This window comes from Phaethon aethereus (genome assembly GCF_964289735.1).
Source record: "Phaethon aethereus genome assembly, chromosome: W".
NCBI classification, from domain to species: domain Eukaryota; kingdom Metazoa; phylum Chordata; class Aves; order Phaethontiformes; family Phaethontidae; genus Phaethon; species Phaethon aethereus.
In genome coordinates, this window is record NC_138581.1 from 3,140,849 (window position 1) to 3,212,937 (window position 72,089).

The following is a 72,089-nucleotide window of genomic DNA, read 5'->3' on the forward strand; positions in this document are numbered from 1 at the left end:
GTATAGCATCCCAGCAGGGTTCATTTTTTCTGTAGTTACAAATCATTATCGCTGCACCTATGGAGAGCTGCTGATGTGCACCTGGCTGACAGCCTGACCTCAGCGAGGTGCTTTCAATTCATTAACGTTCCCACCATCCAGGCTAATCTTTTAAGGAAAAAAAACCTACAGTCTTTTTTTTTTTTATTCCTACCTATGACTGTCATACTTTTGAGACCTCTAACCCAAGCCACACACAGGTTGAGTTTGCATCACAATAAGTCTGCCAGCTCTCAAGTCCAACTGCCCATATTTTTTTGTTCAGGTTTACATTTAGCCAGTATTGTCCAAGCCCAGGAGCCAGCCTGTTGGTGCTACAAAGTTATGCAGTTTTCTTCCAAGTGCCCACATACAGGACATTTGTTTATGTGTAGTGGATAAATAAGACTGCAGCTATTATGAATAAATAACCTCCACCTCCATCACTGAAGCCCAGCTGGCCTGACTCGCTGTCCCTGCCCTCCTGCCTTTGGAGGAGAAGCACGCCTTCATTTCTATTATTAGTGAGCCTTTTCCATATTAACTAGATGATTTGAACTATCAATGCATATCATTGTAACTGGACTAATAATCCCCATTAGTTGTATTTTGATAAGATTATGACTTTTATTAGACTAACATATTCAAAACACTGCATTTAGGGTGTGTTCCTTTTTGCCTTTTAGCAACCTTTTGAACACAACACAAAGATCCTTTTTTTATTTCCGAAGCTTATGCCAAGCCTACCCCAACACCATTTAACTGGTAACTTAGACTTAATTCTGATTAACTCTCACATTAAAAGCAGCAGTATCAGACCCCATACTTTCCTAGAATCTAGGCAAGCAACAAGAAAACAGCAACACAGTTAAAATGTCCCAGTGATGAGCACCATAACAAGACCCTAAGCAAAACAGTATAAACAGTTTAACTTGACAATTAATCCTTGTGTTTGCTGCTTGTTTCCATTTTCCCATCCCCACCTCAGTCAGAGAAAACAAATACTGCAACCGCTGTTAATTAAAGATTTCTTTAACAACAAACGTGCCAAATAAGCCACTTCGCACATAGCAGGGCATGAACTCTATTCTTCACATGCAGCAAATTGTGCCACCCAATAAGTAGCATTAAAATGGTAATGTTAGCTAGCTGAGCCCTTAATTGGCTGACTCAGAGAGCCAGGAGCATGCTTGTGCAATCAAGAGACCCCTGTCTGGACTAAATGCTGAGTTTTAAACAGATGTCTTAGAAAGAAAAGGGGAGGGAGAAACCGAGGGAAGGGAATATAAAAGGATTTTGCAAATAGGCTAATCTCAGCCTCTGTATGCATAGATGCAAAAAGAAGATATTCTCTCCCAATGCCACTTTGAAGTCTTTTGACCTGGACAGCATGGATCACAGGTGGCAGCTTATGCAGGCACCCTTATGCTAGGGGAAAAATAAATTCATAGACAAATCTTTAGTGTAAACATTTTTCTGGCTATAGGATGGATAACACTTGTGAAGTCTTGTGCCAGGACTATCTAATGCTGCTCTCATAAGTGAAAGGAAATTTTTGCCATACAACTTTCATGAGAAAAAGAAGAAACCGCCTTTATCTACATGTATTGTAAGTTACGAGGACCTGGCAATTTTGCTGGCAAAGAATTTGCGTTTCTTCTCCCTATTGCCAAAACAAATACTTTTTCTTTTTACACATTTCCAGACTTTGTGGAAGAAAATCAGATTGCAATGTTGGATGTGGGAGATAGATTTCTGCTCATCTTTATGGCTTCTGCCTACTGCCTTCCTCAGTTAGCATAAAAGCTCTCACTGAATACAAGCTTCAAAGAAAAATTGCCCAGTTTGATACTATCCATAAGTGCAGAACAAGCTCCATTCTTCCTGCCCTCTGTTAGGGGAACTGGGTTTGTTTAGCCTGGAGAAGAGGAGGCTGAGGGGAGACCTTATCATTCTCTACAACTACCTGAAAAGAGGTTCTAGTGAAGTGGGTGTTGGTCTGGTCTCTTCTCCTAAGTAACTTGCAATAGGACAAGAGCAAATGGCCTCAAGTTCCACCAGGGGAGGTTTAGATTGGATATGAGGAAAAATTTCTTTACTGAGAGAGTGGTCAAACATTGAAACAGGCTGCCCAGGGAGGTGGTGGAGTCACTATCACTGGAGGTGTTCAAAAAAACATGTAGACATGGCACTTCAGGACATGGTTTAGTAGGCATGGTGTTGTTGGGTTGATGGCTGGACTTGATGATCTTAGAGGTCTTTTCCAACCTTAATGATTCTATGACCCAGCAGTTCCCACCCCGGAAAATGCCTTGCTGCTTTTCTTCCCCTTGAGGGTGGAACAGAAAAACCACCGGCATGCCAGGGGACCTGACCCAGGGACCCCCAGCTCCCAGAATGAGTGCAGGGAGAGCAAGCCCAACTCACCAGGACCCTCCCTCTCCTACCTTAGGGGGTAGGAAAGGCCTGGCCCTTTTTCCATGAGTTTTACTTCCTTCCTTTTACATGAGGACCATACTTTTTAATTAGGGATAGAAAGACTAGTGAGGAAGACACAGCTTCCAAGGACCAGATCCAGGAAGAAGCTAGAAAGAAGCCCCTGCAGCAGGCAGGTATGAGCCCCAGCCCACCCTTGCAGGGGGCACAAAGGGTCTTTGGGGGACACCAAGAGATCTGCAGAGGACTCCTGGACTCTCTCACACCAGAAGCAAAGCAGGAATCAGGGCAGGAATATCCCAGCTAGATTTCCCAAAAACCAGGAAATGGAAGAAGAGTGAAGATGCACAAGAGGAAAGGCTGAGTCCCTTCTGAGCAAAGAAGGGAGGTACTGTTCATACAGCGTGCAAACAGTGAACCCATGGAAAACTCATTTGCACAAGGTTACACCACAAGACAAAATATTAAACAAAGCACACAACATGCAGAAACCCCACGCCTCAGTTGTCCATGTGCAGTACGAGGGCAGGTGAGCTGTGCAGGAGTAGAGTCCTAACCAGGTTTGTACCAAGCACACTGCGTGGCAAGATCTCCACAGATGCAGAGACAGAGTCACTCTTTACAGCTATTTAAGGATGTGTCTGGCAGGCAAGACAAGTGACACTCCTAAATGATATTGCTGGTTCAAGTTCCTAGCAAGACAGCAGAAATTATTCCAAGTTATGAAGCAGTTATGAAGCAGTGTCCTAACAGAGAAAGCACAGCCCATACAACTGTTGGTGGAGTCTTCAGTTAGTAAAAAACTTCAAGTACATGTAATGGTATTAAAAGAGCCTTCAAAGACATAAAAGTTACAGATTTGCATTTCTTAGCCCAATATTGCAGCCATGATGGAGGTATGGAAAGGAGGAGAGTCATATGTTGGAAGGAATTGACCACAAAATTGAAAACCAGCTGTTTCTTGAGTGCAAGTGGTCACAACTTGATTACATTTATTATGTAAAAGGAAAAGGAGAGTCCGAACTGTAATCACACACATGCAGCTTTGAAAGGGCCAATTTCACAAAGCCCAAAACGGCAAGTCACATCAGTGAGGGTAAAAAAACCCAACTATATATAAACAGAAGTTATTATCTGCTATCATATGCTTTAAAAAAAAAAAAAAAAACCACACAAAAACAAACAACTAGATGCCCAACAAACCAGTTTCACAAAAGGGAAAAACAACACTATTATAAAGCAAAAATAGAGATGCCAGTCTTCCTTAAAGGGAAAGCAACTAAACCAAATATTTTTAATTATCATTTAAAAACTCAAGAGGAAGCTAATGGTAATCAATATGTGACAGAATCTGGGAACTGTAGAGTATAGATAAGGGAAGTAAAAGGACAATAAAAAGAAGCCTGTGACCAACATAATTGAAACAATCTGGGATGTTATTCTTTTCAAAGACACCACCTACATTTTACTAGCAAATGAATCAATTTAGTGGATTTATCCATATTAGTATAGCCCATTACTAAACACAAGTGGTAGAATTGATAATAGAAAAAGGCAGTAGTGTTCAACAAATACTCACATCCCACAACTGGGAAAGAGCCAGCTGACATATGGCTATCAGAGGATGAAATACACAACATCACAATTACTTTTGGAATGTAAAAATATCAACCATGAAAGATTACACCATATTACGCTAATGTCATCTTTTATTAATGCTTATCAACAGCAGCTTAGAGAAACCAGTGTTTAGTTTGCAGAATACCTTGCCAGCATTAAGGTCTGTTTACTGGCAAAGACATCCTTCTTAAGCATTTCACTTTGTAATGCATGATGTCTGGTTAAGTAAGGAGGACAACACAAAAGAAAATGAGCTTAGGCCATGCTAAATGGATTAAAAACACACCTGAGAAAGGGAATCCTCTCTGACAGCGGAGTAGGCACATTCCCATTGCAGTTCCACAACAGCTATTCCTGGGAACATACTGTGCAGCAGTTTTGGCATCTAAGGAAAGGAAAACAAACAAACAAACAAACAGTCAGGAACTCTAGTTTCCAAGTACCACCAGAAATGAGAGCACAACAAACATGAGAGGTCAGCTAAAAAAAAAACACCATCTAGATAATTTGGCAAGCTGTGCAGCATGCATTTCGCAGTGCAGCACAGCCAAAGCAGCACAAGGGCTGCAGGAGGAACATGGTTTGTCCTGCAGCGCAGGAAACATCAGCTCAAGTAAAGAGCTGACACCGCAACCTGGTGCCCCACCAAGCTAAAGCCGTTATTTGGTGTGAGTGGAAAAAAATCCTGAAGAGGAGCTGGCTGGAGCACTACTCCAATGTTGTAGGTAGAACCAGTAGCCATAACTCAGAAGAATCATAGAATCATTAAGGTTGGAAAAGACCTCTAAGATCATCAAATCCAATCGTCAACCCAACACCACCATGCCCACTAAACCGTGTCCCGAAGTGCCACATCTACATCTTTTTGAAGGCCTCCAGTGATGGTGACTCCACCACCTCCCTGGGCATCCTGTTCCAATGCCTGACCACTCTCTCAGTAATGACATTTTTCCTCATATCCAATCTAAACCTCCCCTGGCGCAACTCAAGAAAGATTGGAAGAAGAATAGAGATGAACAAAAATAATTAAGAAATTTGTAACCACATTTGATAAGAAAACACAAAAGGAGTTTCTCTCCATACGTTTCACAGAGGAAGGTTCAAGGAGATGAAGGTTCAAGGACTTCAAACTGAAGTCACCCAATGAATTCAACAGTCAGGGACAACTCAGTCTCATGGAGTATATGGTCCAGTGGTGAACCTGGCTAACACAGATACAGAAAAAACGCAACCACTGACATCGCTGAAGCAATTGCCACAGAACAGCCATAACAGCTAACAGATTGGTGGATTGAGCATTCACACAGCATAACAAAGATCCGGATTAACATCCTTTCACCATTTCATTCACAGACATTCATCTGGACCTCCCACGCTAAGATGAGCGTCCAGCTTGAGTGCTGTACAAGAAGCAGCAGCATTTCTTGTTCTGACCAAGAGCTCCATCCTGGGGATGGAAAGTCTTCCTTGTCAAAGCTGTCATGAGCATTCCTCTGGAAGGAATGGAGGTTTCAGCTAACATATTCCATTTGTTCCAATTTCAAACGAAAGCCCTGATTGCCTTTGCCATAACACCACCACACAGTGCCATCCTTCCTCTCTATAACAAGATTGCAAACAGCACGTGGCTTTGCAGAATTGAAGCACTGCCTTCACGATTAGATGACCAGCACCACCCTTAATCATTCCAAAGGGGAATGGTAGAACGCATCTGGACACAGAAACGGTGATTTCATCACAAGAACAAGTCAAAGAACAAGCTTCCGTGTGAGCAAAAACCGCAACTGAACTGCAACCAAGGGCACGGAGCCAAGGCAACCAGCAGCGACCGCAGCCCACCACCTGCAGGCCAGTTACCGATGGCTGCCTCCTCCAATGCAGACAGAGCTTCCGATACCCCTTAACCCAGTATGTCATTATCAGCCGCACACTCAAGCGAAGAAGAACGAGGTGCCAGGGATGGCAAACAAATGGGCTGTGACAGAGTTACAGACATGACACAGAATGCAGAGTAGAAAATCAGATCTCCCCCGACCGCTGCAGAGCGACACAGAGATTCTCTCCCTTGTGATTTATACCTTAATTTTGCCCGATAATGTCTGCATTTGTCTCTGTACTAGTTATTAGCTTCCCCAAGGAAAGCAAAAATCAGAAAGCTTTTGAAAGCTCCGAGAGAAACGCCGCTCTTCCTCACCTAGCAGGCATATTTATGGCATAATCCAAAGGAATAATTACTCCGAATGGTAGACCATCTCTCCACACGATCAGCATGACTGTGTAAAGTTACAATCAATGCTGAAAATACATGTCCCAGTATTTACCACAGGACAGTCCATCTAACTTTGAGAAACCTTCCCCCCACCTCATCTCCAGTTGGAGCTGGTTTTGCATTGGAAATCAGAAGCCATAGCCACCTACCAGGGCCCTCTCCCACAACAGAAATACCTTTTTAAATTATTACCAGCTGAAGCACTACAGTAAAAATCAAACACAGCCCATAAGAAACACAAAGAAAGGTAAGAAAATGTTTACAGTAACAGAAAAATCTTTGGAAATCAGTAATTGGTCTATTTGTTTTTCTACACATACTCAGAAGACATGGTGCATAGGAAGCTTGGTACAAGTTCCTCCCTTTATTTGCAAATCATTAGCATTCCTCAGCATTGGGGGTTCCCAGGGAAATAGGTTTGTCCGCCCCAATTACAGGAATCCCCAAAGAATTCTCACTTTCAAGACAGTTGCATAAAATATTAATTACTCGTATTTGGAGTAAATGAACATAAGCTAATAAATTTACAAATTCAATTACCACAAGCTATCAGATGACTTTTTATTTAATTGCTATGGATTGCCCTTTAGACATCATAATGAAATTAGCAGAACATGCTGGTAATCGATAGTTACTGATTAATCGATTCGGAGCAGCTCTTACGAAGACTCTTTAACCCCCAGACATCATTATTTATTACCTTATAATGCAAGTGCAGGCATACACAGGGCAAATAGATATGGGACATACTTAGGAGTGCAGCAAAAGGTATCTGGCTGTTCTACAAAGTTCAAGGTGTGACAATATGGGATTTTGCATATAGATAGGGTATCTCACCCTTGAAGGTTAAGTATTATACTCCTCATTAATATATGATCAAGGTCTTCTCATGAGTGGAATAAACAGCCATCCTTCATGGGTGATCTACTTCTATTTATTCAGTGAGGAATATTTAAAACATTAAACCTCATCACAGTGTATCTGTTCGGTGCCTCTCAGCGCTTATGGAAAGCGTGTGCTATTTAAGTATTTTCACATGTGCACAGACTTTCTAGGAATCTGCACACTGAAGTACAAAATTTGGAAACCAGTGGGAGTAACACCCTCAATACCAGCATAAAAATCCTACACGCTGTTAACAGTAGCTTCCCGGTCTAAAATATTTGTGCCCATCATTAGAGCACAAACTTGTCTCTACTCTGTTGTAAAGGAATGCTGTAGAAATGAAACATCTGCCAATGAAAGAGTTAACACCTTGAGCTTAGGTCGTTATGCTCACAGATTGCAAAAGAGGAAAACCTTTAAGAAGAAAAGCAAGCAATGCCTTACAGACCTGACTCCAGCCCGCAAAGACCTTTGATTTTGTCAAGATCACTGGGCAACACAGTTTTGATACCGCGCCGTATCTAGCGGGCTGCACTGCCCTTTGCAGAGGGCACAGCACAGGAGTACGCAGCATCGCCTCTCCCATCATGGTGGGAGGCCACGAGGTTCGCGGGACCTTCGGTAATTCCAGACCAGGCTTGCTCTTTCTTCTCGCGCCGAGAGAAGTGGCAATGCAGCTGGCCTCATGCAGGTCCTCCTCCTTTTAACACATGCAACAGTTCAGCAGATACTTTCCAAGAGACAAGTTAGAAAAGGCCAGTCTCGGTCCAAAAGCTCAGACCTTTCCTTACAGACAACTTTGGCAGTAAAGACCTCTTACGTCATCCGTGGCTTCCGCCCAATTTCCTATCCAGCCATACTCCCAGCATCCCAAAAGCTACTTCACTTGGCAGGCAGACAGCCCAGTTTTTCAGCACCTGCATCACAGGGCAGGCCTCCAGGCAGACAGCTCTCATACCCGGGACTGCAGGGCTGCTCCCCAAGTAAGTCCTTTTCATGAATTCGTATGAAACTAAATCCCAAAGTAATTTATTATTTTTTAATGTATCAGTGCCCTCCATGAACAGGAATGATCTCTATCCCTGTCGCCCACACCTCTAGCAAGACACTGCTCGCATCAGGGTGGTGGGAGAAGCAGCAAGAGCTGCACCCAGAGGCAGCCACCTCCATGCCAACAAATCCCCGGCTGAGTGAAGGCCATCTGCCAAAATTACGGATGGGAGGGCACTCCTGCACAGGGGAGGGGGCAGGGGGCATGAAATTAAGGGTATTGGGTCAGTCTACAGTTTCCTGGTCTCCCACGCCGAGCCTGTGCATTCCATCCCTCACCTTCCAGAGATCTCAGCCATGGTGCTCTCCAGCAGAGCCATTTCATTATTCTGCCCATACGATAAGGAGCCATAGAGCACTAAAGCTTGCCCCCATCCAGCAGGCTGGGTAGCTGGGTCCTGTGAATGGCTGCAGTGCACAGTTACTGATTTTTTAGGCTTTCCCAGATAACCTGAAAGCATTTAATTATCACAGGATCTTTTCACCATCCCAGGCCACTGGTCCTGGCTGTGCCTGTGCAGAGAAGCAGTGCACCAGAAACCTGCACATCTCACAGAAAACTTCCCCAGATCTCCCCAGGCAGGACAGCACGTTGGCCAGGGTCAGCCAGGCTGGCGGGAAGGTCACACTAACCTACAGACAGTGGTTGCAAAATTACTGCAGAAGCAAAGCACAAGGCTGGGTCTGGGAAATGATGTAAATTGAGTTTGTCTGTGCTGACAATAGCTCTTGATTAGAGGCTTCCAGAGCTCCTGAAAAGCTTGCAAATTCTTTTATCCACCCCCAAGTGACAGGCAGTCTCAGGATCAGAAGTCCACACGCACAGAGAGCGGAAAGGGGAGCAGGGTGCCACGCTCACTAGCGCACCTCTCCGAGCCTGCCGGGTCCAGCTGTGAGCCCAAACGCCGCTTTCAGAGGGACTGCCCAAGGACAGGAGAGAGAAACAAACCTTTCAGCATCACCCAAGCTGCAGGACAAGGTCATAAGATGAATCCAAAGAGCTTATCAAGGTTCAGTGTTTTCTCCTCATAAACAGGTCAAGACAAGAGAGAAATAAAAAATAAAGGCATTTCAGTATTTTAAAATGTTGTCAAATTTGCAGCAAATGCTTTGAAATAAAAAGGCTTTTTTTATGGAATACATTTTCTGGTGTTTAAACAAAGCAAGTACCTGGCAACAAAACCCTGAGCCAAATTATTGTTAACAGTGAAACAATAATTGCACCAATAAATAGGGTATGTTGAAAATTATAGCAGCCTGAAAACATTTACCCCATCTGACAATATATGGGACAATTTAGCTCCTGGTAAGCAACATAATTTCTGTTTTTACTATTATATAGAGATTCCTGCAAAGTAAAGTTGTCATACACATCCATAAAAATATAGAGAGAGTGAAGTTACTTCAGGGAGATGCACTTTTATCTTCACTAAATAAACTTTTTTTGCTGGATGCTGTTGTCCTCATTACCTGGTCATGCATTATAACAACTTCCCAAGCCCTCCTTGTTTCTGGAGCAGGCTTCACTCCAGGTGAAGCTAACATGTTATCAATTAAGTACATCAACTAAAATTATAGACTGTTCACAGTTGCTTATATTTCCACTATTAGAACAGGGTATTACAGCATAGTGCCATGTGGCACTCTGCAATATGTCGCATTTCTTCAAACGACGGTCACAATCCTGCTAAACGCTATTTATAGTACTGCGTACGCACAAAAATCTTACAGCATAGAGCTAAGAAAGATAACTTCCCATGGGTGCAAAGCTACGGTCGGGCCCTTGACCTCCTGAACGTTGCCCCAGACCAGAGGCTTTTCCAAGACTCGTTCTACACTTGGAAACCCTCAGCTCTTTGGTGCCTTTGAAAAATAGCCTTCCTGTTTCATAGCAAAACGTAGCAGTGCATTTATGCATGCTGCCAGTGGGCATATCGACTGCCTGTTTCTCGCCCTCCATGCAGATCTTCCTGGGTACCCTCTGCACAACACAGCGGAAAGTCCAACTGTAAAGAGAAAACATGTTTCATTGGAGTTTTCTGTTAGGAAAAAAAATTCTGCCCTCTCAAAATGCATGCCTTTTCTTGCCGTGGGCTGTAACCACTGTTCTGGGTGCACGGTGATCAACCGTGAATGCATCATGGGAGCAGAGGAGCCCGGAGCTTCATGCTAGCACACAGCGACTGCTAAATATCACCATCCAGATTTACATGACTGTAATAAGCTCCCTCAGTGCTGAACAAGGACCAACCTGTGATCAGGTGCACAAGCCACAGGCATTGCAGCACCCACCGTTTATGTGCCTAAATCCTTATTAGATCCAATCCCAAGTACTTGACAAAAGCACTTCTCATTTTCATCAGTGACAAAAGAAATTCTGGAGCACGTAGGAACCCAGCGTGAATGTTCCCTTTATCTCAGCCCTATCACCAGAAAACTACAGCCCCCTGTCTTCCTCCTAATAGTATCACAAATCAGTAAATATTTGTACAGCATTTTAAAAGATGTAAAAACACCATTTTAATGCTAACTATCATCATATCCAAAGATAAGCATTTTAACTGCCACATTATTCCTGAAAATTGTTCTTCTTTTTTCTACTGTTTTGATTATTGCAGATATTGGAAACTCTTGTTCCTTCAGCAGTTTAAAGTGTCTTTTTTTACATTTGTATCATAATGTAGTGCTCAACCATTTTTCCAACTTGATAATAATTCTTCATCTCAGCTGGCTTTATTACAGCAATACAGAATGAGACAGAACTGCAATACAAAGTAATTCACCAAAAAATGAGTATACTAACAACAAGAAACAAGTACTGCTTTCACCTCCCAAGCAAATAATGTACACATGCAAAGGGACAGGAAGAAAAGGTAAATTTAGGACACATGACCTTGCAGCAAAATTCTCCTGCCCAGGACATTCTAAAAGGGAAGGCATATCCACCCTTTGAAACATTCACAACCAGTATAGTTCATGGCACTAGACATATATGCCTAAAACCAGCATTACAGGTATGACTTCCAACAGAAAGTGAATGTAAGTCTAAAATGAACCCAGACATGAAATATTAGAAGTAAATATTCTGAGATAAAAATGCTAATATCTAATATACTGCAGCAACGCTGGGAGTCCCGGGCACGGAGTCTCTATATTAACATGCATGCATTTGGAGGCACCTACGTGGAAAACAATACAAGTCCTGTGCACGTTAGCTGCTCTAGGGTGGTTCTTGTTTAAATCAATCCAAAAATCTGCAAGGCAAGTATTTAACATTTTAGACAGGTGTATTAGAAACGATGGTATCAAAACAATGTATTATTAAAAAAAGCACACCTCTGTTTACAGTGAACTGAGGAAAGCAACACAGATTTTTTTCAGAGCGCTGTCTCTTCAAATTGTGCGTGCTGACACACCCTTGCTGTCACGCAGGCAGCAGCCCATCAGGCCTGCTCGTGTCAGCATCGCTTACAGCTACAACTCCTAAGACAGCGGTACATCGGAGCTTCGGGCCTGCCACACGGGATCAAATCCCTGCTCCAGCCCCTCCAATGTCCTTTCTGCAATGGCCAATACCTGATGCTGATAAGGAAAATAATCTTTTTCATTCCATTTCCAGATGTAGTTGGTATGGACTGTTGTACCTGGGAGGAAGTAGGAACATGGTTTTTTTTTTTCCCAGGGGCAGAATTACACCTCCAAAATATAAGACTTTGATGCACCAATTGCACTCAACTAGAATAGCTACCACTGTTAGTAATGATCATTAGACTGTTTAATCAGTTCAAACTGTGTGGTAATTGTAATTCCTGCTAATGAGCAAGTATCTCAAGAACAGTCTTAATGTATAAAGCACACTGAGCCGCTTCAAGCTCACAGGGCCAGATGAGACGGAGGCCTGCGGATAAGGAAATCATTAATGATTCCTTGTGCTACAAGGACAGCTCTTCAGGCTCCATGTGACAAACGTCAAATCCTGCAAAGCCGCTTACATAGCAACAACTCGGTTTCTGCCCAAGAACTTCCAAAGTCCCTTTGCAAATCTTCCCGCTTTTCTAGCGGCTTCAGTTAAGATGACAACCATCAGAGAGGTCTCCCTACCTGTTACCTGGCAAAGCACCAGCTCCTTACTCTGCATCCCACTTGCGGGGCTAGATAACAGCCAACACTACCTGAGGTTGGATGTGCTGTGCAGGTGGAAGGTAGAAGACACAAATGCCATCAGGCCATGATGAACCAGGAGACACTAAATAACCTGAACAACCTGTGCCTGGGAAGATCATGGAGCAGATCCTCCTAGAAGCTATGCTAAGGCCCATGGAGGACAGGGAATGCGATTCAAGACAGCCAGCATTGCTTCACCAAGGGCAAGTCCTGCCTGACCAAGCTAGTGGCCTTCTGTGAATGAGTGACCACATCAGTGGACAAGGGAAGACCTATGGATGTCAGCTATCTGGACTTCTGTAAGGCCTTTGACACGGTCCCCCACATCTCTCCCCTCTGAATTCGAGATATGGATTTGACCCATGCACTGTTGAGGAATTGGTTGGATGGACGCATCCAGAGGGTAGTGGTCAATGGCTCAATGTCCGGATGGAGATCGGTGATGAGTGGTGAGCCTCAGGGGTCTGTGTGGGGACCAGTACTCTTTAATATCTTCATCAATGCCACAGTGGGATTGAGGGCACCCTCAGCAAGTCTGCAGATGACACCAAGCTGAGTGGTGCAGTTGACATGCCTGAGGGATGGGATTCCATCCAGAGGGACCTGGACAAGCTCAAGGAATAGGCCCATGTGAACCTCATGAGGTTCAACAAGGCCAAGTGCAGGATCCTGCCCCTGGGTCAGGGCAACCCCTGGTGTCCATACAGGCTGGGGGATGAAGGAATGGAGAACAGCCCTGCTGAGAAGAACTTGGAGGTCCTGTGGGATGAAAAGCTGGATGTGAGCCAGCAATGTGCGTTCCCAGCCCAGAAGGCCAACTGTGTCCTGGGCTGCACCCAAAGCCGCGTGGCCAGCAGGGCGAGGAAGGGGATTCTGCCCCGCTGCTCCACTCTGGGGAGACCCCCCCTGCAGTGCTGCATCCAGCTCTGGAGCCCTCGGCACAGGAGAGACATGGACCTGCTAGACCAGGGCCAGAGGAGGCCACAGCAACGCTCCAAGGGCTGGAACCCCTCTGCTGGGAGGACAGGCTGGGAGAGATGGGGAGGTTCAGCCTGGAGCAGAGAAGGCTCCGGGGAGACCTTATTGCAGCCAGCCAGGACTGAACGGGGGCTTAGGAGAAAGATGGGGACAGACTTTTTAGCAGGGCCTGTTGCCATAGGACAAGGTGTGATGGCTTTAAACTTTAGTTTAAAGGGGGCAGATTCAGACTAGATCTAAGACAGACATTTTTCACACTGAGCGTGGTGAAACCCTGGCCCAGGTCGCCCGGAGAGGTGGTAGATGCCCCATCCCTGGAAACATCCCAGGTCAGGTTGGACGGGGCCCTGAGCAACCTGCTCTGGTTGCAGATGTCCCTGCTTGCTGCAGGGGGGTTGGGATAGATGGCCTTGAAAGGTCCCTTCCAACCCAAAACATTCTATGACTCTATGAACACTGTTCCCAGGAAGAAAGGCTGCCCAGCCCAAGCTAAGGGATCTCCAGGGCATCCAGCCATATCTCTCACCCAGTCCCACCTTCCCCCAGAGCAGCCAAAGCCCTGAGGAGCGATGGCTATCCCCACCCAGGGCTGCTCCCTGCTTGCTGAGCCGAGCTGCGCTCGGTGCATTGCAGAGTTTGGCCACATGAAGCTTTTTCTAAAATGCACACTGGGTCAGGAAAGGCAGCCAGCCTCCTCTACTTCAACCTAACCTTTACTTTCACACTCACGTGGGACAGCTCTTATTACCGCTTTTGTTGAGGCTTTCTTCATTTTTGAGTTTCCTTTGCAAGGTGGTTTTTGGATTTTTTTAAAGAACCCTTTTAACTCACAAATTTGAGAATCATTTCTCTGTTACTTGTAGATTTAAAAGGGGTGGGGAAAAATTAACTATCCAGTCACTCTTCATCCTAGACAATTAGAAATTTAACAGAGCTGTATTGTATAGAAATGCCCAGGTTGTAAGTGTGGTTAAAATAGCAGGCTATAGCTCCAGGTCACTTAGAAACAGGAGACAGCACCGTTACTGCAGCTTTACACCAAGGTAACACTACCGGTGTTGACAGACCTCCCCCTGATTCATGGTGCAGTAATTAAGTCTGAAAGTAAAGCTGTAAATTGGTCCAACACGGGCAAAGTAAAACATTATATAGTAATAGCATTTGCTTTCACTGCCGAACTTTTGTTGTGACCCATAAAAGTACTTTCAAGATACTGCATTTAATTAGAGTTTTACAGCACCTATGAAAAACCATGCTCTAAACACATCTAACATTGACTTTTGCATTTCCCTCCCCTTCTTTCCACCACTACTCTGTTGCTTTATGGTTCCCCTCTTCCTCCACATCCCCATCTTCGAAAGACTAAAGTAATCATTCTTGTTTGACAAGTAAAAAAATGCTGTGATGCATAAGAAAGGGAACTCCAAAACATCTGTCAAGAGAGACCAAAAGCTCTATTCTCTAGTTTATTTTCTAGGTGCTATGAGAAAATATTACAGTCAGTGTAATAGGCTGAACAACTGCTACAAAGTCTTCTGAGTCTTCACTGTACTTTTGAAGCTTTGTAAGGTCATTTTACAAAGGAAGGGCATGGAAAAGATTTGAGGAATCAGATCTGACAACAGAGGGCTGGCGTACAGTCATAAAGGTTAAACCTCCTCTTGTCAACTTAGAAAAGTGCCGGCAAGGTGAGGACTGGCCAGGGTTCCCCATGTGACCATGGCAAGAGGGTGCTCCAGCTGCAGTGGAGAGGGCAGAAAGCACAAGCCTGGGGTGTACGCATGCAAGTTTTAAGCTAAATAGAAAATTGGGGAGACAATAAAACATCCAAGCTGTGATACGTCGATAGCAGCCTCACTAAATTGTTAGGAGAATGACACATGCAGCCTGCCACGCAGCCAGCCTCAGACACAGTGGCTAAGAGGAGCCACAAGCAGTCTTTATCAAAACAGAACAAAAGGTTCAGCCCAAGTCCCCCAGTGGGGCCAACTCCAGGCCAGGCCAGCACAGGGACAAGCAGGGAGTCCCTGCTGAAGGGACACAAGGCACCCCAAAAGCAGTCGGGTGCGTGACACTGAGGTGCTATACCTCTAGCCTCTGCGTTGGCTCATCTTACCTTCTAACTATTACCAGTTCAAAGAACCATATACTAAAATAAATATTATTTGTGTTATTTTTTTTCCTTTTTGACCATAGGAAAGCAATTTGGTTACAGAACAAGAGTTTTCAGAGTAAAGGAAGGATTTACAAATCTCTGAGGATTGTGTATACATAGATATAACCTTACACAGCACCATACAGGCTGCTATGATGAAAATTAATTTCATCCCAGCCAGACTCAGTTCACCATTATATGCTTTTATATATGCATATATAAGTGCATAGATATGTTGAGATATATATATTATATATATATAGATATATTGATATATATATGCTTTAGGGAACATGGTGGCGCTGGATTAATGGTTGGACTTGATGATCTTGAAGGTCCTTTCCAACCTTAGTGATTCTGTGATTTACACAGAGCCACAGAGCCCATACGTAGACCACAGAGAAAAACAGGCTCTCTGGAAGGTGACTCAGAAGACTATCTTTCCTGACAACCAAATTGCAAGCGGAGGCTCCTGGTTTACATGAGTCATATACATCAAGTATATGAATATTTAACAAATATTGCCTTAAACATAACTGCCCTCTTGGGATGCAGCACACAGAGCAGTGGTGTGAGCTTAGGCAACTTTGTTTTTCATCCCACACCACAGAGACCCATAGGGTGAGCCCTCAGGAAGGTCCTCACCCTGCTGCTGACCTGGAGTCAGGAGGGGAGATGCCTGAGCTCAGTGCCATGGGGTAGCTGCAGGGCACTGTGGCACTGCTTGGGCTTGAATGCCACCGAGAAGCTCTCACTGCACCCCGTGGCTTGCAGGGAGAGGAAAAAAAAAAAACCACAGCAGCAACATGGTGCGGATGCAGAGAAGCCTCCTGGAGCAAGAAGCGAGGGAACCATCTCCGCTTCTTTCAGGGAAACACTGAGCCTGGTGTGCATCTTCCTGTAATTAAACAGGGGCTCAAAGAAGTGGATTTGATTAATATGAGTCAAAGGTCTTAATAAACCCGCTGTAGTTAGCCACTCAAACCAGTGGGGGAACCAGCTCAAGCTCCAGTTAACATCCTGTACAGTCTCTCAAACTTCAGTTTTCTTGCACCTTCCTTTGCACACACTCCCATCACTCTGCTATGCCACTGCCCAGTTTCAAATCATCCCCTCTCCAGAAAAACATTGTGAATTCCTTCCTTTGCCTTCAGCCTTTTTCCCTTCACACATACACAAGTGTCTCACTCCCCAGCACGTCCCCTTCCAACGTGCAGTGGGAGTGGACTAGCATTGAGATACTTGCATCAGAAAAGCCTACAGTGTGCATCAGACGTATCATTTTCTAGTGGAAAAGGTAATGAGAACCACTGACAGGCAAGACATCTCTTTTTGTGAGGCACCGTGCCTGACTTATGACTGCTCACATCTACCTGTAAAGATGATACGGAGTGACTGCAAAGACACCTCTACTGCTGCCTCTGCTTTTTCTTTGCTAAGTCAGTCAACAGCTGAAGCATCACTACAAACACCAGACACAGTGGTCTGAGATGCAATATAATACTTCTGGCAGTTTTACCCTTAGTCAGTTATGTTATCAACTTCCATCTATAAATACCTGCTCTTAAATGTACATAAATATCACCTAGCTCAAAAGAATCCACAGACACAGACAGGTACAAGCTATATGCCAGGCTCCATTGCAACTGCTGTGAAATAGGGCCATCTCTGCGGTAATTGCATCAGCTGCCTTCTGGCACCCAACAGTTCTGGGAGGAGAAGTGAAGAACAAGAGGGAACATTACCAGCTCCTCACTAAGGAGCAGCATCAGGCACCAAATGGTGTGAAATTATTTTCAACTGGCAGTAAGGGTAAACAAGGTTCCAAACCATCTGAGATAATACCAAAATAGCTTTTAACTGAAAAAAGCATAGTTCCAGTCAACACACACAAGTTCCAGAAGAGGACAGCACAGTGCTCCTGAGGCATGGGAGGTTAACATGGGGCAAGACCCACCTCCATCTCCACTGCCTGCTGAGGAGAGGTCAGCACACACTCCCACAGCAGCATCCAAACCGTCAGGAACACGCCCCATCAGACCTGCTGTAGCTCAGTAACACTTCCAGATTTGCTGGAAAAGCTCATCAGCTTGGTCACGAGGACCTCTCGGCACAAACTGAGTGCTCATTTAGCAGCTCTAGATTTCTGATCCATTTTTTCTGAAGCTACATGAGTGACTGAAAGCCATATCCAGTTTGCAGTAACCACTTGGCATAGTGTTTTCTGAGGGATGTCAATCCTCCAGATAACGAAGGAACTGGCATAGCAGGTCACCTGTTTAATGACTATGATACCCACAGACATATTTTAACAGGCAGGGAAAGATGGGGAGCATTTCCCCAGGAAATTAGTGCCCCTCAGTCTATGCCACTCTTCATGCAGTCCAGTCCCAGCAGGTCCTCCCCCATGGGATATTCCCAACACCCTGCCTACATGTTTTCCTGATCGTAGACTTGCTCAGTCCACCCTCCCCTGCCCTCCTGCCAGGCATGTCTGGCATCTCTTGAAACCACAATGTGGGTTGTGGGCAAAATCCTGGGAGCACATTAGACCTGACCTTTCGGAAGGTAATTCTCAAGCTGCTCAAGGTAAAAAATAAGTAACACTTAACACTCCTACTTATTGATACATGCATACCTTTGTGGGTTGGGGTTTTTTTGTTGTTGTTTTCCTTTAAAAAAAAAAAAAAGACTGCGTAAAATATGTAGTGATAAACACAACTGAAGTTGTCCATGTCTCACGCACTTATTAAGCAATATAAAAAGAAAGATGTTTCTAGGATGAAGCACTGTTTATCGCTGTTTGTTACATGTGTCTGAGCTGCAGTGCTCCCTTTTGTAATATTTTCTCCATTTTTTATTAAATACCCTGAAGACAGGATTATTAGTTTCCTCACAGCTTTTATACCATGCTCATGACTACACTAAGTTCTTCACAAATATCATTTAGTTTTACAACAACCAAGGAGGCTAGAGGCTGTTAGCATCCCTGCTTCACTAAGAAAGAGAGATCAAGTTGAAAAATTGACTTTGTTTTAGGGTGTTACCTGAGCTGCCCAAGACATAATTTTTCAAAATACCCCAGTATCACAGACCACCTTGTGTGTCTGAATCACGGCTCCTGCCAAGTTTAACTTAAGCTCCTGGAACATGGCACTTCAATTAGATCCTGCGGTCTTAAATCAGGACACACACCCCAAAAAGGAGAAAATACCCATAATAGCCAAGTTTTAAACCATCTTCCCCTCATGCCATTGAATGCAGCAGCAGGGACAAGATCAGTCTCTCTGAGGCAGAGTCCCCAGCCTCACACACAAAGCTACCCATTTGCTCCTGGTGATCACCTTGCACTTACTACATCGCTGACAGGGCCACAGAGGATGCCAGAGTCCTGCTGAAAGACATCAGCCACACATTGCCAGGGGTCTTCATCCCATGTGCAGGGGAGATGGGCACCTGGTGGCCCCGCAGAGCCTGGGGGGAGCCAGCCCCATCAAGATTCAGCTTCTGCGTCTGACACATTTCTACACTGGCTTCTTAGTCAGTGGAGAGAAAATAGGCACTTCGAGGGAGCGCTTCGTGTAACCATTTCTGGATGGTCTGCTGTTACATTAACAAGCTCTCTGCTGACTATAAAGGGACCCTAAGGAACCCTGTGGATTTCTACTGCTAGTCCCATGATCCACACCATAGGTATCCTGTTTAACTAGCTGCCTACATGATTTATAATCCATTAAAAAAAAATTAAGTGTTCTAGGGATGCCTACTTTTCTCCATTATAGTGGGAGACTACACAGCTAAATTTTAGGGCGGTGGTAGCCTAGAGGAGACAAACCCCACCTTGTACCCCAGTGCATGCTGGCAAGAAGCCAACTTTGTCTTCCAGAAAATATTCACTCCAGTACTTTTTAGTTTTTGAGCAGCTCTTTGTAACTTCACAGTTTTTAAAACATATATTTTTGATGCAGTCTCCTAGGATTTGGGGATCTCCTTTGATTCCCCGCACTGGAACACCAATACCTCCATGAAACAGGCTAAGACACTGAGTTATCAGCTGAGGTGAATGAGGGAGAAGGCCAAGATGCACCCAGGGGTTTTCACAGGCAATTATTGACAGGAGTCAATGACTCCTTCCACATTTGGCAAGAGTGGGTAGAGAGCCTGGCCCTGCACTCACCAAAAATGAGGTCTTCAACTCCAGCTCAACTTGGGTTTTGACAGTCTGCAGGTCTTTTTTATGGAGGTCTCTGCTTTCCCCAGCCTTAAACCTCCTCCCTGCTGCCTCCCATTGGATTGCCCACTCTGGTGCCCCAGAGCACTCTTCCCACCCTGCTGCCCTTATCAGCCCCAGTACAGTTCCCCATGTTCTTGGTCAGCTCACAGAACTGTGGCAAGCAGCCTGGCTAATCCCTTTCCACACTGTCTGGGTGGGACTGTGACAGACTCGGGCCCCTGGTTCTCACATGTGAAACCTCCAGAGGCTCCAGTTACTAAAGCCTCATATGTTAGCACAAAGACCAATTCCCTGGGAGAGCTTCACACCTATGTCCAGACTAGGTATTTCCAGGGAAACAACAACAGGTACGAGCAATAAAATCCTATCTGCTGGCCAGATGCACTTTATTATTAATGGAAGATTTCCCCCCACACACACACAAAAAAATTATTCTCAGATGTCTAAATCATTCCTGTTGAATTAGTCATTAAAAAATCCAACCTGCAGCACATGTTAGGCTGAAGGGTTTTAGCAATCAGTTGAAGACTGATGAAATTACACATAGTTACAATAAGATTTTGTAAAATGAATGGGTGAGTTCAGCTTGTGAGTAATCTTAAGCATATGCTGCACAAATAATTATTTTTTCCTGAACTTGCTACCCTAGCATTAAAAAAAAAGACACACAAAAACCTGCAAAACTTTGCTGTGCTGATGATGGTTAAACATTTTCTTCTCTTAACTTCTGCAGGCAAGACAGCGTCTGGCAGGGGGAAACCTTTCTTTTTGCTACAAAAAAGGTTCATCTCCTCTTGTTCTCAGTTTCTCCATTCTGTGATGGAAACCTGTTCTGGCCAGCTGGACTGACAGGGATCTGCTGCTGACTGCACATTTATTTAGATCACTTTAACCAAAACGAGAGATGTGATTAAAAACTGTGGACCTCACATAACATTTGCCATTGTTAACACAAGGTACAGACTGAATACTGTAACATATTTGCTCCCTGTCCTTTGTTGTTTCTGTGAGACTTAGGTCTTCCAAGCCTGTGTGGCAGAGACTGCTACTCCAGATCAGTGCAACAATCAGGACAGGAGAGACTTTCACAGATGGTCTAAAGGCACTGCTAACACACGTGGGAGGTAACAGGATAACTTTCTGATACAAGAAAACCAGAAACCCTAAACCGTTTCAGTGCATTGCAACATATATAATGCAATTCCCATAACGGGGAAATTCTCAGAGCAAAGCTGCTCTCCAAAATGATTAATAATTCGCTATAGGGAGTTCCAGCGTACTCAGCAAGCGAGATCGACGAGCTCGGCATTAGATAAACATGTTTTGACTGCAGAATGACTATTGTGAACCTACAGGTCAGCCACAACTAGAGCTGGGGGAATACTGCAATGAAATTTCATGAACCCTTGTTTAGATTTGTAAACAAAATCACCTCAGTTATGCTTACATGCTTCTTTGTGAATGTTTCTAGGTAATATTTTCCCATTATTTTTTTAGGCCTTTAAACAAAACCATGTCATTTTCCTTTTTTCTTCTTCCTTCCCCCGCCAAAGTTGTATTTTTATTCCTGAATATTCCAAGTTGACACTTCACATTAAAGGATAATCCTTTCTACTATTCTATTCTAGAAGCAGACTACTGTGGCTGTAGTACAAGTGCAAGAGAGTCCGGCATGCAGCACCATGAGCAGCAGAAGTCGGTCATGTGCCTTGAGGACAAACTCCTGCCTTTTGCAACCACTGTGGGCACACAGAAAAGCCAGGCCAGCTCACAGGTTAGCCTAGCTCCAGCACCTACCCGTACACGTCCTAATGTCTTGCAGAAACACAAATGCAGCAGCACCAGAAGCTGCCAGCTGGAGGAAGGCATTGCTACAGTGGGGACGGCTGGGTTTCACTGCCCGCACACTGGGATTCCTGACATGCTCAGCTGTCTTTGGTTGCTCTGTCCCCATCTCCCCTCCCGTGAGGGAGGCAGTGGGGAGATGATTCCCTAAATCTTGAGGTTTTACTGGGTGAGGAAGAAATCATTGGCAGTGACAAACCATGGTAGTTATGGAGGAACATAAGAGGCGTTTGACAGGCCAATGTCTTACCCAAAAAATCAACCTCCTATTCAACTTCTTATAGGCAAGATGAGACCTCTTTGAAACTACTGAGCAACAGCTGACCTTCCCTCAAGTTAAGCATGGGAAACAAAGAGGCTGTTTCTGGAAAAAATATGAAAAAAAAGCTTGCCAGCACTGCAAGTTCAGGAGGGATTTGCTGAGACTTGCTTTGGTGAGTACAAGGAAAAAAAGTAGAAAAAAGAAAGCAATGCTGCTCAGACAACTGCAAAGGAGCAGGTTCAGCTTTTCAGCTGTAGCGAGCATTGGAAGGACAAATGCCAAAGGATCTTTGAAGCATTTTTGTGCTTTCCTCAGGCTTGACCTAGTGGGCAATGGTGAGAATATACACAAGTGATACCAACTGCCCACTGCTCAAAAAATCACTGATGTACAGGGACATCCCAGTAAAACCTTCTCCCATTTTGTTCCATGTCATCTGCAGATTTAGAAGGAGCATGCTATACCCCAATGCTGTGCAAGCAGGCTGCGGCACAGACACAGCCCCAGAGCAGTGTTCTCGTTGCTGCGTTTGGGCTCTGCTTAGCAGGATTATTGCAGAGCGCGTAGGCAGACAGAGCCAAATCTGCCTGCAGGAGGAAGGGGCATGTTGTTTCCACTATGGAGAGGAAAAAAAAAAAAATAGATCCTTGAGTAGGGACCTATTAAGTATTCTGCCTTGAGTTCATCTCCACTGTAGTAGAATTCAATACTTCAGCTGCCGTATAAAGCAGGAAGTCTTATAACATCACTTTCATATAAACATAGACACAGAATCATCGAATGGTTTGGGTTGGAAGGGACCTTTCAAGGGCATCTAGTCCAACCCCCCTGCCGTGAGCAGGGACGTCTGCAACCAGAGCAGGTTGCTCAGAGCCCCGTCCAGCCTGACCTGGGGTGTTTCCAGGGATGGGGCATCGACCACCTCTCAGGGCAACCTGGGCCAGGGTTTCACCACCCTCACTGTGGAAAATTCCTTCCTTCGATCTAGTCTGAATTTGCCCTCATTTACTTTAAAACCAACACCCCTAGTCCTATTGCTACAGGCCCTGCTAAAAAGTCTGTCTCCATCTTTCTTGTAAGCCCCCTTTGATTCCCATGTCCCAAAAGTGTAAAGGATTTCTTTGGGCACAGGGAGATGAAATAAGTGAGGAGATGCACTTTTATGCACAGCGAGTGTCCCACAAGAGAAACTCCCACGCCAGAACAACCATACTTCCAGTAACTGCTCACGTAGACAAAACTTGTTATTCACTCATAATGCCTCAAGAACCCTTTTTTACAGTATGCCTTTCTCAGCTTTTTTAGCCCTCACTCTCTTGCCCCTTCACTACACCTTCCTTTCGCACCCCCCCAGCACTCTTCAGGTTTTAGGGTGGGTTTTTTTAGCAGATACAACCTCTCAAATTTCAATTATATTACTCTGGACTACTTCAAGCAATAATCAAGACTTGGTACTGTGAAAGAAAATGATACAACTAAACTAAAAAACATATCCTGCAGTTTCTAGAGGTAGCTAGGGAGAGTTATGAGCCATCTATATTCTTCAGAGACACATGAAACATGCTTACACTGTATTTGTTCACCAATTCCAGTGGCTTCAGCCTAAATGTGCCATCACTTAGTTTTTGGATACTTGTATTTCCCAGCATTTAAATGTCATTGTCCCTTGCAAATTACAAAGGAGGTGCCCTGCCATGAGCATACTACTTGCTATGATTGTTTCAACGCAGCTAAGAGCTTATTTCAAACAATTTTACTGCTCAAGTTGTCTCCACCTCATTTATCCTAAGAGCCCTTTCTGTTTCTAACGGAAGCCACAACTTCATTCTGAGGCCTCATGTCAATGAGGCTGCAGGTGAAAGCCAACCAGGGACAAATTAGGTACTGTTTTATTACTAGCATGGGAAGAGACAAAAAGCAGCATGGCCCCGAGCCATACGGATGTGCTACTTGTGCACAGTAGGTGCAGCAATAGCTTTTTGTACACACCAGACCCCGTTTCTGGCAAAGCAGCTCACCACAGATTCGCATCCACCAAATGAGAACATGGTAACTTTAACTAGCTACTCCCATTTAAAATTACAAATGAGATTAAATGGCCCAAGATGAAGTAATACCATTATTAGGGAGCGGTTTGAGTGAGCCAAGCTGTAACACTGGGATGGGGATTGTAGTTTAGCTGTCATTATTTTCAATTCCCTGGGGATATGCGTATGCATGCACCCGGCTGCATGGACATGTTGTCCTCGATTAACAGCAGCAGCAGCTTGTGCTGGGCTATATGTGTTTGCTTACAGAGAATTACAGAAAACTGCTGTTTTCAACTTGTAAATTTGAGAAAAGTCAACCTTGTGTCAAATGCGACAGCAAGAAGCATCTGCCACAGGGTCAATCAATTGCATATACTTACTCCATATTAAAACAAAACCTACAGAGGCTCACCCTTCAGTAGAGAAGGAAATCCTTACAAGCTAAAGCTAGGTAGTGACTTTGATGTAGTACCCACAGCCGATCAGACGGCTTGTTTAAAAATTGCTTCTTTCTGTTTCTTCATGGTGTGTCTAACCTCTCTCGCTTGCAGGCATGCAATACTATGTGAGGAAGCATTAAAGAATGAACATCTAATATCACCACAGTTTTCGTAAAACCCTTTTCCCGGGAGACTTCAGATCAGATGTGCTATCCGAGTTTCACCAAGGCTTCTGCTTTCTTTCCCTAATTTTCCAGCTGGGTTAAGTAGGCAGGAGGAGGTCAAGCACTTTACAGAAAAATCACACAAAATGTCAGAGCCACAATCAAAAGCCAGGGTCCTCCAAACACCTGCTCTTTTGCTGTCATCATGCTATGCATTTCCCAGGTTTTAGGTTTTATTTACCTTCTATTACTCATAAGGCTGATTATATTTCTGTTTATTAGTACTCAGTAATGGTTTTCTCACTTTTCCACTGGCACTGAAGTGTCACTCACCATGCAAATCCCACTATTCTTGCTGCTGTTCTGCATCAGCTTTACCCAACTAGGAAAAAATAGAAATAAAAAAGGGCAGACGTTTTCTACATCAACCTTGCAGAGTAGGAAGCAACTACATACCCTGCACAGCTGCACAGAATCACATCTTACAAGATTTCTCCTTCCAGCTCAGGCTGAAATATGAAAGCAGAGAAAGCAGTGCCCTTCAGATATGTTCTCATAGTGAAGAAAATTATAAAAGCCACCAGCAACCCTCCTGAATTGATTCATTCTTTAAACAATAAGAGCACTGTGCTGTGCCCAGGAAAGTAATGAACTGAAAGCGTACCTAGCGGCAGAACATTCTCCTGATTAGTATCAACTATTCGCATTTAAGTAAAGACAAATAAAACGCTAACCACTGCCCAGTACTGTAGCTTTACCACCTACCTGCAAGCACCATCCATCACTTGCACGCTGTCTCACGGCTCATTTTAACAATAATTGCTTATCAGGCTGAAGGCAATCAGCAGAAGGCCCAATAATAAGGAGCAACCACAATAATAGTACAATGAATTGTGTTTAAATAAGGCCTTTACTTTCAAAGGAACCCCCTCATTTCTCCCCAGGTGCTTGAGTGCCAAGCCAGACCACAGCTTGCGTCGCACTGATGAACCCACAAAATAAGTCCCCATCACTGGCGGTGCACTTTGCAAAGAAATTTGTCATCAGGACCCTTCTAATTTGCAACAGCAGCCTTGCTTTCCCTGGGTTTCTCCATATGGGGGTTGCAGCTGAAAGCCAGCTGGGCACGGAGCAGAACTGGGTGGCATGATGCTAGCACAGATGAGGCACAGGCAGCCTGGCCTGGGGCCTGCAGGGACAAGGCCCTGGGGATTTGCCAGCACCAAATACAGTTTATCATCCACACAAACCATTTTTTTTGCTTTTCTTTTTCTTCTTCCCATGGAAGTAGTCTCGTGCCAACCCACCACTGCTAAAGTCAGCGGATGGCTGGCACCCAAAGAGGAGCCATCCCCAGACATCACCACCCAGTGCATGAACTAAAAGACCATTGCGCACGTGATAGGTCACGCCAAGGCTCAAATGGGTCCAAGGGGCCTCAGTGACTTGCCTCAAAGCAGCATCCCCTACTCCAGCACCCCTCTGCCCTCCCATGGGCTTCCCACAGAGAATGCCCCCAGGTCCCAGCTGCCACAACTCATCCTGCCCCTTCAGCTGTGCATGTCTGGAAGGGCCAATTCCCCATATCCGTGCATGGGCTGTTGTTACACAGAGAGCCCTTAACAGGATCACAGCCCCCTCACAGCGTCACATGCCAGCTCATCACTTTTTACTGCATTTCTTTCTTTTTCTAATGAAAGAACTTTGCTTTTTAACATACGATTTTATCTGGCAACTACCACAAGATCTCAAAGTCTAAAAAGAACATTATAAGAACACCACACGCTACAGCGAACACAAAAGAGTGCAGAAAAAGAGCATCTGCTGCCCTAACAATAGCTTTAAATCCTCCTTCCCTTATTCCTTTAGGTGCCCATATGTGACACAGCAGTAAAGCAACACCATGGTGAAGAACTTGGCTTTAAAGGCCAGACTCTGTCTTGATGAACTCCACAAGAACCCATCCGATATAGCTGGCATCTCTCAGCTCTCGTCATGCTCTCTACCTGCTTGTTTCAGATGTTCTCATTTTAATAAAATGCACATAGCAAATAATTCAGAGGAAAACAATAGAGAGGGAGAAAAAAATAAGATTTCTCTTGAAAGCTCTCCAAACTATGAGATACACAAATATACAAGTTGCTTCTGCTTGCAAATCTTGACACACAGGGAACACCTGCAATCCAGAAATCCCACTTGCTCTCCTTCACAACCTTCCTGAAAAAATCCAACATTCACAAAAGCTTAGACCAAGGTAGGCTTAGCTGAGGGCCATTTGGGAACTTCAGCATTATTTTTAGTACTAAGGATCATGAAGGTCCCAGTTACAACCAGGGGCATGCAAAAACCCACAGTTAGAACTACGTTTATCACCGTCAAGACACAGAATCTATTCAGAGATTCAGGTATCTCCCTCACTTCATAAACTGCAGCCAGCCTTCTCCGAAAACTAGCAATAGTGCCGTCTGAGAAGTTACAAAAGAGATTGCCGTAATGCTTAAAGACTACTCAAAAAAGTGCGAGGGGCATACAAGTACATAATAAATGCTTACATTTACCAGTACTAATCTTATTGCACCATGAATATATTTGTGTTACACAGTGCATAAAAACGACAACGGTTCTTTCTTCTTCATTATATCACAGCAGCAAGGTAATGAATCCATTATGGTATTATTATTTGGAAGACAAGTAATTGGCCATGTCAGCCTACACTCTGCTATTTGAAGCTATCAAATCTGAACTTTTTAATGGTACTTTGACATTTAACAATATGCAACATTTTGTATTTTTATAGCCTTTTAAAAAATAAATGAAAGCGTAAGAAATTGTGGCCTCAACTGTTGATTTGAATAATCTATCCTGAGCTTGATATTGAATTCCTCCCTCAAAAGATGCATTAGAGATGATCATAGGTTGTACTAGTAAATTCAATTGTGAATCTTGAGGGAAGATACATGACCTCACATCCATTCCGTAGTGTTATGCTGAGAGACAGTAAAAAGATGAAATATAAAATACCATGGGGATTTAACTTACAATACAATCTGAGTGTACTTGCATGGTCAAGGGTTCTTCCCAACAGCAACAGATCCAATAATCTGATACAGTTACCTTATAAAAAAATAACATAATACGCCACATAACTTTTTAGACTTAGCGTATACCAATCTGGGCACCCTTTATTTTTCCATGCATCTGAAAGCTCTAGCCAAGACAGATTGTACATTCACACAGTAAACACATCATCTGAGATGCAGCAAATTCCTCTTACTGTGCTCTCCAGTGGATGCTCTCTCAGGTTTATGCCAGCCAGTAAGCTTTCAACCTGCAAGCATTCATATTTGCTCCTAACACACACCCCACCTAGCACAGACATGCTGAAATCACACCTGAAAAACAAGGATCCTCTGATAACAGAAGCCTGACTACCAGCTTTAGGAAATTCAGATTCAAATCCCTGCACCATCAGAGATTTTTGGTCAGACATTGAGTAAGGTGCGGCTTTATTGGCCAAGATTGCCCCAAGGGACAACATAGTTTTCTCAGAAGTATTTTTAAGAGGCTGTTTGGTTTTTTTTTTTTTTGCGCAAAGCACTCATTAGAATTGCAACAAACAGAAAGCTCATTGAGCAATTAGCCAGAATTAAGTTGTTTTTTACTTGCTAAAACATTTTAAAAATCAACATAAATTATCAATCTTAAAGCCTTTTTTTCATTTGTTTTTATAAAGGCAAAAGAAACTTCAAAACACACTTTTAAAAAACTTGTTTAAAGTTTTTCTTCAGGAAGAGACTCAGGTTTGACAAAATTAACATTTCTTTTCTTTAATTAAATAGATGCAAGTTCCTAAAACGTTTCAGTTGAGTCATATTTGAATTCTTGCAAAATACATTTTGTCCAGGACACAAGTACCCCCTTTGGGAGCACCAAGCCTCCGCCCCCACATTGGCGGGTCTGAGTTGTGTGCTCACAGGGGTCACTTCACAGAGTTCTAGCCTCCATTACCAAGTTCCTCACCTGCAGAGTGGAGTTACAAGCTTCCCAGCCTCACAGGCTTAAACATCACAACACTCCAAAATATTTAAGGAAGTTTTACAGTATCCAAAGAAGATACTTTAAATCTTGTTTCAGAGTTCAGAAGCAGCCTTTGAAACCTGAAGCACAGAACACCACAGTAAAAGCAATAATGAGCCTACCCAGTTTATTTCCATAAAAGTATTTTCATACACACACATAAACATAATACATAGATAAGCATTTTCCTCACCAAGCAACCATACAATTTCTCCCTGTCAGATTCCTTGTTTGGCCTGTAATAAGCTTGCTTGTTTTCTAGTCTCAAAACATTTTGGTTGTATATGCTTGTCTTGCACTCAATCAGTACATCCACTGAAGGCAAAGAAAATAAAGAAACCTCAATGCTTTCACCAGGCACAGTCAGACCAGTTTAGATAAAAGGGCATGATTTGTTTTAGCAGACTTTTACACACATGTTATTCACCAAAAGCAATATCAGCATATCTGCCTGGTATTAAAGGACAAAATACTGAATTATAACTATTTTTTTTTCAGCAACAGCGCAGCACCCGGCCCTCCCCAGGGCCCTCAGCTGCCCCCCGCTCCCAGCTCAGCCCCAGCACACCCCCAAAGCACCAGGTTCCAACATCATATTCCCAGAAAAAATATACCAAACAAATATTAGGAAAAGAGAGCATAACCAACAAAAAGACAGCTCTCCAGAGAGCAGCAAGCGCCTCCACCCAGGCACGGTTACCTGCAGCGAAGCCCCATGGCAGCAGCAGGCCCATGGCCGCCCTTTGTGATTGAAATGAGGGCCGGGGTCTCCCGCCGGGCCTCCCCCCTCCCGAGACAGCCCTGATGAGGAGCACACGGCCCGGCTTTTGTGAACACCTGTGTCTAAAGCCCACAAATAATTAGCTTAGCCTCCCTGTTTCCCTCCAATAATGGTGTAATTTGCCATGCCTTTCAGCCCCGGGACAGCTGGTGCTATTGAAAATCACCTCAGGATTAGGCCGCAAGTCCCGGCCTCCCTCTTCGGGGGCTTCTCACATCTCCATGGCAACACACTTAGGCTGCAAATTATCACCTCTAATAATAACGGGGAAAGTCTATCTTATTTTATTCCGGTTATATCCATAATAAAAGACAACGGGTGAAAATTGAATGAAGGTCTCAAAGCTGGGAAGGATCCTTGCCTGGCCCGGGAAGGAGCGGCGCGAGCGGATGGGAAGGTCTCTGGGGTGCGGCGGGGGGCTTGGGGCTGGGGTTTCGGTGGGGTTCCGCTTGTACCTGGGTCTAGCTGCCTTTGATGTCAGAAAACAGCCCTGCAACCCCATGCCGGGGCCCGTGGAGGCGGTCACCCCCAGCGGTGCCACGACACGGGGGGATTTGCCACGGAGAGCTGTGCAGGCGCGCTCCCGGCACGGGTCCCTGGAAGCTGGACTTTTTTTTTTAGTGGACCCTGGTTAGTCACAAATATTGTTATGAACATTGACTTCATGGCCACACTTGGAACAAGACAGCTACAGACAGGAGAAAACCCTAATTTTTTCACCTTCTCTTTTCAGACAAAGCTCAGCATCCCCTAAACACCCATTACACCCGCGGCCACTGACCTGGTACTAGCAGAGGGCTGCCTCTTCCAGCTGAAGGGAATTTGCTCACAAGTGTCAAACCGGGGAAAATTCAACACTCTCTGCCTCCTACATTAATGTAATTGGCAGCACTTGACAGCATATGCCTTCCTTTTTTGTGAAAAGGCACAGAGTAATAATAAAAACCTGGGAAATAAACAAATATACATATAGAGAGAGAGTATTACATTAAAATATTTCCAGAGCAGAATTTCAGCTGCACTTGAAGTTTTTTGATGAAGCCAAGAAAATAGAAGGGACAGAAATGTGGCTTTTACCTTCCTTTGAGCTAATAAACTGGGCAGGACTCTGAGGCAAGACTAATGCAATGAGGTTCTTGCAATTTAGGAAACGAAGGGTGGTCAGAGCTCAGAGCCTTCTATGCACTGGGGTAGCTTCCATAGGGTGGGGAGAGTGTGCCTGAAGTGGAGGAGCTCTTGGATCTGGGAAGATGGTGTTTCAGTATGCCTGTGCATGGGCAAGCTGCCCTGGTGTGACTACCTTTGACTACTGTGTGCTGGAAGGAGTGAGCCTTGCTGAAAAACCCTATGTAAGGTATCTGATACTTGAGTACCTTTTGCTTTGCTGCTGAGAAGCCCTAGGGCAGGTCAGCCACAACACTGAGCAGCTCCTTGCCCTTTGGTGGGGATCCATATGGATGTTTGACCGTGCCAGGAGGAACAGGGCTGCAAGAGGTGAATCCTGGGGCTGGGACAGCTTTCATCAGCGCAGAGTGGCAGGGGCCAGCCAGCCCTGACAACTTCCGTGCAGAAAGGCAGCATCACAGGCTGCGGGGCTGCCCAGGAACAGCCTCGCACTGTGCTGGCAGTAGCACAGTTTCATCTTTCGTCCCTGCACTTGCTTCCAACCTTTGATTTTCAGACAGGTTCCTCTCTGTGGCTTCTTGTTTAGAGCCCTATTTGCTAACAGCAAGAACCCCTTCAAGTTCACACCATGTTTCTGTTAGTAACCACAAAAGGATTTGGGGTTGCAGGGGAGGAGGTAAGGGTGAGCACACCCCTGCATTTGGGTGAAGGGCATGCAGAGATAAGTGACCAAAGCAAATCCCTTGGTCAGATGCTACTCAGAAGGACAATGCCCAGGATGGGCAAATGGCAGTGCAGAGGGAGGCGATGGTCACAGGAGGGCCCCTGTTCTGCTGTCTGGGAGAACCTCCAGGCCTCATGTTGTCCTTGTTAGGACACCTCAGATCTGCTCAGCTGTAAGTTGGTTGCTGAAAGGGAAATCCTACTCTGTCCTGGGAGACCTCCCTTCTTCCTTCAACTCACTAAATCAGTAGAAAATGTCTTTGTTTCTTCTCCCAGACTCTCTCTTACTGCTGGGTTAGTGAGTGGAACTGGCTCACTGAGGATGGCAAATGAGCATTCAGGCTGGCAGAAGGCAAGACTCAAAATGCCCGGGAAGGAGTTGGATAGGTCCAGCTACGGTGTGACGCCTCACCCTTCCAGGCTGTGAGCATCACTGGGTCCAGGCACAGGAAAGCCAGGCATGCACAGGAGTGTTAGAGTGTTGCATCCACAGAAAATGACAGCAAAGGCATAGAGGGAGCTGAAGTATCACAGAGACAGCTCCTACAAAACAAAATCTGAGCCCAGCTTTTCTAAATCCCTGCCTGTCTTCATAGCCAGATCATTTTTTTTTTAATCCTCAAAGAGTCCCAGAGCTCCTTCCCATGTTTTGTGGCCTCTGCCCCTGGGTTTGGCCCGTGCAGTCTGTAACCGTCTGCCTATGAGCAAGGACAACGTGCAGTTCTGAACATCAATGGGGAGGTGGAGAGGAGGCAGCACGAAAGGGCAAGATACGCTCAGGCGTGAAGGCAAAATGTAGAGATCATCAGAGAAATCAGGTGCTTAAGTTCACATCACCCCCCTGACCAGAGCTGACATGACAGTTAATTCATGCAAGCCAGTGACCGTGGCTGCACTACAAGGGTAATGTTTTCTCAAGGATGAAATGTCCCTGTGTAGCTCCCGTAGTGCGTTCAGGGGGAATCGGCAAACATCTGACAATAGAGCTTCTTGTTTCTTTCCTTACTTTGTAAACGTCATTATTGTGACCAGCAAAAACTATTTTCAGTCAAAGGCTTTATCAAATTTAGGAATCTCTCTCCATCCCCAAGGACCTGTCTCGCCTCGGGAGGAGGCAGCTCTTTTTGCAAAGTTGTCCTTGTGCTGCCAGCACAGGAGAAAACCCCCCGGAGAGCTTCCCCCAGGGAGGCATTTACCGCAGCCTCCCCAAAACCTTAGGACTCCCAGTGCCAAAACAACCTTAGGTGAGCTGACTCAGGGCAATACGTAGAGTGGTGTAAATCGTGCTTTGGGATGACGCCACTGCAGCATCTCCTCGATTTGATGTCTTAAGGACCCTGACCTTCCACCTCACTTGGCTCAGCCAGATCAAGTATCATCCCACTCTGCAGTTGCAGCCTGGCCCCACTCACTTCAGGTTACTATCAGGCCAGCCCATATCCCATAATGCCCACAGGAGTCATATTTGTGAAGAGCTGAAAGCAACTCCGCATCGACTTTTAGCAGTTCAACATCTAGGATACACAGCTAAGCAGCTCTAGGTTTGTTCACTGGAGACCAAAACTCTAAACTGACTGGCTTAAATAGGGTTTTTAAAGTGGGTTGTCTTCTATTCCACTGCAAGACACATAACCATCAATATCTGAAAAAATAGGTTCCAAACACAATTTGTTTAAAAGTGGATTTATAGAAAACACCTAAAATCAGCTACGATGCAGAGCAACAGGACTGTTACTCATTGCCGTTACTTCAGTGCTGGGATGGTGAATCACAGACAGCACTTGGCACTTACCTTCAGAATTAGATGGGGGGTTTTATCTGCTTTCACAAAACTTGATAAAACATCCTTAGAACATTTAATTTGATTTTTCCTTCTTATCTGATTGGCCTGGGAATGTGTGAGCTTTCCCCTTTCAGAAGGTGAATGACCTTTCAGCAGAGCATCCTGCAGCATCTTTTGGCAGCATCTTTGTGCCTCTTCTTCCACCTCAACTCTCTGGGGAAGATTTGGCCTTCGGGGAAACCAAGCCGAGCAGGAGTGGGACTAGTTCACCAGCACACCAGAAATGTTCATACCTAAAAAGCAGCATTAGTGCTGGTTCTAGCAGCAAACCTGAGAGTGCCATCCCCTCCTGCACCCTGCGCAGGTGGCCTCATGGGTGCTGTACCATCATGCTGCAGGCACAGGCCAGTGGAGAGCCTCGCCAAGACTCAGCTTCCACATGGCGTTTCCTGAGCTACAGAGGTTCTTGGCAGTTTGCAGGAGTCGGACAGATTTTCCGGTGCTGTTAAAGCCAAAAAGAGATATGCCAAAAGCAAGAGGAGACGGTGTCGGCAGCTGAAGGTGGAGAGAGGAAGGTTGGAGGGAAAGCATCAATCCAAAGTTGTCTGAAGTGAGGAAGGATGGAAAGGATGAAGAAGGATGGAAGAACCACTCTGACTCAGTGAGGTCTGGGGCTTTGCTAATTTTCGTAAGTGACCCTCAGCTCCAAAAGCATGAAAAGCCATTTCTGTAAAAGTCAATGTCCAATTCTAGATCAGCTTTCAATTTAAAAAGCAACGCCAGAAAAATACACTTGCTGGCTGCTGGGAAAATATAACTCGGAGAACTCGTGCAATGCCCAAACTCCATTTAGTTGTTAGCAGACTATATCTAAGAAATATAAAATTAAGAGGCTTGAGCAGCTGGGAAGACCAAATGGCTTTAAAATATACCATATTATTGCTGCACTCATATCAAAAGCACTTAGAAAGAAAATAGACCTTCAGCAAGTCAACCTTTGAGCTGAAGCATCATCCCTAGTGTGGGGATCAATGCCAGTGCTTCGGTGCAACCCACGAGAGAAAGGCAGCGCAGTTAAGATAGTGCCAGGAAACGCTCTGGTCGTGGGACTGTTGAAGACCGTCGCTGCCAGCACTTGCCTTTTTGAAAGAGTCAGTACCGGTTCTCACAGGGTAGAAACCTGGCCGCGGGTTGAGCCCAGTCGCTCATTAATTCAGATCTGGCAGGACAAGGCAAGCCAAAAAGAAAGTTAAAAATTGGTCCCTCTTCTTCCCTGAGAGAAGCATGGAGGCACAATAAAGCGAACAGCGTGGAAGCTGCCTTGTGTTTGCTTTTCTGCTCTTCTCCAACAGGCCTCCCAGGACAGCAGACCAAGTGTGACATGCAGAGCTCCAGCATCTCTCCGTGCCTTTCTCTCACTTCATTCAAGGGAGAAAAAGGGCTTTAAACAGTCAGATCGGAGGAAGTGGACCTGTCTTCTTGGACTGGTGTATTTCTGCCAGGATAAGGAGAGGTTTGTAGAATCGTGATAGTCTAAAGATATGGTTTTATCTTGCATCCATTTAAATTTTTGTTTCTAAACATTTAATGAGTTTTAATTGATTTTCACACCACCTCTGCGTTATAGCACAGCACTGCAATATCACGTTGCAGCGCAGCCACCCCCACAGACCCTCAACAACCTCAGGGGCTGAAGGAATTGCCTACGCTGCTCTCTGGTGTGTGACCTTCTGGAGTTCACGCTTTGAAGCCATTTTCACTTTTCTTCACAAATAGAAACATTTTTTACTGGTTAATAACAAGAGTCTTGTGTAATCGCCTGACTCCAAAAGCTCAGATATAAAAAAAAAAAAAACCCACATACGTGATGGTTAATGGTTTTTGTGATTGCTGACATGTTTGACAGAAAGCTCTTGCATTCCCCACAGCTTGAAAACATAAAGAGACAGGCAGATCTGCATTCAGCCACGAATTAATACAAGTCTGATATGCTAGCGGCCAGGCTATCTCCTCTCTTCAGCTTGTCCTGCAGCCTCCCTCCTGTGCCTGGGGAGGTTCCTCCAGCCCAACACTGGAGGTGTTGACCTGCACACAAAGTGCAATATACACACGGAAAGATAAGTAGAGCGACCCAGCCGGCTTGTTGCTAATTAGATATTGGTCACATAAGAAAGTAATCAGAGATCAATGCTCATTCCTGGGAACCAGGCGTTTCGTCTGCTCTTTGCTGTGCCCCTGAGCCCTTTTCCATCGCCTCCGGCTCTGCACAGGGCTGCCCGTTTCTGCAGCGAGTCCCAAACAGCACCTCATCCCCTGCTCCTCGTTGCAGTTTCTGTCTCCATGTGAAACGATATGCAGTACACCAAGACCTCGCGGACCGTTAAACTCCTGCTAACCTGACCCTAAGGACATACTTACCTGCAGGTCCCCTATTAATGGCAGATTTGGTTTTGGGAAGCGGCTTCCAAAGCAATTGGAGATTGACGATCCAGGAACTAATGAGCCTACTTATTTATCGCCCATCCTGTTCTCCTTTTTGCCTGCATTTGCTCGGTTTAGTGCACTCACGTTTCTGCAGAGAAAGTGGTACCTTCTGCCACGAGCAGCTGAGGAGGAGCCAGGCTCCAGGGTTCCTTCCCTGGTTCTCTGAAACCAACCTGCTGTTTGGCTTTGAACAACTAATCTATCCTTCCTGCCTGCTTATTTTTTCTCAGTTATCTTTCTGTAAACAGGACAGATGGTTTACACGGACTTTCAGAAAACCTTTGACAACTCCCTCATGAGATGCTATTAAGGAAGCTAAGTAGACGTGGGGCGAAAGGTATTGTCATAGAAACTAGCTAAAAGACAGGAACCAAGGAGTATGAATACATGTTCAATTTTTTAATCTAACCAAAAGCTGCCAGCAGAACTGGCCTGATATTTTCTAAAGGGTGAAAAAAAAAAATCTATGAGAAAAGCCAGGTTCCAAAAAATTGAACCTTTGCACTGGGAAATGTTATTTTGCAGAAGGTGTTCTTGTTTATATGTGTGTATACATATGTGAACGTATACATTTTGTGTATGTGTGTTTATATTTGCATCATGAAAATCAGAATGGTTATTTCCTTTCATTCACACATATGAAGCTGAATAAGAACAGGATAAATAGTTACCAGGAAATAGTCCCCAGGAAAATCAAGAGAAAATTATCATTAATTTCCAGAAAGATTAAGGCATGTGAATTCATCACAATGAGGTAATCACTGATTCCTAGAAAATAAATTAGAAAGCTTCACAAATCAGGGAGTCATCTGGAACATCCTCCTGTGCCAAGGCAGCACCGGCTCTGCCGGTGGCGTGCCTGGAAGGCTGCCGCTCTAGGTACCCGTCCTCAAGAGCTGCCAGTGGCAGAGGAGAACCTCCGCTCCCCGGGAACGCTCCTCCAGGACTGCTGAGACACCTCTGCCCCTCCAAACTCCAGCTTCATCCAGGCGATGGCATATCCCAGCCACCCATTTTACCGTTCCACCAGCTCTGGCAGAACCTGCACACCTTATGTGCAGCGACGTTTGTGTTTTCCTGCGGATGATCAGTGACGATTATTATCAAGAATGCATTTCTGCACAACTCCAGGAGAAACATTTTCTTTAGATGAGAATTTCCTTATCACAGCTATTTTCATCTACTCAGTAAATAAATTGTCATCTAATACTAACTAAACTGATGCTGTATATCGCTGGGTTTGATTGAAATAGTCTGTGGAACTGCAATGTTATGAAAATCTAAGTAAATTCTGTCAGTGTTGTTGCCTGTACATTGTTGTGTTTGGTTTTTTTTTTCTTAATTCTTCATTATTTGGGATGAGAAATAAACAATAAGACAGCAGGAACTGCAGTTGACCCAAAGTATTTCAGCTACCTAAAAGAAAGCAAAAGAATTAAAGGGGGACCTAGGTGAATCAACCATCTAAATGCAGATGAAGATTTGGGGATTTCTGGCAAACACACTGTGCATTGGAAGAGCTGACCCGTGCTATCCACACATCTTGCTGAACGCTGAGCATGCTATAGCCATTATTCCACAAAAAAAAAAAGCAAGCAAACAAATAAAACCAAACACAATTCAGTGAAAGTTTGTGTAAAGTACGGGCAGGTAAAGTGCTATGGCAGAAAACAGCACTGGAAGTGCTAAAGCACCATCCAGAAAAATATTGGCTTCCCCTCAGCTGGAAAGCTGTTGGGGTTTTTTGTGGGGTTTTTTAACTGAAGGAATTCAGAAGAGGAAAGAGGGGTACCTTGAGAGACTGGAAGTGAAAAGAGTAGAACCGGGGACGCAAATTAACAGATATGTAATAAAAACGAGGATATAATTAATGGCAAGTACGAGAGAAAAGGCAGCAATCTTCAAAGAGGTAGAATAAAACTTTTCTCACCTTAGACATCTAACCTACACCCATTCGAGCAGGTAATTCCAGCTCCTATGCAGCCAACAGAGCGAGCCGCGTGGCTCCAGGCAGGGGCATCCCGAGAGCCAAAGTTCGATGGTACAAATACTGCTAATTATACGCTGCGGTTTGCACTGACCTTCTCCTGATGCCGGGGGTCCTGACACCGCGGCGACTGCCATATCTGCTTCGCTTTACCTGCTGCACACAGTTGCAATGAGGAGAGTTTAGGGTTGAATCTGAAAAATCATGACTTTTTTTTTTTTTTTTTTTACAATAATACTGTGAAGAAAACTTCCCATTTAGACACTGATTAGGAGCTGGACATGGATTTTCTAAATTTATTCTTTAATTATATGGACCAAAATGTATCTCCCATATAACCCTACTGAACACAAACTTAGGAAAGGAATGTGGTTAGCCTATAGCAAAGCCCGTGGTCCTGAGTGGAGAATTCCCATCAGATTAAAATTGGATGAAAAGAAATGGTAACGGTTTCCTATTTTCATCCAAAGAGGACCAACTTTTCAAATTTTTGCAATCATCCCAATTACACCTTCATTGAAAGCACCTTGCCACAAATAACATAGAAAGAACTACTGGTGAAAAAATCAATAAAGTGATGAAAAAGAAAAAAAAAAAAGTAGGTCTCAAGCATTTTTTAAAAGTCTTTTCAAAGTTAAAAATGCTTGTTAAACATTTCAAGAAAGGTAAGGAGTACTTCACAATAAACAAAACTTTTTTCACCGTATTGATTATGGTAAGGGGAAATGGGTTTTTTTCCCTCCAGAAAACAGACCCTTTTTCCAACAGAAAGAAAAGATGGGTATAAAGTGCTACCAAGGTCTGCGCTGGAGTCAGTAAGAGCGTACTGGTACATTTGACAAAGAAAAAGCCTTACTTTTACGTCACTTCTTTTCTCTTCTTTTTGTCAAGTGTTCATTGAAGTTGGCTGAAAAAACAGGAATTCTGTTCATGCAGAAGAAAAAGAAGTTTGAAAACATGTAATTCTGTGAGCCGTGAAATACATGAAGCCTGTTTTCATTCTGAGCAGCTTGCTGCTTCATGCTCTCTCTGGTTTCAGGTAAGGGCTGAAGGCTGACGGCAGTCATCTTCCTCCTACGGACACACTTGGACTCTTCTCCTCCATCCAAGCATTCCCACCAAACAGGAGCAAAAGCTATTAGGGTGGACAGATGAACAGACACACAGGGGGATTTTCTGAATTATCACAGAATCATAGACATAATGATGACAATTATGGCAACTATCAACAAATTATGATGATTTCCGTAGGAAAACAACGTAGGAAAATTCAGCAAGAAAGCTAAGGCTTTGAGTTTGGGGTTGGTTTTGGTTGTTTGGTTGGTTTTTTACAGACAGATCCATCCCAGAGTAATGGAGTGATGAGACGCAGCTGTAAAGATGAGTCTCTGTTATACCTTTATCTGGGTCAAGATCTTATCATGAGGTCTCTCCGATGTAAGAGACTTGCCCCAGCCATCTGGTTAATGACTATACTGAGACAGGTTTTCTATACTGACGTGAAGAAAATTCTCTGCTGGAAAGCTCTGAATATTTTTATATATATAAATGTATAAATCAACATATCAAGGGAACACCTTTAAAATTATCTCACCCAGTGTTAATATTAACTCCCCCTTTCCTTTTTACAGCCTCCACAAAGCTCAGTTTACTTACTCTTGGTACCATTGTTTGAGTGAATACTCAAATTTGTATCACTCAGATTCCCATTCTGTACAACACGCATTGGCATCACACACGCCCTTTTCCTCCTGACCTGATAAGCCTGCCTGCTGCAATACATCCAGCCACACAACTAAAAGGAGATGTCATTTTGCCTGATGGAGATCGCAATTTTAAATATAACCAACTGTCCCTGTTAATCTTGCAGCTACAGTTCATTTCAGATTCACAAGCTGAAAATGTTGATTTCTGCGGTTTCTTTCCTTGAGAATTTTTCCACAGCTGTGATTGGTGTTTCTCTTTAATCTAAAATTAGTAGCCTGAATTGAGAAATACGTGCTTTGCTCTTTGGTTATGAAAACCATACCATTCATGTTTAGATCTTCTTTATATTCCCTAAATCAAAAAGTCTTTCAAAAACTAGTCAAGGTTGCTAAGTAACAATGACATTTACAAACCTGTGCTGTACTTAAAGGTAAGGACATAAATGAGGATATTTAAGACCATCATAAATTTTATTGTAAGCAAACAAACCCATTATTCTCATCAAATTAAATGAAACAACTTCAAGTCTGTTCCAAGGATTTAAAAGTATTTTTTGTGGTATTTGGTTCCGGTCTGTGAATATTTCTTGTGCAGTGATGCAGTTTAGATGGGAAATCATTGCTCCGATTAAAATGTAGCCGTCATAATTCAGCGGTTGCGGTCGTTATTTTGGTTTTGTTTTAATTGAAGGGCTCACAATTAAGTTGAATGCCGAGAACAGGCTATGGTGTTAACACAGGAGAGTAGTTTCACTCGGCGAGCCTGTGAAAGCGAAGACAAGGGATGCTCCAGACGGCGCGAGGGGCGGCTCCCGCACAGGATGCCGATACAGACGCGCACGCAGCTTCCCCGGCGGCACGCAGATCGGCTCGCGAGGGGCCACGGGGCAGAGCTCCCAAGGCCTCCCGGAGCAGAACTACGGCAAGGAGCCGCACGCAGATGGCAGCGGTTTTGCCGCCGTGCTCCGGGGCGGTTTCCATGCCGTGGGTTCTGTTTGTCGCCAAGTACGAGCATCCCCGGCACGGCTGCATCTGCAGTGCCTGCGATGCCGTGGGACGGAAATCCCGCGGGGAACAGTACGCTCCAGCATCCAGACCATGGGATGGATCATCCCAACTTCCAAAACAGAAAAAATGGGAAATGGTTATACATGAATTTGCTTATGAATTTGAATTATGCTCGAATTCTGCGTCTTGTTCTGAATGCCTTTTTTATTTTTATTGCAGTGCTCTGACATCCCTAAGTCATTGCCTTTCCCTGCCATGAGCCAAGAACGATCACCATTTCTTCTTAGCTACACTTCCCCGAGCTGGGCGCTGCTGGATCCCAGCACATCACAGCAGCAAATCCAAGGATTACAGAAATATCGGTTGGAAGTGAACTCCGGAGGTCTCTGGTCCCCGCTCCTGCTCCATGCAGGGCTCCTGGCAGCAACAAGGCCAACAGTTGTCCAAACAACAAATACCCCTCTCCCCAGCTATAAAAACGAAAGAGCAAAGAAAACTCAAGGTCTCAACTTAAACCTTTGAATTTTCCAACAGCAGGTACTCCAGAGAAACTTCTTCCTTTATTCCTGCATCGCTTTTGCGTCTACATATTTATTTGAAATAATTTTCACGCATAGCTACATAAACACATTTTTCATTACTGAGTAAAATTCAGCACATTCACACTGGTTTTCCTGAGCCCAATCATATTATATGACCGGAACAGGACCTTATAAAGTTAGTACCTTTGTTTTGGAAATGCCAAACAAAAACAGAAATTTCATTTCCCTATGGCTCTTAATAGTATTTTGGTGTAAAATTTAAGTCTGTATTCAAACAAAGGAAGGTAGTAAATTATTGCTGTGAGTCTAATATTTTCTCCCAGAGGAAAGCTATTTCTGCTTGTCACCTTTATTATTTTCACACGCTTCATAATTCGGGTATTGCTGTTGCCCATTATGCATAACCTTGATTGATCATTTATACTAATTTTAGAAACAATAATGAATGCAGCATGGCTGATGCTAATTGATGTTTTCTTTCACTAATGAATGGTTTGACACCAATTCTGCACGCTGGCTGTTCCTGGGTCGAGCAAGAGGTAAAAACCCAAGCGGTCTTGTTTTGTGATGCCAGGTGGCATTTGGGGTCCAGGAAAAAAAAAAACCCACACAAAAACCCCAAAACCACACCGTTGTGGCTAGCGACACCCATGAGCCACCACCGAAGATCTTGCTTAGAAGGTTTTCATCGACATCGCGTGCTCCTGGCGGGGACGGGGAGCAGATCTGTTGCCTGAGCAAGGTCGCGAGACGCTCGCTCCCATCCCCGAGCCGCGGGCGAGGGCTCGCTGTACCCAGCGGCCCGGCAAGCCGCAGCAGCCCAGCCCTCGGGGGATGCCACCGTTAGTGTCCCAGGCCGGCTGCAGGTGCTTTTATGACCTTTAAAGCGCTCGGCGTCTCGGTTCCCACCTACCCTAGAAACTGGCTCCCGGCAGCGGTGGGTGCCGGGAGAGGCGCGCAGCTGGGTTTTCAAAGGGATGGGCACTCCTGGTGCCGGGCTCCCAGCCCAGGCGGTTGCTTTGCCCACATCCAGAGGCTGTGCCACAGCTGCAGCCAAGCGCTTCCATCCTCGCCACGGGTCCCGGTACACAGCTGTACGCCTTGTAAGGAATGCAGGGTTCCTACGGTTTCAGGCCCTTGTATGACCTCAAGTTATAATTAAGTGCAAAAGACAAAACGAGTGACCGTGAGCCAAGCCGGTCCTTGACGGAGCAAGCTGAAGTCAATGCCCCAACGTGCTAGAGTTCTATTTACTTCTGTCTTCAAAAACTAACCTCCAAAACTGCAGTACATCAGTACTTCTCTCTCTTAAAAAACCCCCAAAACCCAGCATGTCCAGGATGCAGGGACAAACTTAGACGGTGGGAACCTTCATAAACTGTGGATTTTGCTGGATGCGTGAGTCCCATTAACTCTAGTAGGAAAGTGTGGAGTAAACTGCCCAACATCCATATTCATCTAACAGTTTTGAGATATATCAGCAGATTACATGAGCAACGGGTAAATAAATGAGTACAGTGGAAATTCAGGTGAGGCACTTCTGACCTCCCTACACCTGGGATGCTGCAGCTACAGACAGTAAAAGCGTGGGAATAGATGAGGATCTTGGCCTCCTCCACGTAACAAGCTGATCTGACCCGAGGTCTGAGCAAACAGCGGCCAGGGCAGGGGATTTATGCCAGCTGCACAAGACATCTCTTGCTTTGCGCAGTCTCAGCCCTTTCAGACAGAATTTTTCTTTCTGATGTTAAAACTACAACTCGGTCACAGCAGGTTGTATCTGAAATTAAAACTGACAGAAGAAAGATAGATGTGGAGAGGATTTTCTTTGTGCTTGAAAGGCTGCATATTTCTTCATGTTTTAAATTTCAGTCATTTTCTGTGTTGAAGTGCAAAAAGGGTCAAGTAGTTCCATATTTGCCCAGAACCGGGAGGAATATTCACTAAATTTCTAGAAATATTTCCTAGTAATACAAGGTTCACGAACAGGAGCCAGAGAACAGTTGCAGTAAAATTAAGATTCAATCACTGTGAACAAAACTAATTTTGCGACTATCCGCTATCAAACTCTGGACTTCCACCCTCAGTGGCAAGGTCCGCAGCCCAAAATACGAAAACTTCTGCTCTCTGGGGAAACGCAAGTCTGTGAACCAGCCTTGCAGCTCCGAGGTTCCTCCAGTTAAATGGAGCTTGGTTTAAAACTTGCGTTTGGTGTACCAGCATGATGGATACGGACCTCAGAACAAAAGCGCTTGAGCATTTCTCAGCCGTTGATGGGTCCGTGCTGCAGAGACCCCCCCCCCCGAGGCAGAACCCCGCTCCCCACCGCCTGCTGGGCTCCTGCCCCGGACCTGCTCCCGCGGGCTGGGGAAGCCGGGGGCATCGCAGCCCACCCCTCCTGCCCGCGACACCGTTTGCCTTACGCCGAGTCAAGGCGCTTGCGCTCTTTGCGATGAAACGAGGCGTTCTCGGGAGCGGAATCATTTCTGCCAGCGCCTTCCCCACGGCTGCGCAACACGGCACGTGCCGTGAGCCAGGAGAGCCGCCGAGCCTCGTCCCCGCCGGAGGCGGCCGTGTGAGAGGCAGAACCTTTTCTTCCCCCAGCTACATCCCTTGCTGTCACTTTCTAATAATTTACCCTCCAATTACTGGGTTAGAAGAATTGATTATGAACTGAAGTCGTGCTGCTTTGGGGAATTAAGTCACTTAAGAGGTTTGATAGAATTGATTATAACCTGTCAACAAGCGCAGCTGCCCGGCGCGGCCGCGTCACGGTCTGCCTGCAGAAACGGCGCGCGTTCACCCCCGCGGCAGGGAGCGGGGCTCACCTCTGCTGCCGTTATAATCCATAAGCGCACGGAGAAAACCCTGCGCTCCTGCCCGGGGGACGCTGCCGGCAATGCCCACCGCGGTCTCTGCGACGCAGCCTGGTTTCTTCCCGTGCAGCGGAAGGATCTGAGGATTGAGCCAGGGGCTCCTGACTTCACCGCGCCCGTGCTGGAGGGCTGCAATACGTAATTTCTCAGCCATTCCAGATCTTTGGAGCAGGTCTACGCACCCAGCTCCGACTGCTCCCCTCCTCACGCTCCCTTGCATCCACGCTCCTGCAGTTTGCAAAGCTGCAACAGCTTCTGAGGTGGCAGTTCCCAGTCCTCAACCACGGCACTCCAAGTGGAGATCAGAAAACGAACCCAGTAATGCAGAAGAACAAGCACGATTTGTAAATAAGGTCCCACTTGCTGTGCCTGCTCGATTAACTTCACTGTTGCTTTCTTTTTCTTTGCAATATTACAGTCCAGATTAATTCACTGAGACCTTCAAAAAGGCCAGTGACAATTCTGGGATTCACCACCTACTTCCCCCAGAGACAGGAAGACCACGAGAGATTAATTCAAACTTGTGCGGGTGCAGAGGAGGCTTCCCAGGCTTGCAAAAGGAGGCAAAAGCCTATTTTATCCTGCAACAGGAAATTCTAATAGCGTCACTTGCGGAACCTGGCAATGACAAAAGCTGAAAGGGTTTGGCATCCTGTCTGAGCACGAGGGTTGACAAGAAGAGCTCAGTCACATAAAAAAAAAAAAAAAAGCTGGTGCAGGAGCCCGTGGATAAAATTAGAAAGGGACCCAGGTAGCGTCAGAATAAGAGAGTGCTTTCTTGCCGTCACAACTGAGAAGACTCAGGAACAGGCTCCTAACAGCAGCCACACAGCCAGCCTCGGGATGGAGTTTGCAGCACCAGTAATTTGGCTTTATTTAGCCAGCCATAAAGCCCTAACCAGTCCTAGCTCACGTGTCCCAGTACCTTCTGCTGCAGCAGGTTCAAAAGAGCATTTTATTTGCAGTGTTGAATTTCAGAAGGCAGAAATCATCCTCTCATTGCATAAAGCTCTGATGAGGGTATTCACATCATTTTAGATACCTGAGTTATGAGCATGAAATAGGCACCTCGCTGCCCTGTCAATGTGGTCCCATGAAATGATTCAAACCACTTAGTTCCATTAATCACACGGGGAGCACAGCAGTCCTCCGAACCGCTCTCCGTGTAACCACTTAATTAACTGAAATGACAGGTATGTGCCAGAAACTGAACATGGCTCGAAATCCAAGTTTTGGATTAAAGTCCTTTTTCCAAAGGAAGACTTTTCTCTAATGCAGTAACGTGCAGGGGCCGACGAACGCTGCCGGGGAGGACGCACACAGCCCAGCCTCGGGCGGGCTGCGCAAAGCCGCTGCCAGGTGGTTTGCACAGAGCTGGCGGATTATTATCCACACAGAAAAGGTGGGTTTCGGTATCCCAGGATCACCTGTAATACGTAGGTATCGGGCTGAAGAAAGGTGCCACCACTGAGCACTGCCGGAGGGGCTGCTGTCTGGCGGTGGTTTGGCTTGACCTAACCACACATAAAGCAAAGCTACAGGCACCCTCAGAGAAGTTAGATCAACTTCTGTAACTGCGAAGGGAAGCCCCACGGTCTTTTTGTGGTACACAGGAGCAGGAGGCAGGCAAAGTCTTTGAAAGTATTCAGCAGATCGAGCTTTCAACCAGGATATGTCACACAAAATAACTGAACTGGGGGGAAAAACAAAAAGTGAGCCCAAGGAAAGCCAGACCAAGTGCTGTTCTGTTGGTTAGAAAGGACAAGCACTGCCCAGGGCTTACCTGAAGTGCCACCTTATCTCCAAAGCAGGGTGAAAAACAAAGGGTAGCTTAAATACATTTGGATTTAATGTATGAAGGCACCCAAACCTGCTCAAATGAACAGCAGCCTGCTTAGAAATCCCTTGGACATCATTTATCTCGGCATTTAATTCAAACTGCTACCGTCAGCCCATCATAAAGAGACCCCAAGGACAGTGGCCCACAGGCTGAATGTGGTCCTAATCCCTCCAAACCAGATGGCATGCATTTACACACCATATAATCCTTCTAGTTTACCTGGGGGTCTGTGCCAAACCAGAGACAGAAAACTTCATCTCTGCCTCTTTTCCCAAGGCTTTGAACAATGCCAGTGGGAGATAAATTTATTTCCTAATATTCCACAATATCATGTTATCAGCTAAAGGATTTTCATGTCTACTGCAAACAGCACAGGCAAGATTGTTCTTCTCCCCCATCATGAGACTTGATAAAAGAGTTGGGCCACATCCATCGTCCAGCTGAGACAGCGATAAGAGCCACCGCTTCGAGCAAGTCACCTTGAAGCTGATAACAGCACTCGCAAGACTCCGTTGAGTATCAGTTCAGTCCTAACGAGTTGGAACTAAAACACACACGGGGAGGCATCGCGGATGGGCGAGCACGGGCGGCGGCTGCACCGGGATACAGCTGCCCTCCCTCAGCCTTGGGGGGTAACGCAGGGACCAAGCGGGCAGGACCGCGGGCGCTGCCTCACCCCGCTCTGCCCGTGAGCGGCCGTTTGCAGCAGCAGCCACGCCGTCCACGGCAGGGAGAGCAGCCCCGGCCGCTGCCTGCATCACCGCCACTGCGTGGCAGAAACATTTCTGACCCGAGGAAGGAAGGAAGGGAATAAGGAAAAAAAGCCCCATTTCCCAAGACTCCAGCATATGTCTCAAAACACCAGCCCCGAGAAGACCTATCAAGACGACAAAGAAAACCTTCTTGGCACACTTCACACCCAGCTCCTCGCCAGCCTCACGCAGTGTCGGTGCGTGAATCATGGCAAAAATGAACACGCATTGCCTGTGAGATAACCCCGGGGATAGTGGTTATTGTCAGAGACCGCAATGCTCCGGTCTCTCACTCCGCTTATCGGACCCAGCCAACATCAGCCGTCCGGTGCCACGGTGAAACATCTCCTCCAGCCGTGCCCCTTCAAGTGAACCACCTACAGGTGACTCACAGGGTCTGCTCCAAATCTGGTAAACAGAAGATATCCCCTAAAAAAGGTTCTTTCAGCATTATCGGAGACGCGAGGGCCACCTTTCCGCTCCGTGCGTGGAGCGCTGCCAGCCGTGGGAGCTGGCCATCCTCGTTCACATCCCCTATCTGGGACATACAATTGCAAGGAGAGATCCTGCTGCTAATGAGTCAGAGGCTGAATAAAGTTAAAGCTCTCTGAAAGTCTCCTTTAGCAAGGAACCTCATCTAAGCCACATAAAGTACAGCCAGACCCCTGGCAGCACAATGAACTTATTCAATAAAATAATTGCTTTTAGCAAAACTACGGTAACAACATCGCTTTGGCGAAAATGTGTTTATAGAGCCATCTTCATAGATTACTCCCTTTCTGTCACAGGATAATCGGTTGGGAGAGATCGAGATGCTCGCAGCTTCTGCTCCCTTGGCCGCACAGCCCACGCGGCCAGCAGAGACCAGGCAGAGGACGGGGAATAAACGACTTGGGACCCTGCATCTGCCCCACAGGAGAGGAAAGCAGCCCCTGCGCCTTGCCCCAGGGCTGAATTTCCCCACAGAAGAAAATTAACTCACGGACTGACGTGAGAAAAAGCTATAAAGATTCAAGGCGTCTCGAAAGGAGCTGAGCAACAGCCACAAGGATACAAGAACCAAATCATCTGGGGCGCCCGTCATGTTTTTGTGGACAACCTTCTGTTCAGCTCTTCCGCAAGGCCACGAGAAGGCATCCTCTGCCCGGCCCTGCCCTTACACCTCTCCTCACCAGGGCTCGTGCTGCCTGCCCTGCCTGCACCACTGCCTTTGCAGAGCATCGTGCCCCCGCCAGCTGCTCCAGCCTCGTCCTGCCCTCCTCGCATCCTCTGCGGGTTTCTTCCAGCCACCCACACCAAACCCAACGTCTCATTTGCTCTGCTGCTGCCAGTACAGATCCTTTTACATTCTGGTGCTGTCCTCCTTATTCCTTTTATCCTCATTACAGGCAACAGAATTACAGCTCACTTTATCCCATCTTCCACATTTCAACGTTTCCTTCTACCCCACAGCCTTTTTGTTGGCTTCCCAAGTTTTTCTAGCTTGTACATGCCTGTCCTCTCCTCTCTTCATTCCCTAGGTGAAACACATCTTCTGAAACCATTAAGATATAAATGAAATTAAAAGATTTTTCAAGCTCGTACTGCAAAGCTGTCTGAATAATCACTGTTATAGGTCTGCCAAGGCAAAAAGATATTTCAGAACAGATATAGTTTGGGATTAACCTGAAATGAAAATACTGCCACCCTCTCCAAAATAACAATAGAAAAGCCTTTAAAACCTTCCCCTTCCTTTCTTGTGGTTAAACAAAATGTTCCTTCAAAAGAAATCAAGAGGTCTGGGTCTTCTTATAAGGGGATTATCTTTTTTTTTTTTAACCTTATTTTATATAAATGAATGAGAATTGGAAGCATTTTTGAAAAGACCAAAAGCAAAGACAAAAAAGATCAAACAAAAAGACCAAAGGAAAATGGAAATGCTTCAGTTTTAAAGTGTTGTAATCAAACAACCCGGCTACTTGGTTTGTTCGTAGTCCCTGGCTGTTATGTGTCACCTGATTAAACCCAAAAGGTTTCAGTTCCAAGGGGACAAGCGCTTTCTGCTTTGCCATCAGCCTTGCGCGCCCCTGACAGCTCCAGCATTCAGACATTTTTGCCACAGCCCTCTTCAGCAAGGGGAGGAAGGTAAGGGTGGAACAAGCGGGGAAAGATAACGATGAGATCCCTCCAACGGGTCTTGTTCAAGTGCTGGTGAGGCACCGGCACAGGCTGCCCAGAAGGGTGGTAGATGCCCCAGCCCTGGAAGTGTTCAAGGGTAGGCTGGATGAGGCTTTGAGCAACCTGACCTAGTGGAAGGTGTCCCTGCCCACGGGTTGGACTAGATGATCTCTAAGGTCCCTTCCAACCCAAACCATTTGATGATTCTATGATGATTCATGTCACTTAAATAACAGCGTGCGACACCCGAAACTGATGGATTGAGAGACTCTTTGAACAGTCCCTCCAACATCTTTTCCTTAGATGTTCATCTGACCAGCTTCAGACAGGCTTAGTTCCCCATTAGCACAAAGGAGCATGGCATTTATCAGAAAAGGCTTTCTGCTGTTTAATCAGCGAACGCAAGACTTAGAGAAAAAAGGTGCAATTCTGCTCCAAAATCTGGTCATGAAAAGAAAAGAGAAGAATTACAGAAAAAATGTAAGACACCTTATGGCTTCTTTCATCTCCATTATGTTGCTAGCAGAGAGCAGAGTGTAGAAACTAGCACCAAATAGGTTAAGTAGTTTTGCCAGCAAGATTCTTTTCCTCTGCAAATGTAGACACGTAACAGCATGGAACCATCCTTAGCTGCTAGGCCATTTACCCCTTCCACGTTGTTCGAGGAAAGTTGGTTACTGGCTGCTCAACTATCCTTGGCGAATAACTGCTTTGTATTAATACCTAAATATATTGCAATGACCGAGTCATTTAAAATTAGTAAGTTGAACTGCTCAGGAAGCAAGTTTTATGGGATACCAAGATAGTAAAAGTAGCATATTACATATGTTTGTAAATCAATGTTGCTGAAAGCTCGCTGGTAACCTGAGTTATTTTTCTAGTGGTCACAGTGATGAGAACATCCAGAGGCCAACATTACAGCAGAGGTTCCTGCACCTAAGGAAGGAGCATCAGCTCAGGAGCCAAAGGCAGGTGGGGAATTGGAACATGTCCTGAGTCATTGATGGGCCATGGCAAAACCTGTCAGGGCTTCAAGGCTGCAGACTGGGTGGAAACAGGTCTCTGCACACAAACTTTTGTACTTCCTACAGGTTCAAATACAAAATAAACAGATCTTGCATTGGTAGGATAGTCAAAACTCCGACCGAGACTTATTGAAAATTAGGTTTAGCCTGGAAATGACTGGCCCATAATATGTAAGCATCACATTCTCCCTCACCAGGGGAGATAATAACCATATTACCAAATCTGAGTAATACGTAATACCAAACTGAGCACAACATAGACCAACATGATCTTGAACCAGCCACTTCATGCTATTTCAAAAGAAATGTTTCTGACACCTCTCCTAGAATAGCTGCTCACAGATTAGATGTACGTATGATGATCATTAGTCACTTGCAGCAATTTAACGTAAGTAAATAAGAACAATAACAAAGGTTTTAATATTTCATCCAACAGACACAGAAGAAAACACTAATTCCATTGAATAAGACTCTTATCCCACTATCTAAATAGTTATTCTGTACTAATCAAAGGAGAGGGGGACCTCCACAGACCAAGAGGCCAAAGGCAGGTACACACCAAGCACTGTGGTTAAACACCAGCGTGCACGTAGGCACCAGCAGCCCGGTGGAAAAATATCGTCACCCTTTGTCAGGCAGCGGTGAGAGGAAGAAGAGCATTGATCAGTCGGGACTGAGCACCACGTGCTGCCTTCACTCTGCTCGCAAAGGGTTGGCTGGGTACTTCCCCAGGCAGGCGCAAGGGTGTAAGGAAAGGGGACACAGCACATGGTCACCATCGCAGGCGCTGGGATGCGGCGGCCTGCCCCATGCTGACCTACTGCTTCTATGCAGGAATCGGGAGATGCAACCCTGCGCTGGCAGGACTGGGGTGGCAGAGAGGGCACCTCTGCTGCATACCCACACCTGGTAACGCAAATCCTTCCCTTCGCGTCCCAAACATGGGTCACTCTGGGTGCCTTAACTTTAGTGGATACATCCAGGAAACGGGTCTAAAAAAAATGCACTTCAATGTTTTTCCCAGGCCAGATGGTGCCCATGCCACAGGGGTGGGGTGGCACGTGGGATTGATGGCAGGAGACTTGGTCCTTGCACCCAGACACGTGTGACATTTCAGATTTTATGAGGGGTCATGCAAAGGGGTCAAATCCCAAGCAGCTCTGGGGTGGGTACAGGGCTACTGCTGCTCCTCCTCTCCTACCAGGGTGCAGGGGCAACCAGGGCTTTTGAAGCTCTGCACAACCAGCAGCCTCATTTTGCCAGACTTGGCGTGCCAGTCCAAGTGCACGCGCTGCCATGACCACACACCGCTGGAGCTCACAGTCCTGAGGGACACGGAGCACGCAGAGAGTAAAGTCAGGACCCTGAATTTTAGGAAAGCAAACTTCCAGTTCCTCAGGGAGTTAGTCAATAGGACCCCCTGCGAAACTGCCCTCAGGGACAAGGGAGCAGAGCTGGCAGATCTGTAAGGATGCTTTCCATAGAGCCCAAGAGCTCTCGATGCCCGGGTGTAAGAAATCAGGAAAGGAAGGCAAGAGATCGGCACGGCTGAGTCCGATACCTGCTGGGCAAACTAAAGGGCGAGAAGGAACTGCACAGGCAGTGGAAGCAGGGACAGGTACCCTGGGGTGACTACAGGGACGCTGCCTGGTTGTGTTGGGATGGGGTCAGGAGGGCCAAGGCACAGCTAGAGCTGAACTTGTCAAGGGATGCAAAGAATAGTAAGAAGGGCTTCTACAGGTATGTCAGCTGGAAAATGAAGGTCAAAGAAAGCGTAACCCCCTTGATAAGCCAGACTGGCAACAACGGACGAGGAGAAGGCTGAGGTACTCAATGACTTCTTTGCCTCAGTCTTCACTGGCAGTGTCTCTTCCCACACCTCTCGAGGGGATGGCCTGAAAGAGAGGCACTGAGGAGCAAAGTCGCTCGGAGAAGATCAGATTCAAGATCACCTGAGGAACCTGAACTTGCACAAGTCTGTGGGACCTGACAAGATGCATCCCAGAGTCCTGAGATAATTGGCTGATGTAGTTGCCAAGCCCTTCTTCATGATATTTGAAAAGTCCTGGCAGTCAGGTGAAGTCCCTGGAGACCGGAAAAAGGGAAACATTGCACCCATTTTAAAAAAAGGTAGCAAGGAGGACCCTGGGAACTACTGACCTGTCAGCCTCACCTCTGTGCCCGGGAAGATCATGGAGCAGATCCTCCTAGAAGCTATGCTAAGGCACATGGAGGACAGGGAATGTGATTCGAGACAGCCAGCATGGCTTCACCAAGGGCAAGTCCTGACTGACCAAGCTAGTGGCCTTCTGTGAAGGAGTGACCACATCAGCGGACAAGGGAAGAGCTATGGATGTCATCTATCTGGACTTCTGTAAGGCCTTTGACACGGTCCCCCACAACATCCAAGACAGAAAGAAGACATTTTTCACACTGAGGGTGGTGAAACCCTGGCCCAGGTTGCCCAGAGAGGTGGTAGATGCCCCATCCCTGGAAACATCCCAGGTCAGGTTGGATGGGGGTCTGAGTTGAAGATGTCCCTGCTCATGGCAGGGGGGCTGAACTAGATGACCTTTAAAGGTCCCTTCCAACCCAAACTATTCTATAACTCATCTATCAGGAAATTCAGCTCCTCCACTGAAAAATTGCTTTCTCTTCTTGGACATGAATTTTGCCTTCACTCCCAGCAAAGGAGGAATATCTATTTATTGGTCTCTTGAGCAATTTTTACATTACGTTTGACATTGTTCAACAAAAATAAATCTCGTATTTGACTACCAGTAGCCAAAGACTGCAATTGTCCTATTACTGCAAAGCATGTGAAGTTATTTACTACAATTTGCCTAAGCTTGAATTTCCAGAGCCTTGAAATCAGACAGAAAGAGATTAATTGCTGTTGTGTAAAAGCCCTGTAGCTCTAATGTGTTCTGTAACAGAGTAATACAGGCGAATAAGTGTCCAGTATTTGCCTTCCACCATTTTTGGAGAGCACAACTGAGAGCAAGCCTTTTCTTCGGTAATAGAGATATTGAAAATCTGTTTGGCTTCACCACTGACCCTTTCAAAGGTCTGTTAGCACTCTCCTAAAATAAACAGGTCCTGCATTAAATTGGTCCTTTTGAGATCAATTGCGGGTAGGAGTTGGTACAAATCATACTCTGCCTGAAAAGCCTCTTTCACTAAAGCTGTAAACAGAAGACTATGTATTGACACTCCTCATTCAATACTTGCATGGCCTAGCTCAAAGACCATAAATTTTTTTGGCATTTCTTTGACAAAGGGTCCTTTAGAGCAAGTGCTATCAATTTCCCAAACAGAGCTATCTCTCAATTGCTCCCAAAGCAAAGATTCATTTGAGACTGTCAGAAGAGAAAGGGTATTTGAATTAGTCATTCCCACCCGTTTGGTTTCTCCCACACATACAGATGTGCTCCAAGCTCTCTCCTTCCTCTCCACCTGAAGCCCCAGTGAGAGCCAGACCTACTCCATAGCCCTGCGGAGGGCTATGAAACTCAGAAATAAGCAGAAATAGGCACCGATTAGCGCACGGGAGCCAAGAGTGGTGAACAGCAGCAGTCCGAGAAGCAGCCTCTTAGCGCGAGACGAACGATGATGTACAGCCAGCAAGCGCAAGTCTGATGTAAAAAGTATTTCTTACAGCACAGCATGATGATATGCACTTCCACAGAAAGCATGGTTCCACTCAACGTTTGGAGCAGAGATACCTGCTTGTCCAAAAGCTTCACTCCATCTACAAGGTAAAACCTCCAGACCCGGGTGTGCTGGAGCCAGCAGGACCAAGAGCTTCTCGTCCAGGGAGATCCTGCAAGAAACCTCAGCAGAGGACAAGAGAGCAGGGAAAACTTATAAATGCAGCTGGGAGCAGGAAAGAGCTTTCAGCTGGAGGGAGGATCACTCTGCCTGGATTTCCCACATCTGCTGCAGTCTGTGGCCCTACCCTGGTAAACAAGCCATGGTGGCAACTTAATTTGCTGCCAGGGGTTTGCACGCTGGTTTTACATCTTCTGTGACAGATCCATCAGTATTAAGTCTGGCACACTGGGTGCCTCCATAGCATTTTTAATTCTTGGGAGCCTCTGCTACTTTGGTCTTGCCTGGGAAAAATAGTAAGAATTAATCAGAAGTTTGTCAGTGCCAAATCTAATACCTGAGCTGGTTTCTTTCCAGGAGAATTGTTTACCAGAGTGGGGAGGAGGGGAGAACAGGAGGAACAAAAAAAACCCCCAATCCCTGTAAAAACAAAAATCAAAAGCATGAGAAAAACCTGCGTCCTTTAAAGTGAATTACAACCTGCGTTAGCAACAAATGCTTGAGCAAAACCGGAACAGCCACCAAGACCATGGCTGAAGCAGAACAGCAGTCGCTTTCCCAGTGGGGCTGTGGGCTCCGGCACCGGCTGTGGGGGTCCCTGCCAGCCCTCGCCACCCCCAACTGCCATGGCAGATGGGCTTCTGCCAGCAAACAGCGTGGGGCTGGGGGAACATCTCCGAGTATCGAACCCACACACACACGAGTGGAGCCACCGGCGCACCCACGCCCACCGGGGCGCGGAGGCAGAGGACCACGCCAGCTTCCCCCGGAGCGAGCCCTTCCTCTAGGCAAACGTTAGGAGACTCGGAAATAAAATTGGAGTCTGCATGGAGCAGCTACAGAGGGCACGCATCTATACATATGGTATGTATATAGTACACGGGTATAGCGTATCTCCTGCAGTGTGCTCGCTGCCCACACGGGCGCCCTGCCCCAGTGCCAGCCCCCAGCGAGGGCGAGCCCCTGCCCGTCCCACCCGAGACCCTCACCAGACCTCTGAAAGTCACCCTGATGAACAAGGTTGACCTGATGGCACAGGGCAGGATACCTGAAAACTTGCATTGGCTGGAAGACTGGGCAATGCAGGAAAAACAGGCTGTACGATAACAGTCTACCTTTTCTGTAAGGTATTAATGTGATTTTTAATCACACGATGCTTTCTGGCTCTCTGACAGGCTTCCTGCCCCAGTCAGTGCTGTGGCAGCCCGGCTTTAGGCATGGGTTCTTCCCTCCCTATGGAAGAGGGCAAAGCACCTCCCGCTCCATCGGGGCACCCTGTAGGTAATTAATGTTGGACAACAGCTCAGCTAGGATGAGTTTCAGAGAGAAGTCCAAGGGGAAAAATAAAAATTCTGTCCCCAGGGGCACCTTCGTGGTGTCACGCTGTGAGTTTGGAGTGCTTGGCTTCGAAGCCTTCAGTGTTGTGTTGGCAGAGCCAGCACGGGCTTGGTTTGGGACTGATTTATGCTGCTTCAGAGTCCTGGCTCCCAAAGTGCTTATGTAATTATGTGAAGCGATGGATGTAATCTCCAGAGCCCAGCCCCAGCACCTCCACAGACTTGGACAAAAGCTAAAGACACGGTGCCTTGCTATACCCAGCCTCCGCAGTACACCCAACCGTGCTATTAAAATCCACGCTGAAGGCTTTCCTGGTTTTCTCCATCTCTTCTTCGCAGCCTGAGGGACGTTATTTATCACAGCTCAAAGAACAATGCCAACTTTTAAGACTTTTACTGACTACTTTGCCCTGTTAAAAGCAGGCTTTTCACTTTTTCTTCCTAGCACCTTCCTCACTGCAAGCAAATTGGATCCCAAAGCCCAGGGAGGTGACCTTACTCTTCTTCCATAAATAGCGAAGACACAATTCACGCAGGCTTTCGGCAATATCAATTTCCTCCCTCACAACTGCCTATGTCGTAAATACCACGTGGATGCTTTGCCCCTTTTGTACCCCCAAAATCTTGCTCTTTCCCCTGGGCAACTTGGGGCAGGCCGACGCTGGGTTATAAAGCTACCCCCAAAACCCCAGTTTGTGGAGCCCAGTAACACGCAGCACCGCGCGACTCCCCTACAGGCACGCTTGCAGCGGCGTCACGGCTTTCTGCGCAGCATTTCAGCCCCTGCTGCCGCCCGGCGCCTGAGCCCCGTTGAGCACCAGGGCTGTCCTCAGCAGGCAAGCGAGCAAGGATTTCACCCCACGGCAGCCCGGGGCTTCTGCGGAAGGTGCTGCAGCGCCAGAGCCCCTCTCTGCCCCATCCCGCACATCGGGGCTGCTCCGCCATCACTGCTCTCACTCCCATCCCGCATAACGTCTGTGCCACCCGCCACCAAGGCTTGGAACGTCACTTCCCGCCTTTTTATCCGTCACCATTCCCCACAGAATACCTCTTACTATTCTTTTCCTCTTTGCACCTTGCTTCACGTTAAGAAAACACTTAACATTAAGCCTCCCCGCTGCAGCGGCGACCATGCCCGGCTCGGGTGAGCACTGCTCTTCATGCAGTTGCTGCGGTCTCCCATTTCTCCTGCATCCCCTTGGTTTGGGATGGTTTAGGACAATGGTGTACATTTGGGTGCTCGTGGGTGCAAACGAGCTCGGCAGGGCTGAGCGATCGGTGCCGGCAACAGATCTGGCCCAAAAGGTTTTTATTCTCCGCCACACTAAAACAGCGAAGAGGCTTTTAAGCATCCTTAAGCCTCCACGGCAGCGTACTCCGACAGTCTTCAGCCTGCTCGCCAGGCAAAACAGCCTTACTGCTCAAGAGAGCGAGGGCTGCTTCGTTCCTCAAACGTCCTCACGAGTTCTTAACAACCCCTTAAGCTCCTGAAGACATCCACCCTCAGCCTGCAGACCATTTCCAGCTCTTCTTGGAATCATTTAGGTTGGAAAAGACCCTTAAAATCATCAAGTCCAACCGTTAACCTAGCACTGCCAAGTCCAGCACTAAACCATGTCCCTAAGCACCACGTCTATGCATCTTTTAAATACCTCCAATGATGGCGACTCAACCGCTTCTCCGGGCAGCCTGTTCCAGTGCTTGACAACCCTTTCGGTGAAGAAATTTTTCCTAAAACCCAGTTTAAACCTCTTGCCCCACTCCAGGCTTCCAGTGCGGAGCCAAGCAACCGTAAGCCTCACAATAAAGGCCACGAGCTCTGCATTTCCACGTGGCCATCAGCTTGCTTTCTTTGGAGACGCTTTTGCACTCTTCAGCCTACGAGTTTAACTCCCTTCCTGCACACATGTGCTCATGAGAGAAGTTAGCCGCTCGTTAGCTTTGCTTCAGCATTGCCGATCCCCCTCCCTCCTTTGCCGCATCTTCACCCCATTCGTTACTGCCGCCACACGAAGGTTGTTGCCGGTGCAACTTGCTTCTCCCCGTGCATCGCTCGGGCACTGCTTTCCCCAGGAGCACTGCCAACACATCCCAGCCGAGTCTCTACCTCCTTTGGGCAGACTCATGATCCATTTGCAATACGGGAGAGAAGCGAAACCCTTCCTTTACAGCACTTTGACAGAGCGATCATGGAAAGGGGCGAGGGCTCGGTGGAGCATGCACCAAGGCAAGAATAAGGAGGCACATCAGGAGTATCAAACCCCTTGGGAGCTTTACCAACATCCCGCACGACGTAGCGCCTGTATTATCTTCATTTTTTCATTCCCACAAGCCCATATTTGCTCACTAAAAGCTTCCCTTTATCCTGACTCTGTAGGTCTCTGATTATTTCATGCTGGCGAGAAACACAAGTGTCACCCAGGCCCTACGCAAGGAAGTGTAACAGCTGGAGAGGAAGCAATTTTTCTTAATACTCAGCCCTCTATCGCAAAAGTTTTGTCAAGATTGGGGCTGGAAATTGCCAGATGGTAATCGATAAACTGCAAAGGGAAACGAGAACTATTTTAAGATGCATTTTTTAAAGGAATGAAAACACAGCAAGTACAGATCTGAAAAGCGTCACTTGGGAGAGCAGTCAAACCACATCAGGATGTGAAGGAGTGACAGGAACAGCTTTAGGTAATTTTAGATTCATGTAGCAGATCAATGAGAATAAGGAAACCTGGTTTTCAACCAGAGGTGATTTCAGTGTAGGAAAAGAAAATGAGGATAATGGAAATATTAGAGAGGCAGAAAAGGAAGGCTATCGTGTAAAAGCCCACTCAGAAGTTACTGTTCCAGGAAAAAAGGCAATTCCCCACTCTCCACACAGCCAAGTCTCTGCTGACCCACCAGCCGAGGTCAGCCCGGGTCAGATTAACTGAGACGTAGATATACTCAGAGGCAATAAGGTGTGTGTCTTGCCCTGTTCAATGCTTCTATATAGCGTTTCAGCTGCCTATTTTCCATTAAAACTAATCATTTAACAGATGTACAGATCTCTCATGAAGTAACTTCGTATCATTCCAACACGGCTCAAGTTCAACCATTCTTGACCCGTCAGAAGGGAAGTTAAAAACTCTGCATGGGCTTAGTAGTAGCAGGTCATAATTAAATTAGCAAAATTACAAGGGTTATTTAATATTTTCAGGTTACTTTTCAGACACATTTTGCACTGGCTAATATTCTGAAAAACATCTGGATCACTGTTCGGAAAACCCAGCCTCTTGTGCAGGTGGAGGTGGTGGAGATGCTCGAGGGTGGTGTTGCCACGGGGAGGGTGGACAGAAGAGACCCAGGTTTGGGGATTAGAGTTGCTCAAAGGGCACTTCCCAGTGTCCCCACGCACAATGCTGCCCGTAACCCCACGCCTGTCTGTCATTGCCCCAACTTGTCTGGCACATCGCAGAGACGCCAAGGGCGGTACATGTGACTTCACCCAAGATAACTTCACCTCCTTTGTAATTTCAATCAAATGTATCTACGCCTATATCTGTATCTATCTAGATAAAAAATTGGCCCTCTGCAAATCTGTCCCGAGATGCAGCCCTCAAGGCACGACTGGGGGATGGATCCTCCCGCCACGCAACACCGCTGCACGGCATTTCCCACCTCGCTTCGCATGGCGTGCTCCGGTGACAGCCTTTCCACCTGCGTGTTGAGACAGCCAAGGGAAAAACGCATTTTCCTTCTGCCTTTGGCAAAAGGCCAGTGACTCCAGCCCCCAAAACTCCCAGAGACCCGCATCATGCATCATGTGGGCTTAACTGATTTGATTACGTTGGCTGGCAAACTTTTCAACATTCAGTCTGAATGCATGCTGGGCCAGTGTATAAACTTAATAAAAAGATGATTCAGGGTTTTCTAATTCCTAAATGGCTTGCTAGGGAAAAGTCATGAGGTATTTCCAAAGTAATGTTCTGAATAGCACCTGGCAAGCAGACCTGCAGTCTCTAAAGTTAAAAAAAAATTTACCACTGCAGTAACAGTGCCAGTACTCATCAAAAATTACGTTAAATATTTTTTTTTCCACCGCCAGCATTGTGCCACACACCTCACAAGTCCTTGTAACCGCATTGCAGTGAAGTTGCTGGTAAGTCCACAGGAGGGGTTGGTACCTCAGTTTTAACATTGACAGATGATACAACAGGGACAAAGATCAAAATCTATTTCACATCTCAAAAGAGTTCCCGAACCAACCAGCTGGATTTCATAGGATCATCGAATGGTTTGGGTGGGAAGAGACCTTTCAAGGCCATCCAGTCCAACCCAGGGACATCTGCAACCAGAGCAGGTTGCTCAGAGCCCCATCCAGCCTGACCTGGGATGTTTCCAGGGATGGGGCATCTACCACCTCTCCGGGCAACCTGGGCCAAGGTTTCACCACCCTCAGCATGAAAAATTTCTTCCTTAGATCTAGTCTAAATCTGCCCTCTTTTAGTTTAAAACCATCACCCCTTGTCCTGTTGCTGCAGGCCCTGCTAAGAAGTCTGTCCCCAGCTTTTACATTTGATGATCCCTAGTACCTGCTTTGCAATAGGAAATTGGGATGGGCCAGAGGCACCTCGTTCCCATGCTGTGGCAGCCTGCAGCTATGACCCCCATCCCATGCACTGCCCAAGGGCAAAGGAGTCCAAGGCAAAGGCATCACTTTAGTCCGTCACGGACACACAAGAAAACAAAGCAAAACGTAGACATCACTTCCAGCTCTTACCGTTGGGCTGCAAGGGTAGGACAAGCTCCTGCTCCGTTAGCTACTTGAATTAAAACAAACCAAAATGCAGAGCAAGCCACCAAGAGCACTTGCGTTATCTCGATTCAATTTGTCCAATTAACAACCTGAAGAAACATGTTAAGGTTTCCTTCCTATTTTTTCCAAGCCATTAAGAGCCAAAATTCATCCAGAAAAAGAATTGCACCAAGGGCACCCTGGACAGAAGTTCTCACTGCAAACAATCAAGCGTTTTCCTACTAGGGCAGAGAGAAGTAAACAGATGTTATGACATTTAATGTCTCCTGTAAAATTCATTTCAATTAGTACATGACCCAATGCCACAACAGCTAATTACCTCCCAGACTTCAGTATATCTATCTCCATATCCTAGTGAGGTAAGAAAGAGTGATTATCTTCCTTTTATTGGTGAGAAGGTGAGGTACTAGGATATTGAGTGATTTGCCTGAGGTCATATAAGAGAAACAGAAAAAGACTGGACCTGAAATTCCAAGGTTTTTTGGGTGTCAGCCTGCTCTGCCACCTCAGCCGTCCTTCCCCAGGGAACCATGGCACTCCCTGGTCCTCGCCTCATCATCAGCAGATGTAAAAATGTGAAGATTCTCCTAAATTACAAGTGCGTGAGTGGGTCAGGCTGAGATGTAGGCATCCGCAGAGTTCCTCCCTTCCCCGGTTTAATTAAGGTGGTGCTTGCTGCCACCTCGGGAGGCAGTTGGCATAGGTTGCTCCATGGAGACATCGCTTTCTCACTTGTTTTTGCTTTAGGGTGTTTGTCCTTATAGCATATAAAACACTCTGGTTGAAACTGTATGGTCATGCTTTGCAAAGGAAGGAAAAATATAGCAAAAGCCGTGCATTATTAAAGGTAAAACTATTTATCCCAATGTTATTACTTTAAGTAGAGAGAGGAAGGGAGAGAAGGATCGGGGGAAGGAGATGAGAAAACGAACACCTTTATTCCAAAGGAAAATGCTCGTGTTTTACACAAGAGAAGATGAATCACGCCCTGAAAGCACGTGGGTGATAAATGACGACAGTGGATATGAAATCCAAGCGTAGGTGACCAGATGCAGCCCGTAGCCCTCTGGGCTCATGGTGGCAATCCCCTTCTGCCTCTGCCCCAGGGAGGGTGGGCTTCTGCGCTGGCCCCCGGCTCCTGCTGGACCTCCACACATCTCCATCACCAGCTGAGGGGGTGGCCTTCACCTCCCACAGGTCTACCAGAGAGCATCTGCTGGCAGGAGCATCCCCAGTGAGCACGTGGTTGCTGCAAGGGACCAGAGCCTACACAATTTTTAGCTGATTTTTTTTTTTCCACCTTGGGGATAAAAATGGGATTCAAATGCGGACCATCTGACTGAGCCCTGTGTTTCAGTTGCCCTTCATCCAGCTTCTCATTCATAGATTCGTAGCATATGAAGCACGTTTCTCCCGCAATCGCCAGCTTATTCTCATACCTTTTCAAACCTGACATCAAACAGAACTCACGGTGCTATCATCAACACAAATACTGACTGGCTAAATAAACCCCCCGGCAAGACATGCATATGGCTTAGCAAGATATTGATCTCAATTTCCGAAATATGTGTTAGCAGACTTTACCTTCAGTTGTTCTTGCAACTCCACCAATTAGGGAGGGAAAGGAGGAACGGCGCTAACACGGAGCAGATTCTGTCAGCACCGAGCAGGATTTTCATTTCAAGTGACTGAAGCGTGCCTAGTCCTCTGACAAAACAGCAATTAAAAAAACAAAAGCAAAAACCTGCATCATTGTTTCCTGCACCAACAGATGTCCTTCAAGTGTTCATCTACACAAATATTGCAAGGGTTATTGCAAAATGTTATGAACTCGTATAAGCATTACGCTCAGTACATGCATCTGTGCTCACAATTAAGAAACATGGAGAAATATGGTCGATAAACCTTCTCCATGTATAAACAATTAAAAACCTGAGATTTGATTGGGATGAACCTAAAAAAAGAAATACAAAAGTCTTCTCATATATGCAGTGATCTCTTTCTATGCATAATAAACTGATGTTTACACAGGGTAGAATAAAACATTTGACTTTGGTTTGTGCTGGAGGACTACGGAGCAAGCCGGGCGCGAGGCTGGGTGCAAAGCTGAGCCCTTCTCCCCAACCCCGCTCACCGGCTGCCAGGAGACAAGGTGGTTCTTGTGCCAGGACGTGGGGGATGAAGCTGAACGGCCTTTTTTCAGCAAAATTCATCTGATCCGAGGACTCTTGTTCATCAAAACCAAAATTAGTCATCGCGAAGAGCTGTTTTCAGCAAGTTCCTGGTAAAAAAGCTTTGCAAAGGTGAAAAACTCTTTTTACAACATCCTTAAAATGAAATACTGGTTTTCAATTCAAGCTAATTATGTCGTTTTAAAAATGTTTTTCAAAATGACTGAAGGGAAACAGCCCAAATAACACAGACTGTCATCTTTGGTTTAAACTACCAGTTTACACAAAACTTAACTTCTTTCCCTGCTAACCTCAGGAAAACGTTCAAAACTTGAACGCTTGCAGGACTGAAAAGATTGTTCTTTACTTCTACTAACTGTTGTGCTTATAACATGTTTTCTCTTCAAACCTATTCTTCAAAACCCACCCGAAGTAACAGCCTTGTAGATGTAGCATCTCCTGCTATAGACAGCTCTCAGGTCTCACCAATTAAAACTAATTTTTGGCTGGGGTAGGGGACCTGTGCTGGCCATAGCTGCTGGATCCATGGGCTATGCTGGGGCTCTCAGTCCCACAGAAATCTCTCTGGTCTCCATCTCCGAGAGCTAAATTTATAAGGTTTTACTCTCATGCCAATCTTGGCAGGTAAACCACTGCCTGACCTCATACATGGGAACTGGGATGCAGAGGCCACCGCTGCCCCAGAGAATTGAGATATCTCATTGAAAACACTAATCACCTCCCTTCAGTGCAAGAACCCGAAATAAACCCCAGCTACAACATTACCAGGTCATCCTCCTTTCCTCTTCCATGTGACACCATTTCTCCAAAGCAACAGTTCACTCTCAGGCTAGCGCTAACGAGCCCACAAGGTACAGATGCAATCAGCTTCATTAGCTTCAGCCCAGTTTACAGGTTTGCCTCAAATGGTTGACTTTTGTTAATCACACCACAATCTTGCATGGTTTTCTGGAGAAGAAAGTCCCCATCCTCAGTCAGGCATCACCAGGGCTTCACCCTGGCGTGGGGTCACGGCATGCTCGCAGCCTTTGGGACACTCTGGAAGGATGCTGGAAGAGATACCACCAAAACCAGGCAGTTCTCCAGAGGGTGGTGGCACCACACGCTGTATCCTTTTTGGGAAAAAAAGGAATTTGTAAATAGTTTTGCAAATTTGAAGAGCCTTTGGTGACATTTACCATCCTTTGAAAATCTCTCACACGGGAAGAGGAGTAAAGGGATTAGGGAGGAAGATGTCACCATCTGAGCTTGTCTTGGGCCTTAGTGCAAGGAGGAAAATGAGGCTTTGCTGAATATTTAGCAACTATTTACCACACACTGGGTTGAATATATCATTAACACATCAAATTCAGCACCATCACCGGGCAGCCACAGCAAGGCAGAAGGCTCAATAAAAGCCTTTCATGGATTTAGAGTTTTAAAACATGATGTCTATGAAAAACTGTAGATTAACTTGAATCTGAATGAGGACACGCTCACTTAAACCTCTCAGGGAAACTTAATCAAGGGAATTTAAACCTTAGTGCAATTCCTGCTCCCAACGCTTTGCCCTCCCAGGAAACCTACCTCCATTTTATTTGCTGCTTATTAAAATGATAGAAATTAGAGCTAAAGTAGTTTTACCTTACACAGAGGCAGAAGATACACAAAAGTTACAGGAGAAACATAGCCTTCTAAAGCGGAATTAATTTAACAACAAGGAACAAGAACGCAGATGTAAAATACAGCGAACACCGAGTTTTTCAGTTTTTCACTCAATTTTGAGTTGAGCATGTTCCCTACAGTGTGTGTTTATCCCATACAAACAACGCGGGGGTTTTATAGGTAAATACAACTAAACCTGGGAACGACTTATACGAACTCACTTCTCTGGGGGCAATGCTGATGGGGGGGTCTCTACCCACACACATGTTTATTCTGACACCCGCCACAAATTAGGAATAAAAGCATCTTGCAGAGGGGAGCGTGGACCCTTTGCTACGCGGATTCAACCAAGCGACCTACCTGCATCCTCAGGGTGCCTATTGTTCGTCATTATTATTATGAACAATCACTGTCAATGCTAAAATAATTACATTATTAATAATCTTAATAATAGAGCATTGCTCACGCTGTTCGTTAACTTCTATTAATTATTAACAGTCAAAGTGCCATGTTTGCTCAGCTCCCTTTTTCTCTACAGCCCATAGCAAAAACAAAATTGTCATGATTTATATAGATGAATTTAGCAGCTTTTTCGGACTTGGTTTGACTGTGATATAAATCAACTCCCAAGCTTTCTGTTGAGGAACGAATTGCTTGTTAACAAAATAAATATGTATTAGCAGATCGGGTGCGGATAGGCTGTCGCGTTGCTTGCGGGGTACAATTCGCATTGCCACGCACAGGTTTGGCTGGCTGCATTCATTCCTCCCCACATGCCAGTCGCAGCTGAGCAGGAGGGGCTGGAGTTCGTTTGCAGCTCCCACCACCTTGGCATGACCTGAGCTGAGCCTACAGAGACCACATTCACCTCCTCCATTTCTTGGGGGGCTGCTGGGGAGGTGGAGCAAAGCTGGTGGCAAAGGACAGCGACGGGACACGAGGACAGAGCAGACCCAGCACTCGCCGTCCGCAAATACTCCTCTCCCTTTGTACTGAGAGATAACGAAAGCGTTGACACATAGACCGTGCAGATCCACCTCCAAGCCAACATTTGCAAGAGACAGAATTGCAAGATACAGGATATTTCTAATTCTTCTTGCTTCATCACATTATTGCAAAAGTACAGAGAGTGTTTTAATTTCTGTTTTTTCATTTCTATCCCTCTACATTCCTTTTTCTAAAAACACCTTTTTTTTAGGCTGCTGACTCCTGGAGATGGGCAGGCTGGAAGCAGGCATGCAGGCCTGGAGACACAGATGGTCGGAGGTCCTGCCGGTGCCCCACCACAGAGGCGATCGGCACAGCCAGGCTCCCTTGCCTCCCAACACAGCCTTGTCTTCTCAGCTGGATGGCCCAAGACACATCTCCTGGGATGACAAGGCTGCCATGAAGTCAGCAAGGTCTCAGAGGAGGCACAGTTGTTGTAGATAGGGACATTTCTGAACAGAATTGGTTAAAAGCTACAATTTTCCTTCAAGGAGAAACTCTGCCTTCATGACCTGCTTTTGCTTCCTTCAAGCTTTTTTGGTTTTTCTTTTTTTGCTTCCTTCAGGGGAAAGCACCAGGAAATCCTCCCATCTCAATAGAAAACGTGCCCGAGATCTTCCTTCAAATCCCAGCGCGTCAGCCGCTGCACCTGGAAAGCGATAACAGACATTTGATGCCTGACATGCCGAAAGCAGAGACAGCATTTCAGCAGATGACACTCTAACAGGAACCCCGGTGTGAATCAGAAGGAACACATGTTTTCGATGATAACAGCTTAAATGAGTCTTTAATCTTTCACACAGGAAAAAAAAAAGAAAAAACCTTGACCCTATTCTTGCCAAGGAAAAGCATTGGAAGAGCCAGCGTAAAATAACAATCCGGAGAAATCCGATGCATATTTTAAAATGTAATAATGAATTGAGTTTTCTCATTTAATCTTCTTCAAATAATGGGGAAAATTGTACATGGCAACTATGAAATGAAATATTGACTATTCACTTTCTATAAAATTGTAAGTTCTTCTATTTGTCACAAAAGATCTAGGGACCATGTCCCCACACAGGGATGTCTGTCAAATTATAGGAAAAGTCTACACCTGACCATTTTTATAAAACAAACAGCTATTAACTGGTTTGAGGGAACAAAAAGGAAACTGCATCTTGGCAAAGACAAGATCTCACCGAAGCACAGCACAAGCATGCCACTTGTGAGGGGTTTTACCTGAGTGCAGCATAAAAACAAAGATAAAAATTAATTTCATAGCATCAACTGTCTTTCCTAAAGACACTGAATGATCAATATCAAGAGCAAGTCAGGGTAAACGGAGCTTTTTATAAACAGATATTGCCTGTAAGTCCCTGATTTCATGGATACTCATGTATGGATGGGAGTCAGTGCCTTTGTGGTGAGCACCTGCTGGCATCTCGGGTGACCTCCCATCATCGGGGACACCCATGGGGGCTGGCAGACATGACATGGGATTTAGAGGGGGTAGGGACTGGCAGCTAAGGAGCATATCACAACGTACCTGAATTAGGACAAAATGCCTATATTTAGACAGTTGACTCAGATCTGAAGCACCTTTAAGTTTAGGCAAAGCGTTGGGTGGATGGTGCAGCAACGCAACACAAGTATCTGACCTTGAGGATGTGCAGAGGCCAAGGAGCAGAACACAAAGTGTGTTGAGCAGGTCAGCATCTGTCTCCACCTTCCCTTCTCCATAAAGGCTGTAGGGGAAATCGGTGAATCCCCAGGGATTCCTCTAAAATAGCGTAACACCAAAACAGCATTTCAAGAAAGTTGGACTTTCCAAGCTCTTAGCTTATGCATAACAACATTGTGCATTCAGTGCTTCAAACCCCAGAAGACACACGTGAATTAATTTGCACCTTGGTTAGAAATAATTCAAAGCACTTAAATCCGAGCTGGTTAAAATATTCACATCAAAGGAGAACGGGAGAATGAAGGATGGGAGCATCCGATACAGCGCAGCCACTGCTCTGGGGTCAGGCAGCTCCAGCAGAAAGGGCTTCCCCTCTCAAAAAAAAATAAAAAAACAACAACAATTTGCAAAACAGAGAAGGCCTAGGGCTCTGCCCTTTTATTTTTAATTTTGGCAGGGCAGAGGCTGTTAAGAGTTTTGCCAGAGCAGCTTCTGCCAGATGCCTTCGCCTCTTCCTTCCCCTCGTAAAGGCTGCTCCCTGGTGTCTGCTTTTTTTTTTTGAGGCTCTTGGCACAGGGGAAAAAGGGGGTCAGCGAGTTAACAAATTAGACATGTTCCACCTGGACAAGCCATCAAAAAAGCTAATTTTCCCTGGTCACATCATAACCTACTCTCTATAACTTGATATGTACCTAAATGATGGAAAGCACCACTCAGATTCATAAAATATTTTACTGAGAGTAAAACAGATCTAATAGACCTATTTCTCATTAAAAAGGTCAATGCAGTGAACATCTGATGCTGTATAACTGTCTGCTTCAATTTAGCAGGTCAAGCTTCACTAATCCAGTGCCCTGATTGGTCTGAATTCATTTCTGCTGGGGGAGAAAAAAAGAAAAAAGCAATTTTCCAACAAACTATCAGTATACATACCCTAGCCCTATATTTTCACAAGGCATCAGCAGCACGCTGATCAAGCCAAATCTGCCTGTTCTGCAAGACCGAGCAAAAGTTTCACATTACAAATTAACACTCGGAATCAATAAACAAGGAGATGTAAATCCCATCAGAAACCAGAATACATATTTTCCTCAGCCAGGAGCAGAGGCAGTGAAAGCCTTGGGAAGAAGCCATCAAAGTGTTGGGATTTGATGCAGCAGATGATGTTCCGAAAGGCAGCATCTCCCACCCAGCTCAGGGACTTTAAGTGCTCTTGGTCTTATTTCTTATATAAAATGTGGGAGCATTTAACAATTTGGGGGAGTTGCTTTTACTTCATGGTTGCTGTCACTTTTTTTGATGAGTTTGGATCTGCTTGAGCCAGCAGTGTGCCCAGGTGGCCAAGAAGGCCAACAGCATCCTGGCCTGTATCAGCACTAGTGTGGCCAGCAGGGCAGGGATCAGCACTGGTGAGGCCACACCTCAAATCCTGTGTTCAGTGTTGGGCCTCTCACTACAAGAAGGACATTGAGGTACTGGAGTGTGTCCAGAGAAGGGCAACAGAGCTGGGGAGGGGTCTGGAGCACAAGTCTTACGAGGAGCAGCTGAGGGAATTGGGGGTGTTCAGTCTGGAGAAGAGGAGGCTGAGGGGAGCCCTCATCGCTCTCTACAGCTCCCTGAAAGGGGGTTGTGGTGAGGTGGGGGTTGGTCTCTTCTCCCAAGTAACCAGTGATAGGACAAGAGGAAACGGCCTCAAGTTGCACCAGGGGAGGTTTAGGCTGGAGATTAGGAAAAATTTCTTTAGTGAGAGTGGTCAAGCACTGGAACAGGCTGCCCAGGGAGGTGGTGGAGTCACCATCACTGGAGGCATTCAAAAAAACATGTGGATGTGGCACTTCAGGAGGTGGTTTAGCAGGCATGGTGGAGTTGGGTTGATGGTTGGACTTGATGGTCTTTTCCAACCTTAATGATTCTGTGCTTTTCCATTTAGTCTCAAGGATGAACTGACAGCACATGCTCATATGTTTCCCATTACAAGGAATGGGAATTCCTTGTAATGATGTGATTTCTCACCATTACAAGGCAGCTCTCGCCATCAGCGGGGGGACCAGGACACTCCCCATCTTAGAAAGCCTGGAGTGAGGAAAGGAGGTGACCTCCAGGGGACCCCACAAGCCAGGATGTCCCCAGGGCTCTGGGCAGGCAAGAGCCCAGGAGTAGGCAATGCTTTGGACTCTTCTCTGCATTTATGGCACAAATGCTCATTTTCAGCAAGAATAAAGGCACTGAGAGAAACACCATCAACATGGTTCAGTCCAATCCAGCATTTACAACATATTAATCGCTATTCCAATAAAACATATTTTTGAAAGGAAAAACCCATTGCTGCTGCAAGGTAGCATAGCAGGAGTAAAACCTCAACAGCTGGTTGTCCATGCCCGGGGATCTGAGCACAGCACAATCTGCTCTTGGTCAATTCAAAGCACTTGCTAACTTTCCTGGGAGGCTACATAGAGAGAAAGAACTGCCAAGAGGGAAAGGGGAAATAAGACATTTTTAAACAGCAGCAGAGAATAGCGTCAATAAGTATCTCACTAGATTAGAAAGACTCAAAAGGAGTCAAACATACATGTGTCTCCAGATACTTCAGGAGTAATTGAATTAGCCCCAAGCAAGGTCTGCCCAGCAACCTACTGGGGAAACTGAGGCAGGTTTAAATTACAGGCTTGAAAGCAAGCCAGAATTCTTTGCCTCGAACAGAGCAGAGAATTGAGGTTCATCAGCAACAGAACAAAAAAATTATATATTTAGAAATCACCTATCAGATCTGCTACACTCAGTTCGGTATCAAAACCTGCCTTCTAACGACCACCTACCCGCAAAGGGCAGCTTACAGCTTTTGCAGACTGTTCCCCCAGGATATACATGTAGTTTATGGGCAGTTCACATCCTGCAGGTACCTCCCCACCGCAGTTTTCCCCAGTGAAAGCAGCGGACCCGCTACATTATTCCTCATAACCAGGAATACATTCTCCCAGTTCCTTTCTGCATTGGCCTCCAAACCAACGTCCCGTGTCATGACACTTTATCCACAGAGGTGGCAAAGGAGAAATCACCATCTACAAGCACTGCCATTGCACCTCAGAGACCAGGCTGGGAAGACTGTGACCACCACGCTGCCTAACTAGGGTTTTGGCAACAAACAGACTGGAATAAAACTATGGCAGAGCTGGATCATGGCACAGCTCAGAAAGCCACCGGTATGAGCACGTTGCTCCCGCAGACACGCGAAGAGCAACGAAGACGTACGGGCATCTCATTCGAGTACTTTGCTTTCCTGGGCACCCTCAACAGATACACAGAGCTGTAAAGAAGGAAAAACAACAAGCATAAAAAGTCCTAAAAGTTAGCAAAAGCTAACAACTTCAAGTACCGAGCGAGTTATTTAGTGTGGCAGTTCCTTCCTTGAAGCGATTATATACTCAAGCAACTAGCTCCTGAGCAGCTACCCTGAAGTGGAACAAAATCGCATGTAAAACTTGTTTGGGAGTGACCGGCAGACCATCAGCACGACATATTGCAGGGACAAGCCATGACGGACCTGCTTCCGAGAGGCCGGGGCCACAGCAAACACACAGGGCTTTGCTTTCCGACTGCCGAGAGCAGCGAGGCCGCTTTCCCATTTAATCGCGTCCAGCTTTTCCCATCCAGGGCTCTCTTTTTAGGGTGCAACTTCTATCAATTTCATGATGTCACCCCAAGCGTTTGGAGTGCCGTGCAAGAGCAGGGAGCATAGCCAGGCTGAAATATTTTTATGCCGGAAAAAATAGGTATTCTGTAAAAAAAATAGCAATAAAAGTCACAGTGTTGAGCTCACATGTGCAGAGGGAGACGGAGGATAGCAGGGACGGGAGCCCCCCAATATCACTCAGCTCCCTGAGCCCTCAGTACCATGCGCTCTAACTCAGGACACCTAATAGCACGGATAAAAGCAGCCGCTGGCACCTCGCTCCACGGTGGCCCCCGTCGTTAGAACTATTCATGAGATGTTATTATGCATTATTAGTGGTATTATTTATGTTGTTCTCATTTCAGTTGCAAACTCACCGTGGCTCAGCCACCGCGCATCCCAGCGAGACCACTTCATCTTTAACATCCCCAAACTGGTGATGTGCACCGTGACTTTGGTATTTGACCCCTGCAGCCCCTCACCCAGCAGGTGCCACCCAGGGCTTTCCTGCCTGCTGGGGTCTTTTTCCTGAGAAAGGACAGATATTTTTCTCCCTCCAGCTTTCCACAAGCCGCTGGCTCGGAGGCAGGTAGATAATCCCAAGCCTCAGTCATTTTGACAGACCTTTATTTCCAGGGCAATTATTCACCCAGGCAGAACGGACCAGGAGAAGGCCATATTCCAAACGTTGTCTAAACCACAGGCAGACACTAAATAAGCAAAGGATTGCAAACCCTCTTCCCCAATTACTGTTTGCCTACTGAAGTTTTTTTTAACACCAGATATAAAATCTTTACAGTCATTCTGTGGCTGGACAGGGTTCACTGCTGCAGTTTCAAGTATATAAGTATTTATATAGTTTATATGCACACATTAAAGTATACAAGTACATAGTATTTATATAGGTATATGCACACACCTATATTTATCCACCTATATGAGGTGAAAGGACAGAGAGCTCTTTCTGAGGGACCGGTGAACAGGAGAAGGGTCCAACTCGTGGTGAGAGGGGAAGGGACCTCCGGCAGCACCGACTGGCCACGGGCCATTGTGCCCGCAGCCTCCTCCCATGCTTCCACCAGAAAAGATATTGACCTTTCATGTGAAGCTATTTTTTTAATATAAATATTTTCTAGTATGTACTGTAGAATAACATTTCTGAAAGGTCAAAATGGAAATGAAACCATTCAGTTTTATCCAAGACAACTTTTTAGAAGCAAACTAAAACATCCCTCTTTGTAGATATTTTCTGCATTTTCTTTTCTGGTGTGGGATGAAGCTAATTTCCAAACCCAGGGTGGACTGGGGAGCCCTGCCACAGGAAGGATGCCTTTGGGTCATCTTCCAGCTCTTTACCTGCACCTGGTAATTTAACCATCAAACTCACCTTGCCCCTCTTTCCACCCCCATCCTCATCAAGTGTTTGAAATACAAATTAGGAAGTTACAGAAATTATAGCCCATGGACACAGAGGTCACGGTTAAAGGATCCGGGGGACATCACACACTCAAGGCAGCACCTTCCACCCTGCGCCATCCCAGGGCTGGATCACATTGGCTTCGTATGGAGTGTGCACGTGTAGCATGCCGTATAGCACCTATACGCACATGTGCCCATATGCACGGGAGCATGACGGCCCTGCAGCATATGCTTGCGGCTACACGCCCTCATTCCCTGGTGTTTGGGCATCCACCACCCTCTTGGGTGGTTGGGTGGGAGCACCAGGTCCTGCCTCCGGCACAGCCCTCCCCGTCACCCCAACCACCCCCAGCATCCCTCGTACCCCCGCACCAGCGCTCCAGGGCAGGACAACGCTACCTTCCCACCCTCCCAGCACCCACAAAGGCCCCCGGGCAAGGTGCCACTACACGTAAGGGGTTAAAGACGCAAAAACTTGCAGGGGTTTTGACAGAGCTGAAAGAATGCATTTTTAAGTCATATTTAAAGCTGCCATCAGCACCATCCAGCCCCCCCAGTTTCAGCTCGCAGAACCTAAGTCAGCAACGCGTCTCAACACACCCTTGTCTTTGGCCCGGGCGAGAGAGACCTCATCTGAGCCCACCCGGGCAGTTACTGCCATCGCTCTGCAGGAAGCCTTAACGCCAGCCGGGGAGAGCTTCCACGGCAGCGGTGGGGACCGAGCGTGCCCCGCCAGCGGGGGCAAAGGGACCGCAGGGTGTTGCTGGTCCTGGACTGTGCCAGCAAGCAGGGGCTGGCAGCCTCACACCGGCTCCTCGGCATCCTAGCAAACGCTGGCTGCCAAAGCCCTGTCTTTAACCCAGCAATAATGAAAAGGGAAGAAATGCTGCGAGGAGCCCAGGAATTTTCTGCCACCGAGCGCCCGAGGTGGGGCAGAGACCCCTCCCGCAAACTCTATAGCACCATATCACACAGCAGAGTTACCGGCTTTTTACCGACACCCCGAAGCCTTCGCGTTATATTGCCGAGCTCTGTCCCGGGGAACAGCAGGCTAAGTTAACAACATCAAGACCAGCAACAGCTCAGACCCAAAGGGATGCAGGGGCTGCAAGGGTGACCGATAGGACAAGGAGCAATGGTT